At 45.6% G+C, this 72,089-nt stretch overlaps 1 long non-coding RNA gene and 1 pseudogene across 1 annotated transcript; one reads left to right on the top strand and one right to left on the bottom strand.

The window, feature by feature from the left end:
- Positions 1-13,098: 13,098 nt before the first annotated feature.
- LOC119305508 lies at positions 13,099-31,163 on the top strand (annotated as a pseudogene).
- Positions 31,164-33,788: 2,625 nt separating this feature from the next.
- LOC119305507 lies at positions 33,789-35,506 on the bottom strand. Its single transcript, XR_005148688.1, has 4 exons — positions 35,269-35,506; positions 35,057-35,152; positions 34,069-34,164; positions 33,789-33,955 (listed from the first exon to the last, which is right to left on the bottom strand). It is a non-coding gene; the product is annotated as an uncharacterized LOC119305507 (long non-coding RNA).
- Positions 35,507-72,089: the final 36,583 nt, after the last annotated feature.

Raw genomic sequence — 72,089 nt, 5'->3', positions numbered from 1 at the left:
ACATTGATAGGATTACCTGAAATATAATATTTAATTCTTTGACCGTTTACCACCCTCGAATTTGTGCCTTCAAAGTTGTTGATTTTTATAGCACTAGAACGATAGACCTCCTCGATAACGTAGGGACCTTCCCATTTTGAGAGAAGTTTTCCTGCAAAAAAATCTTAAACGAGAGTTGAACAATAACACATAATCTCCTACATTAAACTCATGCTTCTATATCCTCTTATCATGCCATCGTTTGACTTTTTCTTTGAAAAGCTTAGCATTCTCATTTGCTTGGGTTCTCCATTCATCAAGTGAGCTAATATCAAATAATCTTTTCTCACCGTCAAGTTTGAAGTCATAATTAAGCTCTTTAATAGCCCAATATGCTTTATGTTCAAGTTCAAGAGGTAAATGACATGCTTTTCCATAAACCATTTTATATGGAGACATACCCATAGGATTTTTGTATGCAGTTATATAGGCCCATAATGCATCATCAAGTTTTTTGGACCAATTCTTTCTAGATCTATTCATAGTCTTTTGCAAAATTAATTTGAGCTCTCTATTGGTCAACTCTACTTGACCACTAGACTGCGGGTGATAAGGAGATGCAATTCTATGATTGACATCATACTTAGCAAGCATCTTACGGAAAGCACCATGAATAAAGTGTGAACCACCATCAGCCATAAGATATCTTGGGACTCCAAACCTCGGAAAAATAACTTCTTTAAGCATTTTAATAGAAGTGTTATGATCAGCACTACTAGTTGGAATAGCTTCTACCCACTTAGTAACGTAATCAAACAACAACTAAAATATGTGTATAACCATTGGAGGCAGGAAAAGGTCCCATATAATCAAAGCCCCAAACATGAAACGGTTCAATAACAAGAGAATATTTCATAGGCATTTCTTGACGTCTACTGATGTTACCTATTCTTTGACATTCATCACAAGATACGACAAACTTCCGAGCATCTTTGAAAAGAGTAGGCCAATAAAAACCAGACTATAGTACCTTGTGTGCAGTTCTATCCCCAGCGTGGTGTCCTCCATAGGATTCAGAGTGACACTTGCGTAGGATTTGTTCCTGTTCATGCTCAGGCACACAACGTCTAATAATACCATCTACTCCTTCTTTATAAAGATGTGGGTCATCCCAGAAGTAATGTCTTAAATCATAAAAGAACTTTTTCTTTTGCTGGTATGTGAACCTAGGCGGTATATATTTAGCAACAATGTAATTAGCATAGTCAGCATACCAAGGAGCAGTACGAGAAGCATTGACGACCGCTAATTGTTCATCAGGAAAGCTATCATTAATAGGCAGTGGGTCATCAAGAACATTTTCTAGCCTAGACAAGTTGTCTGCAACGGGGTTCTCAGCTCCTTTTCTATGAACAATATGCAAGTCAAATTCTTGGAGCAAGAGAACCCATCTAATGAGTCTAGGCTTAGCATCTTTCTTTTCCATAAGATATTTAATAGTAGCAGGATCAGTGTGAATAGTAACTTTGGGATCAACAATATAAGGTCTAAACTTATCACATGCAAACACAACTGCTAAGAATTCTTTTTCCGTGGTAGCATAATTTCTCTGGGTAGTATCAAGAGTCTTGCTAGCATAATGGATAACATTCAATTTTTTATCGACTCTTTGCCCTAAAACAGCCCCAACAGCATAATCACTAGCATCGCACATAATTTCAAAAGGTAAATTCCAATCAGGTTGCTGAACAATAGGTGTAGTGATCAAAGCTTTCTTAAGTGTTTCAAATGCTTCTACACAATCATCATCAAAGACAAAAGGAATATGTTTTTGCAATAAGTTAGTCAGAGGCCTAGAGATTTTAGAAAAGTCCTTAATGAACCTCCTATAAAAACCGGCATGACCAAGGAAACTTCTCATACCTTTTATGTCTTTGGGACATGGCATCTTTTCAATAGCATCAACTTTGGCTTTATCAACTTCAATACCTCTCTCGGAGATCTTGTGCCCCAAGACAATGCCTTCATTAACCATAAAGTGACACTTTTCCAAATTCAGGACAAGACTAGTGTCTTCGCATCTCTGCAAAACTCGATCAAGGTTGCTCAAACAATCATCAAAAGAGGATCCATGGACGGAGAAGTCATCCATGAATACCTCACAAATCTTTTCACAAAAATCAAGAAATATAGCCATCATGCATCTTTGAAAGGTAGCAGGTGCATTACATAAACCAAAAGGCATACGTCTATAAGCAAAAGTACCAAAAGGGCATGTAAAAGTAGTTTTAGATTGATCCCCCGCTGATACAGGTATCTAAGAGAAGCCAGAATAACCATCTAGAAAGAAAAAATGTGTGTGTTCGGATAGCCTTTCTAGCATTTGATCAATAAAATGTAAAGGGTAATGATCTATCTTAGTAGCTTTATTTAACTTACGGAAATCAATTACCATCCTATAGCCTGTAATAATTATTTGCGGGATCAATTCATCTTTATCATTAGGAACAACGGTAATACCTCCCTTTTTAGGGACACAATGGACAGGGCTTACCCATTCACTATCAGCAACGGGATAAATAATACCTGCCTCAAGGAGTTTTAGTATCTCCTTTCTTACCACATCCTTCATTTTGGGATTTAATCGTCTTTGAGGATCTCTAACTGGTTTGGCCTCTTTCTCCACTAAAATTTTGTGTTGACATAATGTGGGACTAATGCCCTTAAGATCATCCAGGGTATATCCAATAGCAGCTCGGTGCTTCTTCAGAGTTTTCAATAATCTTTCTTCTTCTTCCTCTGAAAGGTTAGCACTAATAATAACAGGATATATTTCTTTTTCATCAAGATAAGCATACTTAAGATTATCAGGTAATGGTTTGAGTTCAAAAACGGGATCACCCTTGGATGGAGGGGGATCCCCAAGAATTTCAACGGGAAGATTATATTTCAGCATAGGTTCTTGTTTAAGGAACACTTCATCTATTTCTTCCCTTTCCTTCATAAACATATCATTTTCATGGTCTAGCAAATATTGTTCTAACGGATCAGTTGGAGGAACAGCAATGGAAGCAAGACCAATAATTTCATCCTTACTAGACGGTTCCTTTTCACGATGTTGTCTACTAAACTTAGCGAAATTAAAGTCATGAGACATACCATCTAAGCCAACAGTGACAATATTCTTTTTACAATCAATCTTAGCACTAGCAGTATTCAAGAAGGGTCTACCAAAAATAATGGGACAAAAATCATCTTGTGGGGAACCAAGAACAAGAAAATCAGCAGGGTATTTAATCTTCCCACAAAAGACTTCAACATCTCTAACAATCCCAATAGGTTTAATGGTGTCCCTATTGGCAAGCTTAATAGTAACATCAATATCTTCTAATTTAACTGCTGCAATATCGTGCATAATTTCTTTATAAAGATCATAAGGTATCACATTAGCACTAGCACCCATATCACATAAGCCATGGTAACAATGATCCCCTATTTTAACAGAAATAACAGGTGTGCCTACAACAGGTCTACGTGTTTTAGTATCGGGTCTAGCAATATTAGCAGTTTCACCCAAGAAAGAGATAACATGCCCATCTAAATCCTCATCCAAGAGATCTTTAATCATAGCAATACCAGGTTCAACATTAATTTGCTCAGGAGGTGTATAAGTCCTAGTATTACTCTTGCGAACAACAGTCGAAGCTTTAACATGATCTTTTATCCTAACAGGAAAATGAGGTTTTTCAACATAAGCAGCAGGAATAATAGGATCACTAAATGTAATAGTCTTCTCTTCGACTGTAATAGGTGCAACTACTTTCACTTCAACAGGAGGATTATATTTAAACCACTTCTCTTTAGGGAGATGAACGTGAGTAGCAAAAGTTTCACAAAAAGTAGCTACTATCTCAGAGTCAAGTCCATACTTAGAGCTATATCCACGGAAAGCATCGGTATCCATAAAAGATTTAACACAATCAAACTTAGGTGTCATACCTGACTCCTTACCATCGTCGGAACCCCAATCTTCAGAGTTGCGTTTAATTCTTTCCAATAAGTCCCATTTGAAATCAATAGTCTTCAGCATATAGGAACCAGCACAGGAAGTATCGAGCAAGTTGCGATTATCAAGAGAAAGCCGAGCATAAAATTCTGAATAATCATTTCCCGAGAGAGCTCATGATTGGGGCATGAATACAACATTGACTTAAGCCTCACCCAAGCTTGAGCGATGATTTCTCCTCCGCGAGGCCAGAAATTATATATGTAATTACGATCACGATGAACAAGATGCATAGGATAGAACTTCTAGTGAAATTCCAACTTCAATCGCTTATAATTCCAAGATCTCGTATCATCACATAGCCTATACCATGTCATTGCATCTCCCTTCAAAGATAAAGGGAAGACCTTCCTTTTGACAACATCATCGGGAATACCTGCAAGCTTAAATAATCCACAAACCTCATCCACAAAGATAAGGTGAAGTCGGGATGCAATGTTCCGTCTCCTGCAAAAGGATTAGCTAGCAGTTTTTCTATCATACCCGAAGGAATCTCAAAGTGAATATTTTCATAAGGTTCAATAGGTTGAGGAGCATCTCTTTGCTCTTCTGATTGGGGTGAAGATACCCCAAACAAGCCACTCGAAGGATTAGTTTCCATAGTGACAAGTAACAGAAAATTTCAGCACACTATATAAATGTTTCCGTACCAAGTTCCACTCACCAAGAGCGCTACGCTCCCCGGCAACGGCGCCAGAAAAGAGTCTTGATGACCCACAAGTGTAGGGGATCTATCATAGTCCTTTTGATAAGTAAGAGTGTCGAACCCAACGAGGAGCAGAAGGAAATGATAAGCGGTTTTCAGTAAGGTTTTCTCTACAAGCACTGAAATAGTAGGTGATAGATAGTTTTGTGATAAGATAAATAGTAACGAGCAAAAAGTAAATAAAGTAAATAAAGTGCAGCAAGGTGGCCCAATCCTTTATGTAGCAAAGGATAAGCCTGGACAAATTCTAATAATGAGGAAGAAGCTCCCGAGGACACATTGGGAATTATCGTCAAGCTAGTTTTCATCACGTTCATATGATTCGCATTCGGTACTTTGATAATTTGATATGTGGGTGGACCGGCACTTGGGTACTGCCCTAACTTGGACAAGCATCCCACTTATGATTAACCCCTATTGCAAGCATCCGCAACTACAAAAAGGAGTATTAAGGTAAACCTAACCACAACATTAAACATATGGGTCCATACCAACCCCTAACGGAGCAACGCATAAACTAGGGTTTAAGCTTCTGTCACTCTAGCAACCCATCATCTACTCATTACTTCCCTATGCCTTTCTCTAGGCCCAAATAATGGTGAAGTGTCATGTAGTCGACGTTCACATAACACCACTAGGAGAGAGACAACATACATCTCATCAAAATATCGAACGAATACCAAATTCACATGACTACTAATAGCAAGACTTCACCCATGTCCTCAGGAACAAACGTAACTACTCACAAAGCATATTCATGTTCATAATCAGAGGTGTAATCATATGCATGAAGGATCTAAACATATGATCTCCCACCAAGTAAACCAATTAGTATCAACTACAAGGAGTAATCAACACTACTAGCAACCCACATGCACCAATTTGTGGTTTTGATACAAGATTGGATACAAGAGATGAACTAGGGTTTTGAGATGAGATGGTGCTGGTGAAGATGTTGATGGAGATTGACCCCCTCCCGATGAGAGGATCGTTGGTGATGATTTCCCCCTCCCGGAGGGAAGTGTCCCCGGCAGAACAGCTCCGCCAGAGCCCTAGATTGATTCCGCCAAGGTTCCGCCTCGTGGCGGCGGAGTTTCGTCCCGTAAGCTTGCCCCCGATTTTTTTTCCAGGGGAAAACCCTTCATATAGCAGAAGATGGCCGCCGGAAGCCCACCAGAGGGCCCAGGAGATAGGGGGCGCGCCCTAAGGGGGGCGCCCCTGTCTCCTGGACAGGGTGTGGGCCCCCTGGCCTATTTCTTTTGCTCAAAAATTCTAATTAAATCTAAAAAGTTGTTTCGTGGAGCCTCAGGTCTTTTGGAGTTGTGCAGAATAGGTTTCCAACGTTTGCTCCTTTTCCAGCCAGAATTCCAGCTGCCGGCATTCCCCCTCTTCATGGTAAACCTTGTCAAATAAGAGAGAATAGCCATAAGTATTGAGATATAATGTATAATAACAACCCATAATGCAATAAATATTGATATAAAAGCATGATGCAAAATGGACGTATCACGGCGCGGGCCTTCTCCCCTTGAAGCGGGAGTGGTCGGAGGAGCCAGAGGAGATCGAGTTCATCCCCGTCAAGTAGGAGCCCAAGGAGCTCGGGAGCCGTGGAGTCGTCGGGTCGGAGGACTTCGTCGCCGATGTCAACGCGGTCGCGGCCGCCATTGCCGAGCGGAGCTTGCCCGAGGAGGCGGATCGTCGGCGCCATGACGAGGAGCTCGAAGACCTTGTGTTCCAGCACGCGGTCGCGGCCAACCTCGCCCCCAAGGAAAAGGATGACGAGTGGCGGCGCATCCGCGAGGAGCAGAGGGAGAAGTACATGGACCTCGGCAGCTCTAGCAAGGAGGATTGAGCTCCTCCACGGCGTCGTCCATGGTCGCGAGCTTGCCGCCGTGAGATCCACACCCCCTCTAGTACTAGTACTTATATAGTATGTAGTATGAACTAGTGTTTGTAATATTTGATCATGTAATATATGCAGTATGTGATGAACTACTATGGTGCAATTTCTCCCACGAAACTGTTTTTTCAAATTATGCAATTTCATCTACAGTTTCTGATCGGCCGCGCTCGTTCTCGACCCGCAAACGAGATCTTCGTCAAACTACAACGCGTTTTGCAGGTCGGGATTTTGCGGGCTCTGCTAGACTTGCTCTTAGTAAGGAGATACTTTAGACCTTGATGATCTATATGAACTGTTACTTTTAAATCAATAATATATGATCCAAACCTATCAAAGGCAAAAACAATAGCGCACTTATGAACGTGCCTTGTTACCTTGCACTGCGGCGAACATTTGTTGGAGGAGTGTGCTTCTTCCCGGCGCGCTTCACTGTCGGCCTTGGCAACAGGGAGGCGATGGGTTTATGAAACCTGTTGCGGAAGTTGGCCACAACGACATCTCCCCACAGTTCGCTGTGCTCGGCCTCGTCTCCGGATAAACTGGCCAGAAAAAACTCCAATCTGCCTCCAAGGAAAACCCTATTTGCCGCACGTTGCAACAAACTGTTGGGGCTGCGCACAGGGGCGTCGCCCGACTGGGCCGAACCCTGTTCCCCGCGCAAGTCGCTTGGTAGCGAGTAATCCAACCACCGTGCAATCATTACACCCGACATTGGGCCAACCATATTTTTCATGTTCGGCATACTCCATGTTCTGAATATGGGAAGGATCTAAAGCCTTCCCACACCAGATTTTCTTTTTGTTTTTTGCATGTTCTTTTTATTTGGGGTTTTCTCTTTCCCTTTTCTATTTTTTTATTTTGCGACCATCTTTCAAATTCCTGAACATTTTTTCAATACGTGAACATTGTTGAAATCGTGAATATTTTCTGAATTTGTGAACATTTTTTTAAAATCGTGAACAAGTTTTTGCAAATTCATGAACATTTTTTTTAATCATGGACATTTTTGAATTCATGCTTTTTTAAATTGTGAATTTTTTGAAATTGTGAACATTTTACAAATCTGCTAACATTTTAATTTGAACATTTGTTCAAATCGTGACCATTTCATAAATCCATGAACACCTTTTGAGATTGTAAACATTTTTAAAATATATGAACATTTTCTGTAATTTCTGAATTACTTTTGAAATTCAAGAATTTTTTAATTTGGGAATATTTTTCCAAACCTGTGAAATACAGAACTATTTTAGAAATCCTGAACATTTAAAAAAAAAATAGGAGTGTCCTGCCCCGCAATATCAAAGTTGAGTTCAGTCTTGTGGTCCCTAACGTGCACACAACTTTTGCTGCAAGATCAGGCACCAGGGGCCCTCTCGTCAGAAAAGGACAATCTTAAGTTTTGATCGTCTGAAAAGCCTCGGCTCGTCTCTGTATATGAAAATATTAAACACAACTTTTGCTGCAAGATTGTGCAGTTTTCTGAACGCAAAGACATATAAAACATATATTGAGAAAATGTAATCATGTATTGTTAAGTATGCTACTGATGTATACGAAAATCTAGGGCGTACAGGGAAAAAATAGAGATCAAAACATATATTCAAATGTAATTATTTATTTGAAAATTTAAAGGTGTACAAAAAATGTTCCTGGTGTATGCAGAAAATGTACAGCATGTATGAAAAAGTAGTCAAGTAAACATATATATTGGGAAGTGTTAATAATTTATTTAAAAAAATGTTAAAAGTGTATAAAAAAATGTTACTGATGTATGCAAACAATATATAGTGTGTATGAAAAAAGTAGTCATTAAAACATATATATTGGAGAAGTGTTAATAACTTATTTCAAAAATGCTAAACATGAATAAAAATATCCCTAATGTAGACAGAAAATCTATATTGTGCGTGAAAAAGTAGACACATGTAGGAAAAGGAAAAATAAAAATAAAAATTAAAAATAAAAATACGATAAACCAAAAAGAGAAAACAGAAACCAGAAAACCAACAAAAGAACAACGAAAACAGAATAAAACCGAAAAATGAAAATACCATAGAAAACCGAAAATAAAAAAGAAGACAAAAAAACCAAAGGGAAAAGAAAAAAAAACACTGAAACCTGCTCCCAGAAACCGCTATTGGGCCGGACCATCTTGCGCTCGCCTACTGCGAGTCGGAGTTATATGTCTCTCACACATAGCTCTCGCAGGTTAACATGGAAAATTCTATTCACCCCTCGCTGCGGCGAAGGCCGGCCCACTTATATATAATGCGTTCAAACCGGTTTTGGAAAGAAGGTTCCCTGAATCGGGTTTTTTCCTGTATCGCTTTTTTTCTGGTTCTTTTTCGGCTTTCTATTGTTTTTTCATTTATCTTTTTTTCGTTTTTGTTTCTTTTTCATTTTTTGTTTCACTTTCTTTTTCAAGTTTATTTTTCTTTTTCAGAATATGTTTGCAGTTTTAAAAAATGTTTATAATTTATTTTTATTTATTTCTCTTTTCTTCTCTTTCTTTAAAAAAATAAAAAATTTAAATTTTGTTCGTGTTTCCAAAAAATGTTCAGTTTTTGAAAAATGTTCTCAAAATTCAAAAATGGTTGTCGTTACACAAAAAAGTACAAAACTTCTGAAATTCAGAAAATGTAATGAATTTCAATTTTTTGTTAACATATTCAAAAAATGTTCGCGCTTTCAGATTTGTTCAGGATTTTGTAAAATTTCTCTTCGTTTCAAAATATGTTCTTAAGATTCAAAAAATGTTCGTGCTTTAAAAAATTGTTTGCGCTTCCAAATTTGTTCAGGATTTTTTAAAATTGTTCACCTTTTCAAAATTTGTTCTCAAGATTCAAAAAATGTTTGGCAATTGAAAAAAAAAGTTCCAGCTTTCCAAATTTGTTCACAAATTCAATAATAGTTCATGTTTTTTCAATTTTGTTCACAAATTCAAAAAATGTTCTGAAAGTTTTAAAAATGTAAACATTTTTACTTTTTGTTCACAGATTCAAGAAATGTTCCCCTTTTTCAAATTTGTTCACATCATCAAAATGTTCCTGTTTTGCAAAACTTGTACGAAAATTTGGAAGATGTTTTTATTTTTGAAGAAAATATTCATAATTTTGAAAAAAAATCTGTTGTAGGAGGACCTCGGTTCGACCCAATAAATGGACTGTGGTCTTTAACTGTCATGCTACTACTTTAACATGAGAACGTCTACATCACAATGGTTTGCACGGCAGGCCAATTAGTGCGAAGTCGTGTGTTCGAGTTAAAGGGGTAGTGATATTTTCATTTTTGCGATTTTTCCTCTCGGGAACGTGCCGCCGCGTGCCACTCTAAATGGGCCGGCCCACGCTAGCCGCTCTTGTGCGAAGCGCCGGCATTTTGCCGCAGCAAGCGGCCTATAGGAGCTCCCGGTTAACATGTCCAGAACCCAGTATTTGCCTTGTATCCTGCCTCAGCAGTTGGTTTTGGAAGTTCAATGTTTTTTGTGGTGTGCATGTGTGTGTTCATAGGAATGAGTGTATGCGTGTATGTATGAGCGCTTGCGTCTGTACTGATGTTAAAAAAAAAAGTTCAATTTGATGGTACAGTTTTAAGAAACGATGGAAGCTATTGAGGCTATTTGATGAGACCAAAGCAACCTCTATATTGACTCATCTTCAGTTGCATTTAGTGACATAATTGATGTGCCGACTTTAGAAGACCTAGCATGTCGGGCAGCCCATGAACCAAGACATTGCCGATGATCTAATAGTCATGCGGATTCTAATAGCTTTGGATTGTGTCAAAGTTGTAAAGGATATCTCGGATAAAGCATGGCGCATCATGGAGCAATACCCAATCAATGCTCGTGTAATTTCGAGGAATGCAACTTCATCTATGACAGTCAAGATAGAGATCATGAAGCTGAAGTTTAGCGAAATACTCTCTAGATTTAAATTTTGGACGTCATGTTCGGCTTGCTGCGCCACATGATCTTGTAACAGTTTCTTTGGACATTGTTTTTTTAACATCAGTACAGACGCAAGCCCTCATACATACGCGCATACACTCATTCTTATGAACACACACTCACACCCTATCCCGATAAGCCCCTCCGAGAGACTGAGCCGGCATGTTATCTTGAGAACCCTGGTGGATTGGGGATACCACTGTCCTTCTAACCATCCAACCACAGGTTGGTTCGCTCCTCTGAACATTGTTGATCCATAAAATGCAGCCAAGTCTCTAAAATGGGCAACTGTTTGTAGCCAACATTTTTATATTTTATGTGTTTTTTCAATTAAAAATGTTTAACAATTTTTTTACTGAAAAATGCTTTCGTCCTGCTATATATATAAAACACCGATCCACAAGCACCACGATACAAACTCACGCCACCACCGCACACGACACACACACCCAAGGCAAGATACAAAGGTGTCGAGCACCGCCGCACCACCCCCAACGACTACCGTGCCACTACAAATGCGCGAGGACGAACCGCTTGAAGCCAATAGAGACCTCGTCCGAGGAGAGTTGAGACGGAAAACAACGGAACAAGGACTCCAAGATGGTGCCTCCTAGAAGGGAACGACCACTTATAGCCGCCATCATTTGATCTCAAAGATCGAGTTTTCACCCGGAGCAACTCGAAAGAGTAAGGACACCGCGACAGAGCCTTCATAAAGGTATACAGTGTCCACGAACATCGGCGCTATTGGCCAATACAAGATTGGGCAAGTCCCGGCACGACCACCCCTCCGACGCATCCTAGCTCCGCCAACCACCAGCGACCACCCACCCATGTGGCCATGGCCACTCGCCCGCACCCCAGGTGCAAGTTCTGCCCACAAACTTCGTGCCTCCCACCCCCAGGGCTACCACTCTGCATCGAGACACCCCCAAGACCGACCAAAGTGATCGGCTTTGGGCCAAAGGGCGCACCCGACCGAAGAGACCGCAACATACGTCCCGCCTCGAACAAAGCAGGAGCCCCGTAGCCCACACACGACCGGGGAACGGGGGAGGAGGGGGAGCGGGCGCATCCAGGTCGGCACATCCTTGTGCCCGTGATAGGTGGCCCGAGTTCGTCGGCGCCTCCCATCCCTCCAGCCTGCCTTCCCACCGGACACCTCCTGTGTCGCCCCACCTCGGTGATGAATGCAACTCCACGCGAGGCCACCAACACACACTCGCCCACCGGAAAGGAGAGATCCCAAGGACCGCCGCCAATTGCGAAGAGGCTCACCGAGGAGCCGATCTGCGCTGCCTGCCGTTGTCCAGCCGTCGAAGCCCCTGGATACCGGCCAGCCCGCCCACCAGCCAGCCACTGCTGCATCGCATCACCACCTGCTGTGGCCATGGCAGGGGCAAAGACCTGAAGCCGCGTCGACAGGCCCCAGATCTGGCCTCGACGTCGCCGACCCTGGCGACCAAGGCACGTCTGCTACCACCGTGCCGCCCAACGCACCATCGATGCGTCGCGCGCGCCCGGCACCTAGCGCGACACCCAGGCCCTGATGAGCTGCCCCCCATCTCGCCACCCGCGCGAGGGGAGGAAGAGCACCCCGCCGCCGGCAGGAATTCGCCAAGTCGCGCCCCTGGCGGCGGCGAGGGAGGGGATGAATGGAAGACGGGAGCCCCGACGGCGGCTAGGGTTAGCCTCTGGTGCGCCCGCGAGGGCGTCGCGGGAGGAGGGAGGAGGGAGGGGGTGTGATTAGATTGTAAGAGGTTGGTTAACAATTTTAATAAAATGACTTACATTTAATAAAAGATATTCGTGAGTTTTTCAAATCCTTATGAGTTTTAAGTAAAATATTTCATGTATTTTCGAAAATGAACCCGAGAAAGAAAAGCAAAAGTGTTCATGAATTTTAAAAATATTTGCGGATTCTAAAATGTACAAGATACTCTTTGTTAGAGATACGACAAGCAAATCAACTCGACGAAGAATGAAGAACAAGCCGGGGAGACGAGATTTTAACGTGAAAAACCCCTCCAACACGAAGGGGAAAAAACCACGGACGCCAGCCAGCCGAACTTCACTATATCGGGGAGGTTACAAACGCCGGGGATTTACAACTGATCAACTTATCCGGTGTGGCAGCTTACAAGAGGTATATATAACACAGGTAACCTAGGTCAATATTGATCGGGCCTCGCTCCGCTCGCTCGTCAGAAGTTAGCCGCCCTCTTTATACTTGAATTTGGAGCATAACATAATAGTCTTCATAATCGATCATCTACTTTCATATATCCAATCATGTTCAGCACACATACATTTTGCAGAAGAGAGCTACAAGCTTTCTGTTAGGCAATAAGTCATCAACAACAACATCACGTTCTTATAGCACCTTGCTAGCAACGACGATCACGACAAATCTCGCCTTCCTCTATGTCCTCTTGGAAGCTTTGTCGGTGCTGCTGCTTTCAACATTGTTTGTTTTTCTCTCCAGGCTGAAGCTTAAGTCTGTATACATGTATGCCACTGGATTTTACATATATTCTATCTTTGATCTTCTGTTCTGGGAAACAAGACGCAAGGACTTCGGAGTCATGATGTCTCTTTTTTCGAGGGTACGCCAATGACGTACCTTAGCTTTATAGAAGGGAGAAATATATGTACAAGAAATTACACATGTGTTAGTTAGGGTCACAAGTCGACCCAAACCAACTCTCCACGCCACTCCCTAGGTCTACTCGACTACTCTATGACCGATTGTCCTCCAAACGCTCCTGCTTCTGCCCAGGTCTTGAGGTCATCGAAGATCATGTCAACTGTATCCCATTCGTTCTTGATCATACCGTTGCCGAATACCCTCGCGTTCCTTTGCTTCCATAACGTCCAGCAGATAAGCATCACGAAAGTGTCAAAACCTTTCCAGGAATGCTTATTTATCCGTTTCCTACCTTGTGTCCACCATTGTACTATGCTAGAGTTGTTGGTAGGGCAAAGATCTGCAGTCAGCCCCATCCTGTCGATGCAACGGAACCATACTTGCCGCGAGAAGACGCATTGCATCAATATATGATCGACCGTGTCCTCCTCTTGGTCACACATGTAGCATTTTGATGTTTGGTCTTGCAAACCGTGCCTGGTTCTCCTGTCTGACGTCCACAGACGGCATTGCACCGCAAGCCACATGAAGATCTTGCATGCGAGAGGTGCCAAACACTTCCATATGGCCCCAAAGGAGTGGAACCTAGTTCCTCCCTCACAAAGCATCTTGTAAGCCGAGGATGCAGTATATACTCCTGACGCATTCCAAGCCCAGATGGGGCGGTCCTCGATTTGATCATCCAGCTGGACCTCCATGAGTATCTCCCAAAGCCCGATGAACTGGGTGAGCCCCTCGGTGCAAAGGCTTCCAACAAGGTCATCCATCCACTTATGCATGTTCATCGCATCCCGCACAAGTCTTCTGTTCGCTACTTGTGTTCGCACCTTTGCCACCACCAGTGTGGCAATCTCTTTGATCGTTGCACCATGTAGCCATCGATCTTTCCAAAACAAGATTTTGTCTCCGGAGCCAACTTCCCATTTAACTAGGCTCCCAAAGGCTTGATCCACTTTTTTATCCGCGGTCAGATTTAGGCCTTGCCAAGGCCGAGACTCATCCGTGCGTCGAAGCCATTCCCATCTCAATCTCAATGCAATGCCATGTTTGGATAGGTCGTTGACCCCAAGCCCTCCCATGTGCTTAGGTCTGCATACTTTAGTCCATGAGACAACACATTTGCCCCCATTCACCGCCTCTATCCCGGCCCAGAAGAAAGCCCTGCAGCCTTTGTCCACTCTTTCTAGAGCCCATTTCGGTGCCTCCGCAATCATGAGGTGGTGTGTAGCACGCGCCCTCATAACTTGGTTAACAAGTATGAGCCTCCCAGGCCTTGTCACTAAGCCTCTTTGCCAGCCTGGCAAAATGTGTAGGGCGGTATCAACAATGGGCTGTCACTCGGATCTTTTTAGTTGTTTAATGCTTAGCTGGAGCCCTAGGTATTTGCACGGAAAAGTGTCGATCTTCCATGGCAGTGCGGACTTGACAAGCTCCTCATCCTCACTCTCAGCTCTGATCATGATCGCCGCTGATTTAGCGTAGTTTACTTTGAGCCCTGATGCTACTCCGAATATGGCGAGTATTTCCTTGACGAACGTGAGATCTTGCCATGTTGGCTTTATGAAAAGCACCACATCATCCGCATACAGGGACAGGCGCTGCATAGGACTGCATCCATTTATGGTACTCAGCACTCTGGCCTCAGGCGCCTTGCTGATGATAGTCGTTAGTACGTCCATGGCAATAACAAAAAGCAGGGGGGAAATCGAGTCCCCTTGCCTAAGCCCTTTGGCATGCATGAATTTACCACCCGCGCAGCCATTCACCAATACTCTCGAGCTAGCAGTAGTAAGTAGAGTCGCAATCCAAGCGGTCCAACACTCCGGGAAACCTTTGGCCCTTAACACCTCAAACAGAAACGGCCACGCCAGAGAGTCGAAGGCTTTGGATATGTCAAGCTTGAGCAACACTCCCTTGGCTTTCCTCCTATGCATCGAGCGCGCCATTTGCCGAACCAAGAGGAAGTTGTCGTGTAAGCATCTACCTTTGATGAAAGCGGACTGGTTCATTTGGACAAGTTCTCCCATGCGTGGCCTTAGCCTTGCCGTCAGCAATTTGGATGATATCTTGGGCATGCTGTGCACAAGGCATATAGGTCTGAAGTCGAACACAGCGCATGCTTCCGGGGATTTCGGTATGAGTGTGATCAAGGCTTGGTTGAGTCTTCCAAACCCCCTCCCGTTACCAAGGAAAAGTTTATGGACCGCCGCTACTATATCTCCCTTTATTATCTCCCAAGCCTTTTGGAAGAATAAGCCAATGAACCCGTCCGACCCAGGCGCCTTATCCGAAGGCAGGTCCTTAACTGCCTCCCAAATCTCATCTTCTGTGAACACGCGATCTTGTTCCGAAAGATCAATACGCGTGACGCCCAGGTCCTCCAGATCAAGGGTGAAGTCACGGGCCCTGTCCCTGCCAAGCAACTCTTTGTACGCCTTGTAGAACGCTTCCTCCTTGCCTTTTTGGTCTGCTATGATGTGTCCGTCCATGATCAAGGAGGGTATGTAATTTTTCATTTGTCTCCCATTTGCAACTAGGTGGAACAGCTATGTGTTCGCGTCTCCTTCTCTCAGCCAAGTGATTCTTGATCTTTGTCTTTCAATGGTCCTCTCTAGGGATGCCAGCCCTAGAACAAGTTGCTTAAGGGTTCTTCGAAGCCATCTCTCCTCCTCCGCTAGCGCACGACTCTCCTGGGCGCAGTCGAACCGCAAGATGACTATGTTGGCAATTGCAATTTGCAGTTTTATGTTACCAATCTCCTTTTGCCCCCATGCTGCAAGTGCTCGGGCTGTGTTGCGAAGCATGATGTCAAGGCACATGAAAGGATCGGTGATATCCGGGTCACAAACCCAAGCCTCCTGGACAACATCCAAAAACCCGTCCATCTTGATCCAAAACTTCTCAAAACGAAATCTCCGCCTGACATGTATGTGCTCATGTAGCGCAAGGTGGAGGGGGCAATGATCGGAGTACTCGGTAGATAGCGCTTGAAGCAAGCACTCTGGATGTTCAAGCTCCCAATCAACGAAGACAAAAGCTCGGTCTATCTTTGTGAGCGTGGGGGTTTCCCTTTCGTTGCTCCACGTGTACTTGCGTCCATGCAAAAATAGCTCCTTGAGCGCATTATCATCTATGAAACGCTTGAACCTCCCCATCATTCTCCTATCCAAGTTGGAGTTGCTTTTGTCCGCCGCGTGTAGTATAAGGTTAAAGTCTCCTACCACTAGCCAAGGACCTGGGCTTAGTGATCTACGCTTCGAAAGATCGTTCAAAAAATTAATCTTTTGCTCATCCTCCTGCGGCCCATAAACTACTGTAAGCCACCATGGCACTCCCTCCGTGGGTGAAACGTATCCAGTGAGACTATGGGGGTCGTTGACAAAGTTTGTCACGCGTACCCGCGTGGTGTCCCAAGCCACAAAAATACCACCTCTAGTGTCTAATGCCGGCAAATATGTGAACCCTTCGTAGTTCGGCCCCATGCATTGCAAGATAACATAAGTATCCACCACCTCTAGTTTAGTTTCTAATATACATACAATCACCGCGCGAACAGAGTCCACGAAACCTCTAAGCGCCTTCCTTTTGGCTGGATTATTTAGGCCTCGAACATTCCAGCACACTAACTCCAGAGCGTTGAACGACATCGGAGAGGATGCCTCCAACTCCGCCAGTGCGATCGTATCTACTGCGCCGGAATCGGCTCAGCCCTCCCTGTCTCCTTTGCAATGTTGAGTGGGATCGCCTTTCCGAAGATAGCTGCGATGGCCCTCAACTGTGGCTCCTGAAGTGGTGAGTCAAACACGGTACGTAGCTGACCTAGCGCGTCCTCCGAGACCGCCAGGTCATCACAGTCAAACCCCAGGGTTATGAGGAGAACCGTTTCCGCAGCCGTGGCTTTGGTCTTCCTTGCGCCTCCGGCACAAACGGACCTGGTTGCTCGGCGTGGCGTGAATGGGTCCTGCCCAGATTTGACCCCGCGTAGCCCTTCAAACTCCTTGAGAAGTGGTGGCGCTAATTTTTTGAGGAGCCCCGCACAAAACGCCTTGATGTTTCCCAGGGCCGCCATCTCCTTGGCAGTTAAGTGCCCTTCATTTTGTAGAGGTACAATTGCACCAACGTTCGAAACGTTCCCGTCATGCAACCGCTCTTGCATGCATGCAGCACTCGTGATCACATCCTCCTCTACAGGAATTGCCTCGGACTCCTGAGTAGTGGGACCCAGTCCTGCCTTATCACCTGGCAATCGATCCATCCCCTCCGTTGTCGCTAGCTGCAGCACATCCATCACCGGGGCCCACCCCTCTGCAGTTTTGTCTGGCAGTAGCACCAGCGAGGTATCTTGCTGTCTGGCCTTCTCTTGTAATCCCGCGTGGGATTGGGTAGCGGCTGCCCCCACGGGCATCAGATCCTGTGTCTCGTCTCCCGCGCTGGTAGAGACCGGGCTTGACTCCATCAATGCCACGACCAGATTGGCCTCGCCCATGGTTTTGTTTGTGCCCTGGGGATCAGCAGGTGTCCCTGTCTCGATTGCTCCTCCCATAATTTTGTCCTCTTCCTTGGGATCAGAGGAAATCTCTTTCTCGACAGCTGGCCTTGAGCTATCTGCGCCAGCAGTTTCCTTATTGGCTCCAATCCTTATCTCTTCCTGGTCAAAAGTATCCTGATCCTGCGCTTGCACAGGGATTGGCTCATGGGTGGTCACCACAGCTGCGATGTCTGTCTCAGCTCCCAACCTCCTCCCCGGATCCTCTGTGGCCAGCTGCGGCCGCTGTACGGGTGGAGCACGTGCAGCAGTGGCCACAACCTCCTGTCTCAGCCCGGCCGCAGTCACCATGGGACTGCCCCCGAGCGCACATGTTGTCGCCGCCGTGCGAGAGGCCATCGGCGGGATCCTCCAATCTGATGGCCCAATGCGCCCAAGAAGTGCATGCCTGTATGAGTGACTGGGCGCACCACCAGCCGGAGCCCCACCATGGTGATCACGGACACCTCTTGTCCATGGCAGAACTTGCCACACTCCCTGACCGGAATAGCCTCCGGAGTCCTCCAGCATACCACTTTGTCCGCTGTCATCTGGACTAGGTGGTCACAACCAGTGCTCTGGGCCCTCATGATCTCGCACTCTCCCAATGTGTATGATGGTTTTGTACTCCAGCAATGCCCGGGACGTAGACGTTCGTGCGCCCGGTCCAACGTTCATCTCCGGCTCCGGTACCCAGAGGCGCTTGTCCACCGGCACCTCCTCTGGATCAACGCACCAAGCTCGCAGCTTGAAGAGAGAGAGATCCTCTCTGTTCTCAGTTTCTGGCACCAAGCTCTCTATCAGACAAGCCGAGCCAAGAAGCTCCGCCGCCGTCTCAGTCGTCCACGCATGCGAAGGAACTCCCTCGATCATCAGGTCGACTTGTGAGCGCATGACTCTGGTAACTGCCTGCGCTTGCTTGAGCCACGGCTTGACGTACAGCTTGAAGAAGTCATGCTCGACGATGTCGGCCGTTTATGCTCTGTTGCGTAGTTCTGGTGCCGCGAACACCACAAGGAAGTCCTCGGGATGGAACTTGTGGACCAAGAACCGGTGACGAGGGATGTTCAGTTCTGCGGAAATTGCCTCGGCCACCTCCTGGCACGACACCGCCGGTCTGGTGCCGCCCACGTACGCCACCACAGCCAGCCTCAGCCGCTGCTCAAGGTCGTCTATCTCCTGCGTTCGGCGGAGCACACAGATGCCGTTAGTAGCTGCGACTGCAGCTGTCGTTGCCTGCACGAACCCCATAGGTGCGGTGTTCACCGGTGAAAGTGCAATCATGCCCTTAATCATATTTTGATGTTGATGACAACACATATGCTTGGGACTAATCATGTTTATCAAGTATATCTCAGGATTATGTTCCAAAGACCGTGTGCATGGATCATGACTAGGGACAAAAGCATATAACTCAGGAATGGAGATACAAGATGTTGACTTCATTTATGGTTTGTTCTTGAGTATAGGGATCCCACACTATTAAGAGGGGATCGATGGATCTGTGAAAAACTTGCTCAAAAGTTGCTATCTATATACCTTGCCTTCGGACGTCCGGTGTTCTACGGACATTCGGTCCTTCCTGATTGCCCGGATGTCCGGACACTTCAGGACGTCCGACTATCCCACAACAGAAACATTTCTACGGATGTCCGGAACCCTCCGGACGTCCGACACTTTCACATCAGAAGCATTCTTACGGATGTCCGGCCCCGCTCGGACGTCTGTATCCTGTACACTGGATTGTGTGTCACGCTTTTCACAGCGGCCGGTCGTCCGATGACTGTCGGACGTCCGGAACCGTTTGGGTCTCCGGTCGTCCGATGTTCTCCGGACGTCCGACCATCCTGTACCCCCAAACGGCCACTTTTTCCCACCACCTATATATACTCCCTTCCCTTCCATGGGAGAGGGTTGACCATTCACTTTGAGCCTCACAAGAACACTCCTCACTCTCTCTCTCATTCATCCATACTAAATCCTAGATTCCAAGTGTTCTAGGAGCATTTTGAGAGAAGTTCTCCAATCAAGTGATAGATCCACTTCTTCCCCTTCTTTGCACCAAAGGAATTCGTGACTTGAGCAAGTTTTGAGCATTTCCCCATCGTTCTTGTTACTCTTGGAGGTTGGAGACTCCTAGGCGGTAGGAGTCTTCCGGAGAGGAATCGAACTTTGTGATTACCCTCGGAAAAGTTTGTGAGGGTTTGGAGACCACCCCAAGGTCTACCACTAGTGGTTGAGAAATGCCTCCGTGGTGTTGTCTCAAAGGGAGAATAGGGTGAGCCTTCGTGGCATTGGTGTGCCTTCGTGGTAACATCCATCCCTCTAACGGTGACTAGCTCCCCTCCAAGGGAGTGAACATCGGCTTACATCCTCATCTCCCGGAGTTGCGGTTATTCCTAACCTTAACTCTCTACTTGTGGTTACTTGTCTCTTTACACTTGCATACATTATATTGTTCTTGCTTACTTACGTGTTTGTGTTATTTGCTTAGTACCTTGTGCTCATGTGCAATTTTTAGGCTCATCTTTATATTCCGCATTATTGCCTAAAAATTGCCAAGTAATAATTAAAATTTGTAATTGTACCTATTCACCCCCCCTCTAGGTCCATCTCGATCCTTTCAATTGGTATCAGAGCCTCGTGCTCTATTCTTGTGGCTTAACCGCTGTAGAGCGAGATGAACCCAGATGGGACTCCCCTGGTTGTAGATCCTAAGGACAAAGGCGAGGCTTCTTCTGAAGTCAAGTCCTTTACGTCTCAGGATCTAGAACGGGCCCTTGATAAGCAAAAAGAGGAGCATGATGCTTCTCTTGAGGCCTTGGTCCAACTGAGATTAGCCACGTTGTCCGCGGTGCTTGCACCACACTCAAGTGGTGTGAGTCCGAGCCCAACTGTGCCTATTTCATCACTTGGTCAACAACCTCCTAGCAATGAACACACCAGTGTTCCTTGGCTTTATGCAAGACCTCAGGTTGAGAAACCAAGATATAACCCTCAAGGCAAACCTCCTTTACTTACTGCTACTGCCGATTTTGCATTGTGGAAAGTTGCTATGCAGGATCATCTTCGACATGGAAACGATGAGATGCTGGAGATTATGGAGTATGGCTATCATGTGGTTGATCCGAAGAACCCCACACCAAGAGAAATATATGACAATAACCTCAATGACACGGCAATCATGTGTATAAGGAGAGGTATGGATGAAAAGCAAAGGAGACCGTTCATACACATCAAAAGTGCCAAGGAACTATGGGAAAGTATTATACGATCCATGACTGGCACTTCTACCCTCCGGAGTGCTCAATATGAAATTGCCAAGGGGCAATTGCAAAATTTTTGTATGGAAAAAGGTGAAACCCCCAATCAACTCCTTGAGCGTCTCATGACTCTCACTGCGGATATTGAGTCATGTGAGTGTGACAAGACTCAAGATGGATTCAATATGACTAAGAGGTTTCTTGTGGATAAGTTGCTTCATGCTCTTGCTCCATATCATCATCAAATGGTGTGGGACATAAGACAACACCATACCTTCAAGGAAATGACTATAGATGACATCATATCCACCTTCCAACTATTTGAAGAGTCAAAGGCCAATGCCACAAAACATCTTGCCATGCATGGTTCCCCATCATCAAAACTCAATCTTGCATTGAAGGCCAAGCAAGTATGTGAAGATGAGCAAAGTGAAGAAGAAGAATAAGATGATGAGGATGAAGATGGTAATGAGATTGACTCCGACGAGGGCCCTTCGTATGAAGACATGGCTCTTTTTGTCAAGAAGTTTAGCGCCGGAAAATTCAAGGGAAGATTTCAAAAGAAGAAAGTGAGAAAATGCTACAACTGTGAAGAAACCAGTCACTTCTCCAACGAGTGCCCTTATGAGAAGAGAGAAGTTAAACCAAGGTTTCCCAAGACCTTTCCCAAGAAGAAGTTACCGAATCCTTTGAACTCCAAGCTCAAGAAGAGAGATGGAATGGCAATGGTTGCTCAAGAAGAATCTGATCTGGATGATGTTAGTGGTGTTGCCGGAGTTGCTCAAGACTCTCAAAACACGTTGAGGTTAGTAAACAAGAGTGGTGAAGTGGTCACCTACAACTACATGAAAGATTACAAGGGCAACGCTCACAAGTGCCTAATGGCAAAGGCCATGGTTGAAGAAGGAGAGGACCAAAGCTCTTCTGACAAGGTCAAGGTAACTCCACGATCAAATCCTCCTCTTTTCACACCTTCTACTCCTAGTGATGAGTACCTTGATGCGGAGGATAGCTATGAGGATGATGATCTAGATGATCCTATGATTGCTAAACTTAATAAGTTCATGTGCTCCCTCAAAGGAAAGAAACTCACTATGTTTCGTATGCTTATGGAGATGGTGAGTAAGCACACTATCACCATTAAGGAACTCGAAACCCTCATCACCGAGGAAAAGGAAAAGTGTGAAATCCTTGAGCGGAAAGTCCAATATGAGGAAGCACGAAATGATGAACTATGCTTAAAAATTGGTGCAAACATTGATGTTCACACAAATGATCTTGCCTCCTTGAAAAAGGCTATTGACTCTTGTGAAGAGTTAATGAATGATAAAAGCAAGCTTGTGAAGTCTCATGCTTCTCTATCTAAGGATTGTGAGCTTCTATCCGTGTCCCTCAAGACTAAGGAAGGAGAGCTCACCATTCTTGGAAAGAGTTTTGAGACGCTCAAACTTACTTATTTTGAAACTTTAGCCAAGGCTTACTCTTCCCCTATTATAAATGTTGATGCTTGTGCTACTAACTCTAGTAGTGATCTAGCATCTATTCTTGAGGAAAATCGTTTTCTCAAGGCTCAAATTGAGAAAGGTCTCATGACATGTGCTCAAGGGCAAAAGAATCTTGATGAGATTTTGAGTCAACACAATGAGGTGTTTGCCAAAGAGGGACTTGGGTTTAACCCTAGCACAAGTAAGAAGAAGACGTCCTCCCAAAAGTGCACAACTCCTCTAAGCGAAACTTTTGTAAGAGAAGGGCACAAGGAGAAAGGTAAGGTTGTGAGTGGGAAGGCCACAAGGGGCATGCCCACTCTCAACAAGCCTAAAGAGTTCATGCCTCCTTCCTATGTACTTCGGAAGACTAAGGATGGAGAAGTCTTTGCAAAATTTGTTGGTCCTCAAAATGCATTCCGTTTCTATGCTATTTGGGTCCCTAAGACCCTTGTAACTAACTTGAGAGGTCCCATTGCAAAATGGGTGCCTCTAACCAAGTCCTAATTGTGTGTAGGTAAGCTTCTCCGGTGGAGTGAAATGGGTGATTGATAGTGGATGTACAAATCATATGACCGGAGATAGCAAATTGCTCTACGATTTCATGGAAGCTATTCAACCATTCATGAGCATTATGTTTGGTGGAGGTTCAAAAGGACAGGTACTCGGGTTGGGCAAGGTGGCTATCACCAATGACATGTCTCTTGCAAATGCTATGCTTGTCCAATCCCTTAAATATCACTTGCTTTCTGTTCGCCAATTGGCTTCTGTTGGTTATGATACACTCTTTGGACTAACGATGTGAAAGTATTTAAGAGAGATACTCTCGAAGTGGCCTTTGTTGGAGAGTTGGATGGCAACCTTTACACGGTTGATTTCTCGAGAGAGAGCACATTCCATGCAACTTGTCTAATGGCCAAGGCTGACAAGGGGTGGCTATGGCATCGCCGGCTAGCCCATGTCGGCATGAGAAATCTTCAAGATCTCTTAAAGGGAAATCACATCCTTGGACTAACCAATGTCTCTTTTGAGAAAGATCGTGTGTGTAGTGCATGCATAGCCGGGAAGCAACATCAATCAAAGCACCCACCCAAGAACATAGTATCTATTTCAAGGCCCCTGGAGCTCCTTCATGTGGATCTTTTTGGGCCTCCTTCATGGGATAGTCTTGGTGGGAAAAAGTATGGGCTTGTCATTGTTGATGATTACTCAAGATATACATGGGTGTTCTTCCTCAAGTCCAAGGACGAAACGAAGATCACCTTCATTGATTTTGCCAAGCAAGCCCAATGCAAGTTTGACAGAGAAATCTGAGCAATAAGGAGTGACAATGGCTCTGAGTTCAAGAACTATACCTTGGAAGAATTTCTTAGTGATGAAGGGATTGAGCATCAATATTCAGCTCCATACACTCCTCAGCAAAATGGTGTAGCCGAACGGAAGAACCATACACTTGTAGAATTGGCAAGGTCCATGTTGGATGAATACAAGTCACCACATAGTTTTTGGGCTGAAGCTGTCAATACCGCATGCCATGCATCAAACCGACTCTTCCTCCGCACTATATTGGAAAAGACTCCATATGAGCTTCTAACTGGAAACAAGCCAAATGTCAAGTACTTTCGTGTATTTGGGTGCAAATGTTTCATTCTCAACAAAAGAGAACGGTTAGGAAAATTTCAATCCAAAACAATTGAGGGTATATTTGTTGGTTATGGATCAAACTCTCACGCCTATAGAGTCTACAACAAATCCAATGGATGTGTTGTAGAAACTTTTGACGTGGTGTTTGATGAATTTAATGGCTCCCATGGGGAGCAAGTTGATCTAAGTGATGTAGGTGAAGAAGATTCATCTCAAGACATTTTGAACATGGGTGTTGGTGCACTTCTTCCTATGGAACAAGAACCTCATGATGAAGAAGAAGAATATGGAGGTCTCACACATCATCAAACTACCTCAACATCCATACCAACACAAGTTCCTATTGTTCAACCTATACCCTTAGCCCATGTTGATGAGGTTGATCAAGTCTCAATTAATGATAACCATCAAGAACAAGATCATCATCAAGAGCAAGAACAAGAAAGTCCAATCATGGATGACGAACCTCAACAACTGCAACATGAACAAGAAGATTTTCCTCCACACATGAATGATCCATATGTTGAAGATGTGGATGATGGACATGAAGTTGAACCTCGTGAAACCCTCACCTCCATCATGCCTCAAGTGCCCGGTCGTGTTGATGTTGACAAAATCCTCACCGGCATCTCGGAAGGTAGAGTCACTCGTAAACATTTGACAAACTTTTGTGCTCACTTCTCGTTTGTGTCTAGTATTGAACCACTCAAGGTACAAGAGGATTTGATGGACAACGATTGGCTTGTTTCTATGCAAGAAGAGTTGAACAGTTTTGAACGCAACCAAGTGTGGTCACTAGTCAAGAGGCCGTCCACCGAGCATAACGTCATTGGAACAAAATGGATTTTCAAGAATAAGCAAGATGAAAATGGTGTCATCATCCGAAACAAGGCAAGGTTAGTGGCACAAGGGTACTCACAAGTTGAAGGTTTGGACTTTGGTGAGACCTTTGCCCCCGTTGCCCGTCTTGAATCCATTCGCATTTTACTTGCTTATGCCGCTTTCAATGGTTTTACATTACATCAAATGGATGTGAAGAGTGCTTTCCTTAACGGTCCTCTACAAGAAGAAGTATATGTGTCACAACCACCCGGGTTCGTTGACCCCTTTCACAAAGACTATGTGTATAAACTTCATAAGGCTTTGTATGGCCTCAAACAAGCACCTCGTGCTTGGTATGATCATTTGAAGAAGTTTTTACTCGATGATGGTTTTGTGAGAGGGGTGATCGATCCCACTCTTTTTACTAAGAGGGACAAGGGTGATTTGATTCTATGCCAAATCTATGTAGATGACATCATTTTTGGTTCTCCTAACATTCATTTGTGCAAGAAGTTTGCGGATTCCATGACCAAGAATTTTGAAATGTCACTCAATATGGATTTGAAGTTCTTTCTCGGATTTCAAATTCAACAATTTCAAGAAGGAATTTTCTTATCTCAAGCAAAGTACCTCAAGGATATTCTAGAAAAGTTTGGTATGTCTGACGCTAGTCCACGCAAGACACCCATGCCAACCAAAATCACTCTCACTGAAGACACAAATGGTACTCCTTTCGACCCATCTACTTACCGCTCTATGATTGGTTCCTTGCTTTATCTTTGTGCATCTAGACCAGACACCATGTTCAGTGTATGCATGTGTGCTAGATTTCAAGCTTTCCCTAAGGAAAGTCATCATAAGGTGGTTAAGCATATTCTTAGATACCTTGTTCACACCCCAAAGTTGGGCCTCTGGTACCCCAAGGATGCTAAGTTTGATCTCATTGGGTACACGGATGCGGATTGGGCTGGAGACAAAGTGGATCGTAAGTCCACATCCGGTGGATGTCAGTTTCTTGGACGATCCTTGGTGAGTTGGTCCTCGAAGAAACAAAATTGTATTGCTCTCTCTACCGCAGAAGCTGAATACATTGCTGCCGCTAGTTGTGCAACTCAGTTGTTATGGATGAGGCAAACTTTGAAGGATTACGGTATCACCTATAGAAATGTGCCTCTTCTGTGTGATAATGAAAGTGCCATTAGTATTGCTGAGAACCCCAAAGATCATCTCCGCACCAAACACATTGATATTAGGTATCATTTCTTGAGAGATCATGTTGAAAAGGGTGATATTTACATTGATCACATTGGTACAAATTTTCAACTAGCAGATATCTTCACCAAACCTCTAGATGAAGCAAGGTTCTGTCAACTTAGGCGTGAACTTGGTATCTTGGAGCTTGACAACATTATGTGAAATCTAGTACCAAGTCATGCATGAATCTAATGTCTTGTCATGATGTAGGCATATACTTAGGGGGAGACATTCAATTCATGAATGTTCTCGCCCTACTCAATGCATAAAACGAACCAACACTCTCAAAGTATCCATGGGTCTAGACCTATGGTGCTTTAACATGATGGAGTAGTGACTATGCACTTAAAGTTCAAGTCTTTCTATGTCATGTCATGTCTACTCAGACATTGTGGCATTAGCCACCACTTGTAGTCTAGGGCTATGATTGAGTAAGGTAGGATCTGAGTTACTACATAAACAAGTTTTACTGTGAGAAAATGCCTTTTCTCCTCATCATGATCAGCGCCTGCATTCTTGCCTCCTGTCCAAACTTCTGGCGTCGGACGTCCGTAGGTTCCGGACGTCCGTGTGGTATTTCACTGCCGCACGTCCGTAAGCTTCCAGACGTCCGTATATTCTGCTCTGATTACATTCGTCCGGTCGTCCGGCCTCTTCGGACGTCCGTAAAATCCACTCTGGTTCCCTTATGTTGGCCTAGACAATGAAGCTCCGGACGTCCGGAAGACTCCGGACGTCCGTAAAAACCTTTCTGTTACAATCTGCCTGGTCGTCCAAAGCTGTCGGACATCCGTCGTATCAACTCTGTTATCCTCTATTTGCTGATGGTCCAGGCTCCGGTCGTCCGGCCTTTCCCGGACGTCCGGACACATATATGCCTCTGGTCGTCCGTAGGCTCCGGGTGTCCGTACGTTTTTACTGGGGTCTATATATACCGCGCCGTAGGTTTTGGTCAACCAACCCCATCCTCTCCACTTGGTTCGCCACCGCCGCCGCTCCTGTCGAGCGTCCACTCCCCGCAGCCGCCGCCGCTAGTTTTCCTTCTCACGCTACCCATCCTCCTTCCAGTGATGCCCCCTTTGGGCGCATTGCTCGTTTTCTTGGGAAGGCTCATTCAGCCATGATGAAGATGTTCACCTACCATTGCTCCCAACACCACGATGTGGTCACTCGCATGGTCACTTCCAAGAACGCTCTGAAGGCTCGTCTGAGAGACTCAGGCGTATATGATGTGAGTGACGATGAGCGTCTTCCTACTGATCCCCCTTCTGATTTTGGTTTTCCCTCCGGTCCTGAGTGGGCTGATTTCTTCGATGAGGCTGGTGGCAGTGGTGTTCATGATGATGATGATGAGGATGATCTTTAATACTGTCATGTCATTCCCCCTAGTTCTTTTCTTTGGATACTTGATTTCAAAGGGGGAGTAGGCTCCATATGCATTACTCTAGCTCATTATGTAATCGAACCTATGTTATGAGTAGTTTGTTGAACTATGTTATGAGTTGTTGAACTATTTTATGAGCTATGTTATAAGTTTGTTGGTTATGAGTTTGTTGAATCTGAGATTTGGTGAATCTATATGAAGTGTAACTCTTGATTATCGTGGCATCAGTTTGAGGGGGAGCCCTCATCATTTTTGTTTTTAGTAGTATCTGTGGTATCACTTTGAGGGGGAGCTCGCTCGCTACTTATTCTTATTATGGTTATTGAGCTCCACAACAAATACTTCCGATTACTATTATGAGTATGCATATGAGTTGTCATCAACTACCAAAAAGGGGGAGATTGAAAGTGCAATCATGACCTTAATCATATTTTGATGTTGATGACAACACATATGCTCGGGACTAATCATGTTTATCAAGTATATCTCAGGATTATGTTCCAAAGATCGTGTGCATGGATCATGACTAGGGACAAAAGCATATAACTCAGGAATGGAGATACAAGATGTTGACTTCATTTATGGTTTGTTCTTGAGTATAGGGATCCCGCACTATTAAGAGGGGATCGATGGATCTGTGAAAAACTTGCTCAAAAGTTGCTATCTATATACCTTGCCTTCGGACGTCCGGTGTTCTACGGACGTCCGGTCCTTCCTGATTGCCCGGACGTCCGGACACTTCTGGACGTCCGACACTCCCACAACAGAAACATTTTTACGGATGTCCGGAACCCTCCGGACGTCCGACACTTTCACATTAGAAGCATTCTTACGGATGTCCGGCCCTGCTCGGACATCCGTATCCTGTACACTGGATTGTGTGTCACGCTTTTCACAGCGGCCGGTCGTTCGATGACTGTCGGACGTCCGGACCCGTTTGGGTCTCCGGTCATCCGACGTTCTCCGGACGTCCGGCCATCCTGTACCCCCAAACGGCCACTTTTTCTCACCACCTATATATACTCCCTTCCCTTCCATGGGAGAGGGTTGACCATTCACTTTGAGCCTCACAAGAACACTCCTCACTCTCTCTCTCTCATTCATCCATACTAAATCCTAGATTCCAAGTGTTCTAGGAGCATTTTGAGAGAAGTTCTCCAATCAAGTGATAGATCCACTTCTTCCCCTTCTTTGCACCAAAGGAATTCGTGACTTGAGCAAGTTTTGAGCATTTCTCCATCGTTCTTGTTACTCTTGGAGGTTGGAGACTCCTAGGCGGTAGGAGTCTTCCGGAGAGGAATCGAACTTTGTGATTACCCTCGGAAAAGTTTGTGAGGGTTTGGAGACCACCCCAAGGTCTACCACTAGTGGTTGAGAACGCCTCCGTGGTGTTGTCTCAAAGGGAGAATAGGGTGAGCCTTCGTAGCGTTGGTGTGCCTTCGTGGTAACATCCATCCCTCTAACGGTGACTAGCTCCCCTCCAAGGGAGTGAACATCGGCTTACATCCTCGTCTCCCGGAGTTGCGGTTATTCCTAACCTTAACTCTCTACTTGTGGTTACTTGTCTCTTTACACTTGCATACATTATATTGTGCTTGCTTACTTACGTGTTTGTGTTATTTGCTTAGTACCTTGTGCTCACGTGCAATTGTTAGGCTCATCTTTATATTCCGCATTATTGCCTAAAAATTGCCAAGTAATAATTAAAATTTGTAATTGTACCTATTCACCCCCCCTCTAGGTCTATCTCGATCCTTTCAACCGGCACTGGCGAGGTCCTCTCCAGCGGAGGGGACTGCCTAGTCGCCGGCGACAGCCTGTGCGCAAGTCCGGCCTGCATCAGCTGCTGCGAAGACCGCGCTACCTTGGCAACCGCGTCTCGCCGGAGTTCTTCCTCCGACCTTGGACTCCTCGGCCGCTTGCACTCCGTGGAGATGTGGCCCTCCAGGCCGCACCGGATGCGGAGCGGGGGAAATTCGCAGTCATCTCTCCTGTGTCCCTCCCGAAAGCACTTGAAGCAAAGGCCGAACAAGTCAGCCGGGATCTCCCTCCTCTCCGGCGACGCGGCTGGTGAGCGCGACCTGGATCCTCCCGCCGCCGCCATCTTCTGGAAAGCCTTCCTCTTGCGCCATAGAGCCTTGCGCGAAGGTCCCGGCTTGCGCCATGGAACGGCAGATCCGACAGCCGGCCCAGGGTTGGCGCCAGCCGGTGCACCTCCAGCACCGTTCGAACCTCCCTCAGATCCAGACGAGCCCGACAGCCCAAGCCCGGAGACGATAGGCTGGGGCCTGGAGGACACCGACGCCGGGCTCGCAGGTCCATCAGCCATGCCGAACGCGAGTGGGAGCGAGGGATTTTGCGGGGAGGCCGGGGGGCGCCGGGGCCCTGGTGGCCGCCGGCAAGGTGTAGGTGGACGCCGGGGCCGGGGTGGCCTCCGGCGGGTGAGGGTGGACGCCGGGGCCGGAGCAGCCGCCGGCGGTGGGTGTGGTTCGCTAGACTCTAGCACTCGCTGAGCAGTTATTCTCTTGGTCTAGAACAGAGGCAAAGACGCACATGCTCGGGGGCTTGCGAGACCGGCGATGGCCGGCTGGCGGCGCGCGAGATCGGAGGACGGCCGCCGTGGAGTCATGATGTCTCACCATGTGGCAATTGTTGTTCTGATTGTTGTGTCCTATATTTGCAGGTATGCAGATGAGTGTAATCGCCCTTGTATACCATAACAATATACAGCATAGTCAAACTTGAAGTTGTTGCTACTTCCAAACAGATTATCTCGTCCTGGCTCGGTCATTTTACCCCTCCATGATGCAAGTGATATATTCCTAGAGATCGGAAAGATGGCCAAGTACAGTAGCTGTGAGTGGCTAGCTGTTGTAGCATTTCTACTTTTTGTGGCTCCGTGGATCCTTCTTTGGCTAATAGTGTTTCCTTTCTGGATTCTAAGAAGCACAAGGTAACATTCTTGGTTGTTCTGGCATGTGGTGCTACTTTACCTGATTAGAAAGCGGCATTACTCTACTTAGTTTTTTTTAGAGCATTTGTTGATCAATTCAATGGTCTTGTGTCTTTTTCAGTTATGAAATAGCTATGATCCTGGACAAGGAGAACAAAAAAATCTACAGAACCTCATACTACTATCTTTTCAACACTCTCTTGTTTTCACTTTAGTCTTTCACATATATTGGTGGGTACTGATTTACCGGATGCTTGTCAAACAAATTCAGTCTAGAGGTCATGTTGGTGAGGATGTTCGATCCGGTCAGTGATTCTTTTCTTGCTCATTTCCTTGGTGTTAGATTTATTTTCTTTCTCGGCAGCATACTCTTATGGATTTGTTATAAGCTACCCCTGCTATTAAACAGATTCTGAAGGCGAAAACAACCATGAAGATTAAGCTGAAGGTTGTTGGATGCTTAACTGAAGAACTGTATAGTTCGCAGTTGGGAATGAGAATGGTGCAAGCGGGTTGTATAAAGAATGAGAATGTCAAGGAGGAGCTAGTTAGCATATCCATTAGTAGGAAATTCAGGCACAAAACGAAAACTGAAAAGGCTCGAATCTCGGTGCCACTGGAACAAGCCTCCTCTTTTTTGAAACAAGGAACAAACCTCCTTGATATGTATCTTTTTTGTATATTGAACGTATAAGGTGATGCTATCATTCAGGGTCTTGAGGCATCAATCATACATCGTGATATTAATCTCCATATGTATGTGAAGATGTCTTTTCAGAAATACTGAGCCTCCGAGTTATAAAAACTCTCTTTTATATATGTGGCTTGATTGAAATTTCGTGGTCCTATTCTCAATTTTTTTCTAAATTTAGTGGTCCTTATATGTCATTATTATATATGCTTGCGGTTCATGTTAAATATTCAGTATGATTGATATTAGAAATGGACATATCTGTTAAACATGTGTACAAAGAAGATATCACTAATTTAATTGATACTCAGTGTAATTGATCATGTACTTTCGTATATCCAATCATGTTCAGCACACATACAATCTACAAAAGAGAGCTACAAGTTTTGTGTGAGGCATCAAGCCATCAGCAACAGCATCACTTGTTATAGGACCTTGCTAGCAACGACGATCACGACCGAATCTCGCCTTCCTCTAAATCCTCGTGGAAGCTTTGACGGCGTTGCTGCTTCCAGTCTTCGTCAACCTTGAGGTAGAGCCCAATCTGCCGCAACAAGTTGCTGGGCTTCGCCGTGTTGTACTCATCAATGCCGAGCCTCTTCAGATCCTCTCGGTGTAGGGTATCGTCGGGCATTGCCGTCTTCTCCATGTGGAGCAGCTCCTGACGGGCCTTCTCCCTCGCCCGGGACGTGGCCTCCTTTCGCTGCCTTTCCAGAGCACGGGCGAGCTGCTCACATGTTGGAGGCGTGATGGCCGGTGCTGGACTGTCGACGATCTCGTCAGAATCAGAATCTGAGTCACTGCCGCCGGAGTGCTCTGAACCCGAGTCGCTGCTGCCGGAATCAGTGTCTGAATCGCTGTCGCTGGAATCAGTATCTGAACTGCTGCTGCTGCTGCTGGAGCTTGGGCTGCCGCTGGCTGTTTCATCTTCGACGAGCAGCAGAGGTGCCGGCACGATCGGTAATGGGGAGACGCCACCGCAGATGTCAACTTCTTCCTCCTCTTCCTCTTCGGCCATCACCTCAGGGCCGTCTTGGTGGCGTTCTTGCAGCAGAGGTTGCGGCACGATCACCAAGGGGGAGACGCCGCCACAGATGTCAACTTCTTCGTCCTCCTCTTCGTTCATCGCCTCAGGGCCGTCTTGGTGGCGTTCTTGGGGCGACGGATTCGCCGACCTCCTCTCTCGAGCGAACTTGTCAACCTGCTCCTGTAACTCGACAGCAGCAGCGTCGTCCAACGCGTGGAGGTCCATCTCGATTTCGCCGGGGCGGGTGGCGCAGCTGTGCTTCTGCAAGAGCTGGACGATGTGATCGGGGATTTCCGCAACGAACAGCTCCAGGTCTTCCGCGAGCATCTCCCTCTCAGAGGCCGTCATCTTCTTCTTCGTTGGCGCCTTCTTGCGATTGATCACAGGAACGGGAGGAGACGCCTTCCTCTTCTTGGCCGGCGGCTCCTCGGCCAAGAACCCTGGACGACTCTCCTTGACGCGGGGAGCCAACGGGGACGAGGCGGGAATTAGCACGGCGGCCGCCTTGTGGAGGAGGCCACGGACGGCGACGAGCTCTGCTTGGAACCGCTGCCGAAGGATCTGCATCTCCCTCGCGCGCTTCTGGCCGGACATGATGTCGATCTTGGCGGCAAACGGCTGGCCTGTCACGGAGCCGTGCTTCCTGGTGAGCTCCCCGCCGTAGGGGTAGGCAATCTCCATGGGAAGGGAACAGGGGACGCCGGTCGCTTCGCTGGGTAAGGGCTGGTGATTGGTGAAGGAGACGATGGGGAAGATCGGAAGTGCGAGAAGAGAAGTCAGAGCGAGGCGAGGGCAAAGGCAGCAGGTTGGCTGCCTTCCCTTTTATTGATGAGCTCAGGCCGATTCCAAACCGTGGATGCGTATGTGATGTGATCCGTGAGAAAATCGGATTTGCTTGCGTGCATTTGAAGCTTCGCGCCAAAGCTTAATTAAGCATGAATTGAGAGTTTGAGACCCTCGCCGGGCAACACTGCAACTCTTTCCTTTCCCGGCTCCTAATCCAACTCGAAGCAACCGTCTGGTTCTTCCACCTCCCTCGCCGCTGCACCGCACGCCCCAGCCACCGTGGTGTTCAGCCGGCGACGAAGGCCCACCTGAGCCGCGGCTGCCAATTTGCGCCGCCCCTGCTTACCTGCGCGCACCTCGACGGGCGGCGGCTCCACGGCTGACGGCGCGCTGTATTCCGCCACTCCGTCCTCTTCTGCTGTTGCCGTCTTCCTCTGACTCTGCTGCTTCTGTTAGTGGTGGTGCAGCTCCCGATCTTCGTACAGGCAGCCCCTGATCTTCTACTTCTTCGCCCAGACGACTCCGGCTCTGCTACTCGTGAAAGGTACCGGCGCCCCTGCCCTGAAATCCTTGTCATATGGCCAAATTGATGTGGAACTGATGTTAATTACAGCATCATGGCAGCATCATTGTATAGTGAATTTACTCTGTAATGAAATTATTCTCTATAGTGACTGTATATTGTCCCAGTGATGCATCCCCAAGTTTCAGAAATTTACCGATGCACTATCTATTGTCCCTGTTGAAATTCTGGCCTATCCGATACCATGGCACCATGCACAATTTTGTATCAAAACCCTTGTGAGCGCTTGCAGAAGACTAGTTCTGAATTTTGGGACATATTGCAGCGGAGGGCGTCGATATGGAACCTGAAAAATTGTAGCAGCACAACAAATTTGTGACAGGTGATGCATGTTAGTGCAAGTTCAGCGCTAGGTGGGTTCAGTACTTGTAAAGTGTTGCCAAATTTGGGCGCACTCACAGAGGCTGGGATAGCAGGGTTGTTTCGACACTGGATCTTCTTCCACTGGTGGGGGCACCTGACCATATATCATTTCGCAGCTCATGTCTTCAAAGTCTGAGATGTTGTTGGGTCAGTGAGCAAGATAATTATTAGCCAGGGCTGACTGAGTTTCAGTTGGAAAAGGCAGGAAACTCAGTTTAGAGAAAGCATGTACTATTTCAGAGAACAAATTCGTAGTTCATTTCATTCTGTTGGCCTGCATTAGCTAAGCATCAAGTGGACTTAACTGTTTTAGACAGTTTCAGTTAACTGTTTTATGTTTGCTGAAGAGGTTCACCTATAGTTTCAAAAATTATATATGCAATAATTTACAAGGAGCAAGTGATGTAGAGCAAAAATTCAGCAAATGATGTATAGTTTCAAAAATTCAGCGAAACTGAACCTACCCTATTGCTTCATGTAGCAAAGGCGGCAATGCAAGCAAGATCATGCTTGGTAACAATGGGAGAACAGGAAGATTCTTGAACACAAATTACTAGTCTGAACCATGCCAACTAAACTGTCTTCTCTTCTCTGGTCAGCCAACCACTAGCAATGATACTTAGCATATTTGAAATTTCCGCAATGTTGAATGGGAAGCTAATACCCAAATTGTGTGCATTTAATCCTTACACTGAGTACTCAATTTCAAATTCATGTTACTGAAATTTTCTCAACATGTTAAAATTGTCATGCTACTGAATGCTACAGAAATGCCAGGGAACACAAAAATGCTAGGGCACACAGCATTTAGAGTACTCTGAAATTCAGTTCTGAAAAAAATTGTTAGATAGTGGCTACACTAATCTAGAGTAGTATCCTAATCTGATGGAGTACTCCATTTAAAACTCCTAATCTAGAGCAATATCCTAAAATCATTCCTGGAATTGCTGGAGTATAAATCATTAATCATTGATCATTGATGTCTGAGTATAAATCATGAAGAGTAATATCCATGTAACTGTACCTGCAAGCTCCAAAACAAATTCAGCATTTCAATAACATTTCGCTACCTTCTGAACCCACATAGGCTGCAGGTAAAACAAGTTCCAGAACTTCTTCCCTGATCCATCACAAACAAAAGCAGATATGATAAGAAACTGGAGTGCCTAGAGGGCAGGGTGCAGAACTAAAATGTGAGTTGAGGAATCTGTCACTAGATGATGCAAAATTAATTACCGCTCTTGGTGTAGTTAATTAGCTGGACGGTGACCTCCTTCTGCTCCCTGATGGTCACCCTGGTCTTGTCAACAGTAGGAAAGGCAACAAAAGGATGCCTCATGACAAGTTTGCCAAGCACGGGGGCAGTATCTACACACAACATGACAAGTTTAGCAAGGTAGTTAACTATGCTGAAGGCATATTTCAAATGCAGTCTTCAGACTATTGCCATGTGGTGGTTGGCCTCCGACCCCTGAAGAAATCTGCAAGCACCAGCAAAATCAAACCCACATTACATCACCTAAGAGACTGACAAGAACACATGGGAAACTAAAGCAGAAGAAACATGGGAAAAACTAGCATAGCAAAAAATCACCCATGGCAAAGGAGAATTCGGCTACGCGCGGGGGAGGCGTCGGGCAGAGGAGCTTCGGCTACGCGCGGGGGAGCCGAGCAGGGGAGCTCCGGTGCGGGAGAGGAGCGGGGGAGACGACAGGGAGTTAGGGGCTTGTCGGGAATTCGCTTGGGTTTTTTTTCTGAAAAAAGACCATGGGACAATCTTTATCGAACAAAGAGAGTATTTAGAAACGGAGAAAGTATATTTGAATTCTTTGCAACAATGTTGGACTTCGGACCGTCTTGCGGCAAGAGGGTTGCCGCACCAGCCGTGTTGCCCGGTATGCTTGCAAGAACCGGTATGTTTGGTTTGATGTGCTAGAGGTTAAAGGTTGGGAAAACTTCACACCAACGACTCAAGCTACAATAGTGGTTTGGTGGACGGTGGCAAGCGAGATGTTGCAGGAGGTAGCAAGGAGGGAGGTGAACGCCCTAATCATCCTAGTCTTGCATTCCATCTGGAAGGAGAGGAATCGTAGAGTGTTCGACAACATGGCTATGACTAGGAACAGTCTGGCATCGCTTATCTGGGATGAGTGGAGTGTGTGGCAGTTCGTGTTGCGGCACAAACTAGCTGGGCGTGGTACGGTTGGATTTAGGGAGTAGTAAACTTGCAATGTAACCGGTGGTATGTGGTGCCTGGGGAGTGGGGTCCTCATAGGTCTCGGGTGCGCCGTTGTAAAGTTTCAAGTTTTTCTCTCATAATAAATCGACGCGCAAGTCTCATGCGCATACCATTTTTTCTTCTTTGCAACAATGAGCTTTCCTTTCTTGTAGATTGATGCGATTCTGTGATTCTATTCGAGATAGAGCTTCATAGCTTGCTCAAAACATTTGGAGGTGGGTAGCCTTGGATCTGGCAGCAAGACGATTGTGGGAAGGCTCTTAGAAGCAAAAGCAAGAAGAGTGGCGCCACAGAAAAGACGTCTGCAATTGCTTGATTGATGGTCATAAGTCTTTTGGGTTGTCCTTATGGCATGGCCTGCCTTTTTGGATTTGGCAGTGTATGTGGTCTCCGGCCGAGGTTCTCTCGTTGGGGGTTTCTTTGCGTTGTGGAAATATGGGGGTGGTGCTCATTGCATGTTGGGTATGGTTGTCAGATTGACCGTGTGCTTACTGGGTTGCATGCTCTATGAGTAGCCCGCGTGTGGTTTGTTTGTATCAGTTTTCGTTCGGTTTTATTTTAATTAAGTAGGCAAATATCTTCAGCTTTAATTAATCGGTGATGCAAATCTTTTGCCTCCGTTTTAAAAAAAAACTTTTCTTTCTTGTCATGGATAACAACTCCATTGGTTCCTTTTAGATGGTCTTGAATCAAAAGAAGCATCAAAGTTAGGCCGTGTTTGATTACTTTCTGAGCAAGGCCTAGTTGGAACGAGGAAAAACGAGTCAGGCTGAGCATGGCCTGGCTAAGAAAAAAGAGGCAAAAAACGATGTTGTCAAGTAGTTTCGTTGCGTGCATACGGGTCTTGCCATCATGAAAGAAATTTTCACACGGTGTTTGGTTGCAAACATTCATGGTGATTAGGAGTTAACAACTACACTTAACAGGGAGATTACAATACATGTGCTTCGGACGCAAACGAAACGACTATGGCAGAGGGAACCGCGGGCACGTCCACTGGTCAGCACCAACACTACTGCCAATGCTGGTGTACCAGCAGCCGCCCGCCATCGCTATTAACGAGGCCAGGCACAAGGACGGCACAACGAAAATGGCGGCCGCCACGAGAAGCAAGACAACTGATACATACATTTTGCATCATGTTTTTCTACTGTTATTTATGATGTTTTTATGCATAATAATGCTTTTTGGAGTAATTCTAATGCCATTTCTCTCATAATATGCAAGGTACACACAAAGAGGGAGAATTCCGGCAGCTGGAAATCTGGACCTGAAAAAGCTACGTCGGGCTACCTATTCTGCACAACTCCAAACAAGCTAAAACTTTATGGAGAATTTTTATGAAATATATGATGAATATTGGAGCAAATAAGTACCATAGGGGGCCCACCAGGTGCGCACAACCCACCAGGGCGCGCCTGGGCACAACCCACCTGGGCGCGCCAGGGAGCCCAGGCGCGCCCTGGTGGGTTGTGCTCACCCAGGCCCACCTCCAGTGCCCATCTTCTGGTATATAGGTCATTTTGACCTAGAAAAAATAAGGAGAGGACTTTCGGGACGGGGCGCCACGGTCTCGAGGTGAAACTTGGGCAGGAGCACTTTTGCCCTCCGGTGGCGCGATTCCGTCGGGGGAACTTCCCACCCAGAGGGGGAAATCATCGTCATCATCATCACCAACAACTCTTCCATCTTGGGGAGGGCAATCTCCAGCAACATCTTCAACATCACCATCTCATCTCAAACCCTAGTTCATCTCTTGTGTTCAATCTTGTTACCGGAACTATAGATTGGTGCTTGTGGGTGACTGTCGGTGTCAAAACCGGCGGATCTCGGGTAGGGGGTCCCGAACTGTGCGTCTAGGCGGATGGTAACAGGAGACAAGGAACACGATGTTTTACCCAGGTTCGGGCCCTCTTGATGGAGGTAAAACCCTACGTCCTACTTGATTAATATTGATGATGTGTGTTACAAGAGTGGATCTACCACGAGATCAAGGAGGCTAAACCCTAGAAGCTAGCCTATGGTATGATTGTTGTTCGTCCTATGGACTAAAGCCATCCGGTTTATATAGACACCGGAGAGGGCTAGGGTTACACAGAGTCGGTTACAATGGTAGGAGATCTACGTATCCGTATCGCCAAGCTTGCCTTCCACGCCAAGGAAAGTCCCATCCGGACACGGGACGAAGTCTTCAATCTTGTATCTTCATAGTCTTGGAGTTCGGCCGATGATGATAGTTCGGCTATCCGGACACCCCATAGTCCGGAACTCCCTCAGTAGCCCCTGAACCAGGCTTCAATGACGACGAGTCCGGCGCGCATGTTGTCTTTGGCATTGCAAGGCGGGTTCTTCCTCCGAATAATTTATAGAAGATTATGAACACCAGGATAGTGTCCGGCTCTGCAAAAACAAATTCCACGTACCACCGTAGAGAGAATAATATTACACCAGTTCAATCTGCTGACGTGTTTTGTGGCGTGACGTCACACCACTACCAAGCTTTTACTCGAATTGTTTTTATTGTACCACCTCAGCCCGTTTAGCGAAGCGGTTTCCTTGGCACGTCTTGTCGAAGCAGAGATCGTGTTCCCCTTATTCCGGGATTCCCATCAATACAGACATGGGTAACCCAACCGTGCCCGTTGCCACGCCCCCTCCATCGAAGGCGGGTTCCAAACGGTCACGGGGACGGCTCTTGGTATTCTTCCTCTTTATAATGAGACCAAGGCCCGTTCTTTTCCTTCAATCCTCTATCGAATCCGCCCCTCGCCCCGAGTTCCAACACCCAGGGCTCCAGATTCGGGTACCTTCGATCTTCGACAATGTCCAGCCCCGACCTACGAGGCCGGTGGATGCCCTCCTCCGTCACGGAAGAGGACGTGCTAAAGCTGAGAGATGCCAGGTAATTAACCTACGAGATTTCACATAGGCTGCCTGCCAGAGGGCAGGTTATTCCGACTCTCGAGCTTGGTGAGAGCGTCGTGTTCGTGTCTCACCTCCGTCGGGGGTTAGGCTTCCCGACGGATCCCTTCATGAGGGGGCTCATGTTTTACTATGGGCTGGAATTCCATGACTTGGCTCCGGAGTCCATCCTCCACATCTCATCATTCATCATCGTCTGCGAAGCCTTCCTCCGCACTACCCCTCACTTCGGCTTATGGCTCAAAACCTTCAACATGGAGCCAAAGATGATTGAGGGGCATCAGGCAGAGTGCGGCGGGGCGGTTATAAATAAGAGGAACGATGCTCCATGGCCCGAGGGCTCTTTTCAGGAGGAGCTCGGCCTGTGGCAGCAGGAGTGGTTCTATATCACCGCTCCCAGGGGCAGCAGGCAAAGGCCGCCGCCCGTCTTCTGCTCGGGCCCTCCACAACAGTTGACGTCATGGGTCAACAAGGGGCGTGACTGGGGGCCATCCAAAGACGTACCCCTGTTGCAGGACCGGATTCGAGGCCTCCAAGAAAGGGGGATCAATCTGGTCGTAGTGGTACAGGTTATGCTGATCCGGGGCCTACTGCCCTGCAAATGTCGCCCCCTCCGCCTGTGGGAATTTAATCGAGAGGGGCCACGAGCTCTTCAACACTTCATGGGTTTGATACCCGCGGAGATGTACAAACTGTTCTTTGGATCGCAAGAGATGCGTCCGGACTTGACCGAGGATGCTGGCCTAAGCTGCAATCGCCCGGATACTCAAGTAAGTAGCCCTGTGTCCAGACACATCGTCCATTTATTTATCGTGGGTTTGCCTTTTAGCCAGCTATCCCTTGGACAGGAGTGGATAGTGCAAGAAAAACTGATACGGTGTCCGACCCCCTCCCTGAGTCCATGCAGGATCCCGTGTTAATCAAAATGTTGGAGGTTGCACCTTCGGAGGAGGGCGAAGGGGGGCATAGGGGAACTACCACCTCTGCCAAAGAGGCTTTCAGTAAGGGAGGAATCGAGAGTCCCTCCTTCCAGGGGGAGAAGAGGACCGCTTCCGAAGACCCGGGGGTCAAGGCCTCAAAGCGGGGAAAGAAATCTGTACCGGAAGGTCCTGTGCCGGGAAGAGCCCCGGCTGTACTGTCTCCTCCGAGGAATCAGCCCTCCAGCGAGCCGTAAGTAAAAAAGGGGGAATTTTGTAATAGGGAACGCCCCTATATTATTTTCAAAGGTAACCGAAGTTTTCACCTTGTAGTTCGTATCTCAGCCCATCTCAGCAAAGCTCAACTTCGGGGGACCTTCGTCCGGAGATGATGGAGAGCGAGACGCCTCCATCTGCCGCCCTGTCTGGCGGGGCGGACAACCCTGAGGTGTCGTCACGGAGGGTCTCCCCGAGTCCGGCGGGGCCGGAGAGTCCGGCACCCGTTGGGGCACGGTCGGTGGAGCTGCAGGATTTGCTCAAGAGGGCGTCTATCTCAAAAGATCACCGCACATTAATGAGTATGGTGATTGAGAGGATCTCGTCCACCGAAAGCAGGTTGTGTGAGGCCGTCGGAAGTTTGCTGACGGGGTTTGAGGTACGCAAAAAATGACATACCTTTTGACAATTTTGCACATGAAGTGCGCCCTGTATAGATAGTAGCCCCTGAGACTTGGTATGCTGTCGAAAGCGACAGCGTGCCGAGGATCATAATCTCAGTTATAGATTGTCGCCTTTCCTATGCAGGTGGCGGAACATTCGGTGGCCAGCCGGACTGATGGAGTTGTCGAGCTTAAGAGGCAACTCAACGTTGCGGATGCGGACATCTCGTTGGTCAATAAACGACTTGATGAGTCACAAGGTATGTGGTTGCTTCGCGGTCGCCTAGTAAGGGAGCTGACGCCCATTTCTTACGATTTGTATGCTTGATGCAGATGGTGTTGCTGCTATGGAAAACCTTTGAGCAGAGCTTGCTCGGGCCAAGGAGCAAGCCAGAAAAAACGAAGCGGCTGCCTCGAAGGCAGCGGAAGAGCTAGAAGCCGAGAAGGCTGCTCACTGCCGAAGCAGGGAGGAGATGGCCGGAATGGCCGCGAAATTAAAAGATGCTACCGACCGCCTGGAGGTTCTTGAAAGAGAACGCCGAGCGGAGCAAGAGGACCTGAAGAAGGCCGACGCCGAAGCCAAGGATGCCCGTAGTGCAATGCGGGCTATGAAGGAGGAACTGCGTCAGGCCAGAGACATTGTGGCTGGAAAGCCCTTTATGCTGCGTAGGAAGTTCACGGATCCAAAGTATGCTCAGCTGGGCCGATTGTGCGGTGCGGAGGATCCTTATCTGGATTTGGCGGCGAGTGCGGCGGACGCAGTCGTGCACTTCCGAAGCCAGGAAGATCACGAAATGGAAGAGCTTTTCTGGTCTCAATTCCATAGTCCGGAGCGTCCACTTCCGTTGAGTGATCGGCTGGTTGAGTGGGCTGAGCTAAATAGATTGTCCAGACTTGCCATGACGGATGTGGTTGCTCATCTGTGGCCGGAAAGGCCCAAGCCGAAGAGTTATTTTGGCTTGTTGCAGCAATTCCTTGGGGCGGTGCCGCATATCGGGGCGATGAAGCGGTCGGCATGCATAGAAGGTGCACGGATGGCTCTCGCCCGTGTTAAGACATACTGGGCGGAGATGGATGCCACCGCTGTTGCGTCCCAGGGTTCGGACGAAAGCCGATTCCCCACCGAGCACTATTTTGAGGAAGTCCTGCAGGGCGCTCATTTAATAGAGTCGTAGTGCTCGAAAGATGTTATGTTTAAATGACATGTATGATTTCTGAGATCATGTTTATAATGCAATAGCTTTTTATACTTGTGCATTCAAGTATTGAACTATCTCCTGTGCGGCCGTATGTGTATGTATAATCTGAAAGATGGCAGTCTTTGGCTTCAGCCCCCACACACATGGCGCGGGGGTGTTTGCAAAAAAGGGGCACTTTTTCACACTTAATCCAACGTCTTGGTCCTTTTAAGGAGGTGATAGCGTAGCAAACTAGGCAACCGGACTATAATGCTTTATCACTTTCACTTAGCCATAGGAGCTCGAATGTGGGGCTACTATATAGCCCCTAGCGGCACCGCTCTTCTCCGAACTCGGGGTGCGTATGTGCCTGACCGGGAAGCTGTCCTTCGTTAAAGCGGAGGAATTCTAAGCATTCCAATGGTCGATCGAGTGGTTGACCAGTCTCTCGCTATATCATGACAGTCAGTTTTCGGCTTTCTCTACTGAGGTGCTCGCCCGGCCGAACCGGGGCACAATCGCAGTAGTTCTCCTGGTGCCGCGTTAGCCGATGATACGGAGCGTAAGGCAGCAAAACACAGGAGCCGGGCAAACCCAACATTTGACCAAAGACATGATTCGGAGCTGATGCATATAAGGCCTAACTCGAGACGCCGAACACTCCCTGAGGTGTTCGGTCTTTATGATACCGGGCAGAACAATGCCCTAAGCCCCTAGTGTCCAGGTACAGGCGGGAACTTCTGACGCGGCCGATGCCAAAACGCCAGCCTCCTCCTCGGCTATGGTAGGAAACCGGGGGATGTGTATCAACAAGAGACAGTAAGAAAGGTTTACGCAGGGTCTTAATCTAAAAAGAATCCTTGCAATGGTTCCCTGCTGCACGTCTGCGCCTGTGTCTCCATTGTGCTGTATCCTGGACGGGTGTAGCACGTGCTTCATCTGTAAAAGAGAAGGACTTAGTTTCTAAGAAATATCATGCAAAAGTTATATTAAAATAAAGTATAATTTGGAAGATGAAGAAAGTTGAGCGTTATTGGCTCTCATCATTTATACGCACGGCCCCTTATAAAGGGGGTATGCGGCTGGGAAGCCCCTTGTTTATTTACGCCGGACTCTCCTAACCGTGTCCGGGGTCTGAATGACCTGTTTTTAGGGGCCTTGACCTGCAAGGTCGGAGTGGCTGTCAAGGCAGCCCCACGCTCTCCGTGGTCGAGGAACACTCGGACTTACTCTTTAATGAGATTATGCCACGTGGACCGGGCATTGTAAGTATAAGAGACGTGTAATGTGGTATTGCGTTAAAGTGGGCGAAAGCTTAGCGTCCCAGTAGTGCTCGATGGCCACTGTAAAATGGGGCGATATGGAGAGTGAGCTTTTCGCGACGGAGGTTGTCGGATGAACCGAACACAACCTCTAGTGGTACAGAGCCTGTATAATTGGCTTAAAGGCCTGGCGTCACTCCTTTGAAGGAAGTGATGTTATGGCGAATTTTGGTAGGGTCTATCCCCATTCTGCGGACGGTGTCCTGGTATGGCAGGTGCCGCGCTGTGTTTTCGTGTTATCACATGAAGTGAGTTCACTGTTTTGACTTCTAGTGGGAAAGTCTTCTGTTTTTCGGAGTGCTGGTTTTGGGGTTCGTCACTTTCGCTTGGTGTGTCGAGCCCCTTGTGTTCGGTGTTAAGTCGGCCGGACTGCTTGAAGACCCAACAATCTCTGTGGGTATGGTTTGCAGGCTTCCCGGAGGTACCATGTATTTGACATAGCCTATCCAGAATTTTGTTTAGGTTGGATAGCTCGTCACTGTTGTCCTTGAGGGGCAGTGTTTTGTTATTCGGCCGAGAGCTTTTGAATCCGGCGTTGACCGCCGTACTATTTGGGCCATTTTCCTTGTTCCGGCGCTGATCTTTTCTGCGTCGTGATTTCCCATTTCCATCCCTGACTTCGGATGTACTCGGGTCGCTGGTGCTGCATCTAGCCAGCCAGCTGTCTTCCCCCGCGCAAAAGCGGGTCATGAGGATTGTTAGTGTGGCCATTGTTCTTGGTTTTTCTTGGCCGAGGTGCCTGGCGAACCATTCGTCTCGGACGTTGTGTTTAAAGGCTGCTAAGGCTTCAGCGTCCGGACAGTCGACTATTTGGTTCTTTTTAGTGAGGAACCTGTTCCAGAATTTGCGTGCTGACTCTTCGGGCTGTTGAGTTATGTGACTTAAATCGTCTGCATCCGGAGGGCGGACATAAGTCCCCTGAAAATTTGCTCGAAACGCATCCTCAAGCTCTTCCCAACTTCCAATGGTATTTTCTGGGAGGCTTTTAAGCCAATGCCGAGCTGGCCCTTTGAGCTTGAGGGGTAGGTATTTTATGGCATGGAGATCGTCTCCTCTGGCCATATGTATGTGTAGGATATAATCCTCGATCCAGACTCCGGGATCTGTTGTTCCATCATATGCTTCTATGTTTACGGGTTTGAATCCCGCTGGAAATCCATGATCCAGTACCTCGTCGGTGAAACATAGTGGGTGTGAGGCGCCCCTGTATTTGGGTGTGCCGTTGTCTTCAAATGCTCGGCGGGTTATGTTGCTTCCTGGAGTCTTCTTTTTTGGCCCATAGATAGACCTGGCTGGGTCATCCTTTTTCCGAGGATCTTTATGGTGATCGTGTGCCGGCTTGTGTGCGGCGCCCCTTGTTGCTCTTGGCTTGTCATCTGGTCGTCTATCCGGCCAGGCGCCTTCTTTCTTTTTTGACTGCGGGGGCTCTAAGGCCTCCTCGTCAAATTCGGGTAACAACTTGCGCTTCGGGTAGCTCTTTGTGTGGTGACTAGCGCCATATTTATCTGCGGTGTTGAGTACTTTGCTCCATCTCATTCTGAGTGTATCCTCCGCTATTTTGAGCTTCCGCTTTTGCTTCTTCAAACTTCTTGCAGTGGCGACGAGCCTTTTATGAAGGTTCATATGCTCTGGTGATGTGAGATCGTCTTCGCCGGGGATGGGTTGCTTGGTGGCATGTTCGTCGTCCACTGCTTCGCCCTGCTCTAGGGCCGGGTCCGTACGGGTGCCGTTTTTATCTAGGCCGGTCTTCAGGCGGCGCTTGCGTCGCCGTTTTGGTTGTTTGTTGGGGGAGTTGTCCTTCACCACATCCCGTTTTTCCTCGTTGTCGCTTCCTTTTGGTGTATCCACCATGTATACGTCGTGCGTTGGGGTGGCTTTCCGGTGCCCGATGGGTGCTGGTTCTTGGTCGTCTCCGGCATCGTCGTCCATACCGTCGATGTCTTCGGAGTCGTAGTCTAGCATGTCAGTTAGATTGTCGACAGTGGCTACCAAGTGGGTGGTGGGTGGGCTTTGAGTTTCTTCGTCGTCCGCATCCCAGCCGTCCTGGCCGCAGTCCGGCCAGGGCTCTCCTGATAACGAGGGATACTTCAGCGAACTCAAGATGTCGCTGAAAGGTGAGTGTTGAAAGATGTCCGCTGCAGTAAACTCCATGATCGGCGCCCAATCGGATTCGATCGGAGGGGGCGCGGGAGGTTCGGAGTCCGGCAAGGAGTCCGACACCTCGGAGTCACGAGCTTCATGAGGGACAAAGTCAGTGTTCGGCTCTATTGCCGTAGAGGTTGCAGCCCCCGAGGCGGTGTCTAGCCATCCGTCCTCGACCTGCTCAGCCGGCTACGAATTGAAGATCGGAGCGGGTTCGAGTGCGGCCTCCAGGGTACTGTCTGGCTGCAGAGCTAAATCATGCTCGCCGTGACAGTGCGACACGCTCGGCTGTGGCTCGAATCCATCGAGGATCAAGTCCCCGCAGATGTCAGCCGTGAAGTTCAAACTTCCAAATTTGACCTGACGGCCAGGGGCGTAGCTTTCGATCTGCTCCAGTTGGCCAAGCGAATTGGCCCGCAGTGCGAAGCCGCCGAATACGAAGATCTGTCCGGGGAGGAAGGTCTCACCCTAGACTGCGTCATTGATGATAATCGAAGAAGCCATCGAGCCTATCGGTGACGAGACAGAGGAACTCTCAATGAAAGCACCAATGTCGGTGTCAAAACCGGCGGATCTCGGGTAGGGGGTCCCGAACTGTGCGTCTAGGCGGATGGTAACAGGAGACACGGGACACGATGTTTTACCCAGGTTCGGGCCCTCTTGATGGAGGTAAAACCCTACGTCCTGCTTGATTAATATTGATGATGTGTGTTACAAGAGTGGATCTACCACGAGATCAAGGAGGCTAAACCCTAGAAGCTAGCCTATGGTATGATTGTTGTTCGTCCTATGGACTAAAGCCATCCAGTTTATATAGACACCGGAGAGGGCTAGGGTTACACAGAGTCGGTTACAATGGTAGGAGATCTACGTATCCGTATCGCCAAGCTTGCCTTCCACGCCAAGGAAAGTCCCATTCGGACACGGGATGAAGTCTTCAATCTTGTATCTTCATAGTCTTGGAGTCCGGCCGATGATGATAGTTCGGCTATTCAGACACCCCCTAGTCCCGAACTCCCTCAGTGACTAGTAGTGTTAGTTACATCTTGTACTTGATTACTATATGGTTTATTTGGTGGAATATTATATGTTCAGATCCAATATGCTATTTAATACCCCTCTGATCTTGAGCATGATTATCATTTGTGAGTAGTTGCTTTTGTTCTTGAGGTCATGGGAGAAATCATGTTGCGAGTAATCATGTGAACTTGATATGTGTTCGATATTTTGATAGTATGTATGTTGTGATTCCCTTAGTGGTGTCATGTGAACGTCGACTACATGACACTTCACCATATTTGGGCCTAAGGGACTGCATTGTGGAGTAGTAAGTAGATGATGGGTTGCGAGAGTGACAGAAGCTTAAACCCCAGTTTATGCGCTATTCCATAAGGGACCGACCGGATCCAAAAGTTTAATGCTATGGTTAGGATTTATTCTTAATACTTTTCTCATAGTTTCGGATGCTTGCGAGAGGGTTAACCATAAGTAGGAGGCTTGTTCAAGTAAGAACAACACCTAAGCACCAGTCCACCCACATATCAAATTATCAAAGTAGCGAACACAAATCGAATCAACATGGTGAAAAGTGACTAGATAAAATTCCCGTGTACCCTCAAGAACGCTTTGCTTATTATAAGAGACCGTTTTGGCCTGTCCTTTGCCTCAAAAGGATTGGGTTACCTTGCTGCACTTTTTTTACTACTATCGTTACTTGCTCGTTACAAATTATCTTGCTATGAAACTACTCTGCTACTTACAATTTCAGCACTTTCAGACATTACCTTGCTGAAAACCACTTGTCATTTCCTTCTTCTCCTTGTTGAGTTCGACACTCTTACTTATCGAAAAGAGCTACAATTGATCCCCTATACTGTGTGTCATCAAGGCTATTTTCTGGCGCCGTTGCCGGGGAGTGAAGCGCCTTTGGTAAGTCGAATTTGGTACGGAAACATTCATATAGTGTGCTGAAATTTATTGTCACTTATTACTATGGAAAACAATCCTTTGAGGGGTTTGCTCGGGGTATCTTCACCTCGACCGGAACCACAATTATCTACCCCTCAACCTACTATACCTACCAAAAATATTGAATATGAAACTCCTTCAGGTATGATAGAACAACTGCTAGCTAATCCTTATGCAGGAGATGGAACCGAACATCCTGATATGCACTTGATATATGTGAAACAAATTTGTGGATTGTTTAAGCTTGCAGGTTTACCCGAAGATGAAGTTATGAAAAAGGTTTTCCCTTTATCTTTGAAGGTAAAAGCATTGGCATGGTATAGGCTATGCGATGATATTTGATCTTGGAATTGGAATCGATTGAAATTGGAGTTTCACCAAAAAAAATTATCCTAAGAATCTAGTTCATCGTGATCGGAATTATATATATAATTTTTGGCCTCGTGAAGGAGAAAGTATCACTTTAGCTTGGTGGAGGCTTAAGTCAATGTTATATTCATGCCCCAACCATGAGCTCTCAAGAGAAATTATTATCCAGAACTTTTATGCCCAGCTTTCTCATGATGATCAATCCATGCTTGATACTTCTTGTACTGGTTGTTTTATGAAGAAGACTATTGAATTCCTGTGGAATCTTTTGGAAAGAATTAGACGCAACTCTGAAGATTGGGAACTCGACGAAGGTAAAGAGTCAGGTATTAAGCTTAAGTATGATTGTGTTAAATCTTTTATGAATACCGAAGCTTTTCAAAAGTTTAGCACTAAATATGGACTTGACTCTGAGATAGTAGCCTCCTTTTGTGAATCATTTGCTACTCATGGTGATGTCCCTAAGGAGAAGTGGTTCAAATATCACCCACCTATTAAAGAAGAAATTAAAGAATCGGTACCAATTAAAGAGGAGACCATAATTTATAATGTTGATCCAGTTGTTCCTACTACTTATATTGAGAAGCCACCTCTCCCTGTTAGGATAAAGGAACATGCTAAAGTTTCAACCGTGGTTAACAAAAGTTATATTAGAACACCTAAACCTGATGAACAAATTAAAGTAGAACCTAGTGTTGCTATGATTAAGGATCTCTTGGAAGAAAACGTACATGGGCATGTTATATACTTCTGTGAAGAAGCTGCTAGAATTGCCAAACCTGATAAAAAGGATAATCATAGACCTGTTGTTGGCATGACTATCGTCTCAGTTAAAATAGGAGATCACTGTTATCATGGTTTATGTGACATAGGTGCTAGTGTGAGTGCTATTCCTTATTCCTTATATCAAGAAATTATGAATGACATAGCACCCGCAGAGATAGAAGACATAGATGTTACTATTAAACTTGCTAATAGAGAAACTATATCACCAATTGTGATTGTTAGAGATGTTGAAGTCTTGTGTGGGAAAATAAAATACCCTACTGATTTCCTTGTTCTTGGTTCCCCACAAGATGACTTTTTCCCATTATCTTTGGTAGACCTTTCTTGAACATCGTTAATGCTGAAATAGGTTGTAAAAAACAAACTGTCGGTGTTAGCTTTGGTGATGAGTCTCATGAGTTTAATTTTTCCAAGTTTAGTAGAAAGCTTATGAAAAAGAATTTCCTAGTAAGGATGAAATAATTGGTCTTGCTTCTATTGCTGTGCCTCCTACTGATCCTTTAGAACAATATTTGCTAGACCATGAAAATGATTTACATATGCATGAGAGAAATGAAATAGATAAGATTTTCTTTGAACAACATCCTCTGCTTAAACACAATTTACCTATTGAAACTCTAGGAGGTCCTCATCCACCTAAAGGTGATCCTGTGTTTGAATTAAAACAATTGCCAGACACTTTGAAATATGCTTATCTTGGTGAAAAGAAGATATATCATGTTATTATTAGTGCTAATTAACCTTTCAGAACATGAAGAAGAAAGATTATTGAAAGTTCTAAGGAAGCACCAAGCTGCTATTGGATATACTCTTGATGATTTAAAGGGCATTAGACCCACTCTATGTCAGCACAAGATTAATATGGAACCTGATGCTAAACCCGTTGTTGATCACCAACGTCAGTTAAATCTAAAAATGAAGAAGTGGTGAGAACGGAAATCTTAAAACTTCTGGAAGCAGGTATAATCTATCCTATAGCTGATAGTAGATGGGTAAGTCCTATTCATTGTGTCTCTAAGAAAGGAGGTATTACTGTTTTTCCTAATGATAAGAATGAACTTATTCCACAAAGAATTGTTACAGACTATAGAATGGTAATTGATTTTAGAAAATTAAACAAAGCAACTAGAAAAGATCATTACCCTCTGCCTTTTATTAATCAAATGTTAGAAATATTATCTAAGCACACACATTTTTGCTTCCTTGATGGATATTCTGGTTTTTCACAAATACCTGTTTCTCAACCTGATCAAGAAAAGACCACTTTTACTTGTCCCTTTGGAACTTATGCTTATAGACATATGCCTTTTGGTTTATGCAATGCACCTACTACCTTTCAAAGATGTCTGATTGCCATATTCTCTGACTTTTGTGAAAAGATTGTTGAGGTTTTCATGGATGACTTCTTTGTTTATGGGAAGTATTTTGATGATTGTATAAGCAATCTTGATCGAGTTTTGCAGAGATGCAAGCAAACAAATCTTGTCTTGAATTGTGAGAAGTGCCACTTTATGGTTAATGAAGGTATTGTTTTGGGGCATAAAATTTCTGAAAGAGGTATTGAAGTGGACAAAGCTAAGGTTGATGCAATTGAGAAAATGCCATGTCTTAAAGATATCAAAGGTATTCGTAGTTTCTTAGGTCATGCTGGTTTCTATAGGAGATTTATCAAAGACTTTTATAAAATTTATAGGCCTCTTACAAATCTTTTGCAAAAGGATGTTCCTTTTGTTTTTGATGATGATTGTTTAGAAGCCTTTGAAACACTCAAGAAAGCCTCAAGAAAGCTACTGTTTCTACAATTCCGAAATCTTTATGTGATGTGCTTGGTCTTACTAATCTTGAAGAATGTTCTTTGAATTTACACTTGGAGGATTCTACTATTAAAAAGCCTATGGGAAGAATTAATGATGTTCTTATTCTTGCAAATGGGAATTATGTGCCCATAGATTTTATTGTTCTTGATAATTGCAATCCGTCTTGTCCAATTATTCTTGGTAGACCGTTTTTACGCACTATCGGTGTCGTGGTTGATATGAAAGAAGGCAATATTAAGTTCCAATTTCCTTTGAGGAAAGGAATGGAACACTTTACTAGAACAAGAACTGAGCCACCTTATGAATCAATCATGAGGGCATCTTATGGATCTCGAACCAAAGATGACAATACTTAGATCCTTGCTTTATGCGTAGCTAAGGGCGTAAAACTATAGCGCTTGTTGGGAGGCAGCCCAATGAATAAAATTTATTTTTGTTTTTGCTTTCTGTTCTTGTGTGTTTGCATAATTATGATACTGGTATGATTGTGTTTTATGTGTTTTAATTAGTGTTTGTTCCAAGTAAAGCCTATAGGATCTTCTTGGGTGATAGTTGTTTGATCTTGCTGAAAAACAGAAACTTGTGCAGTCACGAAAACAATTGTTAAAAATCACCAGAACGTGATAAAATGCCAATTATTTTTGCATAAGATTAATATACAAATTACCCTGGTAGTCCTATTTTTTCAGAATGTTTGGAGTTACAGAAGTATTCAAAATAGTCAGGTTGCTACAGACTATTCTGTTTTGACAGATTCTGTTTTGTTTGTGTTGTGTGCTTATTTTGATGGCTCTATGGTTTTCTTTGATGAGTTTTTGCCATAGAAAAGTTGGAATACTGTATATATAATACAAAAACAAAATATGAATTGGTTTGATACAGTACTTATAGTAGTGGTTTGCTTTCTTATACTAACGGATCTCACGAAGATTTTGTTGAGTTTTGTGTGATTGAAATTTCCAAGTTTTGGGTTATCTCACGATGGATGAAGGAAGGATAGAAGAGCCTAAGCTTGGGGATGCCCCAGCATACCAAGCTATTATCCAAAAATGAGAAACCAACTAAGCTTGGGGATGCCCCCGAGTGGCATCCCCGCTTTCTTCCAATGACCATCGGTATTTTACTCGAAGCTATATTTTTATTTGTCACATGATATGTGTTTTGCTTGGAGCGTCTTGTATGATATGAGTCTTTGCTTGTTTTATTTTGTGTCTTAAGTCATCAATCCTTGATGGACACACCTTTTTGAGAGAGCCAAAATTATGTCATGACTTGTTAGAATTGCTCTCTATGCTTCACTTAAATTTTTATGAGCAATGGACTTGCTCTAGTGCTTCACTTATATCTTTTTGACCATGGTGTGATTTAGTATTTTTGAAGAAAGTCTCTCTTGCTTCACTTAAATTATTTTGAGAGAAATATAAAAAGTATGCTCATGATCTTCACTTATATTTGTTTGAGCTTATGAAAAGCAAGACATGAAAATTAGCCCCAAAGTGATAGATATCCAAGAAGGATATAACAAAAAAATTCATGAAGATCATTGGACAAAATATACTTGGTTCTTAGTAATAGTTTTGAGATATGATGATGTGATATGTGAGTTGTGTTGAAGAGTAATTATGCTTTAGTAAGAATATTGGTGTTAGGGTTTGTGATTCCCTATGCAAGCATGAAAGTCAATAGTCATGCAATGAAATTATATCCTACTTGTGGTGCATCATTCGGTGTTAATTATGCTTAATGCTTGCTTACGAGATTATTCATTTCTTGGTTGGTCGCTTCTCAATCTTTTGCTAGCCTTCATTTTGCACCAAGTATGATCTCTATGTTGGGGAACGTTGCAGAAAATTAAAAATTTTCCTACGGTTTCACCAAGATCCATCTATGAGTTCATCTAAGCAACGAGTCAAGGGAGAGAGTTTGCATCTACATACCACTTGTAGATCGCGTGCGGAAGCTTGCAAGGTGATGATGTAGTCGTACTCGACGTGATTCGAATCACCGATGACCAAGTGCTGAACGGATAGCACCTCCGCGTTCAACACACGTACGGGACGGGAGACGTCTCCTCCTTCTTGATCCAGCAAGGGGGAAGGAGAGGTTGAGGAAGACAGCTCCACCGGCAGCACGACTGCGTGGTGATGGTGGAGAGGCAGTACTCCGACAGGGCTTCGCCAAGCACACAACGGAGGAGGAGAGGTGTTGGGGAGGGGAGGGCTGCGCCTTGGAGGGTGGTCCGGCTGCCCTCCCCTCACCCCTCTATTTATAGGGGGAAGGGAGAAGGGGGCCGGCCCCCTAGAACCCATCTAGGGGGGGGGTGCGGCGGCCTAGGGGAGAGGGGAGAGGGTGGCTTGCCCCCCAAGCCAAGGGGGGCGCCCCCTCTAGGGTTCCCCCCTCAACCCTAGGCGCATGGGCCCAAGGGAGGGGGTGCGGCCAGCCCACCAGGGGCTGGCTCCCTGCCCCACGCAGCACAAGTGGCCCCCCGGGAGGGGTGGCCCCTCCCGGTGGACCCCCGGAACCCTTCCGGTGGCCCCGGTACAATACCGGTATGACCCCGAAACTTCCCGGTGTCTGTTTGACAACTTCCCATATATAAATCTTTACCTCCGGACCCTTCCGGATCTCCTCGTGACGTCCAGGATCCCATCCGGGACTCCGAACAACATTCGGTAGTCACATACTAGTCTTCCTAATAACCCTAGCGTCACCGAACCTTAAGTGTGTAGACCCTACGGGTTCGGGAGACATGCAGACATGACCGAGACGCTCTCAGTCAATAACCAACAGCGGGATCTGGATACCCATGATGGTTCCCACATGCTCCTCGATGTTGTCATCGGATGAACCACGATTTCGAGGATTCGATCAAACCCTGTATGCAATTCCCTTTGTCAATCGGTACGTTACTTGCCCGAGACTCGATCGTCGGTATCCCAATACCTTGTTCAGTCTCGTTACCGGCAAGTCACTTTACTCGTACCGTAATGCATGATCCCGTGTCCAACACCTTGGTCACATTGAGCTCATTATGATGATGCATTAGCGAGTGGGCCCAGAGATACCTCTCCGTCATACGGAGTGACAAATCCCAGTCTTGATCCGTGTCAACCCAACAGCTACTTTCGGAGATACCTGTAATGCACCTTTATAGTCACCCAGTTACGTTGTGACGTTTGATACACCCAAGGCACTCTTACGGTATCCGGGAGTTACACGATCTCATGGTCGAAGGAAGAGATACTTGACACTGGCAAAGCTCTAGCAAAACGAACTACACGATCTTTTATGTTATGTTAGGATTGGGTCTTGTCCATCACATCATTCTCCTAATGATGTGATCCCGTTATCAACGACATCCAATGTCCATAGTCAGGAAACCATGACTATCTGTTGATCACAACGAGCTGGTCAACTAGAGGCTCACCAGGGACATATTTTGGTCTAAGTATTCACACGTGTATTACGATTTCCGGATAATACAGTTATAGCATGAATAAAAGACATTTATCATGAACATTGAAATATAATAATACTTTTATTATTGCCTCTAGGGCATATTTCCAACAGTCTCCCACTTGCACTAGAGTCACCAATCTAGTTACATTGTGATGAATCGAACACCCATAGAGTTCTGGTGTTGATCATGTTTTGCACGCGAGAGAGGTTTAGTCAGCGGATCTGCGACATTCAGATCCGTGTGCACTTTGCAAATCTCTATGTCTCCATCTTGAACATTTTCACCGATGGAGTTGAAACGACGCTTGATGTGCCTGGTCTTCTTGTGAAACCTGGTCTCCTTGGCGAGGGCAATAGCTCCAATGTTGTCACAGAAGAGTTTGATCGGCCCCGACGCATTGGGTATGACTCCTAGGTCGGTGATGAACTCCTTCACCCAAATCGCTTCATGCGCTGCCTCCGAGGCTGCCATGTACTCCGCTTCACACGTAGATCCCGCCACGATGCTCTGCTTGCAGCTGCACCAGCTTACTGCTCCACCATTCAACATATACACGTATCCGGTTTGTGACTTAGAGTCATCCAGATCTGAGCCGAAGCTAGCATCGACGTAACCCTTTACGACGAGCTCTTCGTCTCTTCCATAAACGAGAAACATGTCCTTTGTCCTATTCAGGTACTTCAGGATATTCTTGACCGCTGTCCAGTGTTCCTTGCCGGGATTACTTTGGTATCTTGCTACCAAACTTACGGCAAGGTTTACATCGGGTCTGGTACACAGCATGGCATACATAATAGATCCTATGGCTGAAGCATAGGGGATGACACTCATCTCTTCTTTATCTTTTGCCGTGGTCGGTGACTGAGCCGAGCTCAATCTCACACCTTGTAACATAGGCAAGAACCCCTTCTTGGACTGATCCATTTTGAACCTCTTCAAAATCTTATCAAGGTATGTGCTTTGTGAAAGACCTATGAGGCGTCTCGATCTATCTCTATAGATCTTGGTTCCTAATATATAAGCAGCTTCTCCAAGGTCCTTCATTGAAAAACATTTATTCAAGTAGGCCTTAATGCTGTCCAGAAATTCTATATTATTTCCCATCAAGAGTATGTCATCTACATATAATATGAGAAATGCTACAGAGCTCCCACTCACTTTCTTGTAAACGCAGGCTTCTCCATAAGTCTGCATAAACCCAAACGCTTTGATCATCTCATCAAAGCGAATGTTCCAACTCCGAGATGCTTGCACCAGTCCATAAATGGATCGCTGGAGCTTGCATACTTTGTTAGCGTTCCGAGGATCGACAAAACCTTCCGGCTGCATCATATACAGTTCTTCCTTAAGATGCCCATTAAGGAATGCCGTTTTGACGTCCATTTGCCATATCTCATAATCATAGTATGCGGCAATTGCTAACATGATTCGGACGGACTTCAGCTTCGCTACGGGAGAGAAAGTCTCGTCGTAGTCAATCCCTTGAACTTGTCGATAACCCTTAGCGACAAGTCGAGCCTTATAGATTGTAACATTACCATCCGCGTCCGTCTTCCTTTTAAAGATCCATTTGTTTTCTACCGCTCGCCGATCATCGGGCAAGTCTGTCAAAGTCCATACTTTGTTTTCATACATGGATTCTATCTCGGATTTCATGGCTTCAAGCCATTTGTTGGAATCCGGGCCCGCCATCGCTTCTCCATAGTTCGAAGGTTCATTGTTGTCTAACAACATGATTTCCAGGACAGGGTTGCCGTACCACTCTGGTGCGAAACGTGTCCTTGTGGACCTACGAAGTTCAGCAGTAACTTGATCCGAAGTACCTTGATCATCATCATTGTTTTCCTCTTCAGTTGGTGTGGGCATCACAGGAACGGTTTCCTGCGCCACTTTCCCGCTCAAGAGGTAGTACTTCATCGAGTTCTACTTTCCTCCCACTTACTTCTTTCGAGAGAAACTCTTTTTCCAGAAAGCATCCGTTCTTGGCAACAAAGATCTTGCCTTCGGATCTTAAGTAGAAGGTATACCCGACAGTTTCCTTAGGGTATCCTATGAATAGCATTTTTCCGACTTGGGTTCGAGCTTTTCAGGTTGAAGTTTCTTGACATAAGCATCGCATCCCCAAACTTTTAGAAACGACAGCTTAGGTTTCTTTCCAAACCATAATTCATACGGTGTCGTCTCAGCGGATTTAGACGGCGCCCTATTTAAAGTGAATGTAGCTGTCTCTAGAGCGTATCCCCAAAATGATAGCGGTAAATCGGTAAGAGACATCATAGACCGCACCATATCCAATAGGGTGCGATTACGACGTTCGGACACACCGTTTCGTTGAGGTGTTCCAGGCGGCGTGAGCTGTGAAACGATTCCACATTTCCTTAAGTGTGTACCAAATTTGTGACTTAAGTATTCTCCTCCACGATCTGATCGTAAGAATTTTATCTTTCGGTCACGTTGATTCTCTACCTCATTCTGAAATTCCTTGAACTTTTCAAAGGTCTCAGACTTGTGTTTCATTAAGTAGACATGCCCATATCTACTCAAGTCATCTGTGAGAGTGAGAACATAACGATATCCTCCGCGAGCCTCAACGCTCATAGGACCGCACACATCGGTATGTATGATTTCCAACAAGTTGGTTGCTCGCTCCATTGTTCCGGAGAACGGAGTCTTGGTCATTTTGCCCAAAAGGCATGGTTCGCACGTGTCAAACGATTCATAATCAAGAGACTCTAAAAGTCCATCGGCATGGAGCTTCTTCATGCGCTTGACACCAATGTGACCAAGGCGGCAGTGCCACAAGTATGTGGGACTATCGTTATCAACTTTAAATCTTTTGGCATCTACACTATGAACATGTGTAATATTACGCTCGAGATTCATTAAGAATAAACCATTGACCATCGGAGCATGACCATAAAACATATCTCTCATATAAATCGAACAACCATTATTCTCAGACTTAAATGAGTAGCCATCTCGTATTAAACGAGATCCAGATACAATGTTCATGCTCAAACTTGGCACTAAATAACAATTATTAAGGTTCAAAACTAATCCCGTAGGTAAATGTAGAGGCAGCGTGCCGACGGCGATCATATCGACTCTGGAACCATTCCCGACGCGCATCGTCACCTCGTCCTTCGCCAGTCTCCGTTTATTCCGCAGCTCCTGTTGTGAGTTACAAATATGAGCAACGACACCGGTATCAAATACCCAGGAGTTACTACGAGTACTGGTAAGGTACACATCAATCACATGTATATCAAATATACCTTTGGTGTTGCCGGCCTTCTTATCCGCTAAGTATTTGGGGCAGTTCCGCTTCCAGTGACCCTTCCCCTTGCAATAAAAGCACTCAGTCTCAGGCTTGGGTCCATTCTTTGACTTCTTCCCGGTAACTGGCTTACCAGGCGCGGCAACATCTTTGCCGTCCTTCTTGAAGTTCTTCTTACCCTTGCCCTTCTTGAACTTAGTGGTCTTATTGACCATCAACACTTGATGTTCTTTCTTGATTTCAGCCTCTGCTAACTTCAGCATCGAGAACACTTCAGGAATGGTCTTTTCCATCCCCTGCATGTTGTAGTTCATCACAAAGCTCTTGTAGCTTGGTGGGAGCGACTGGAGGATTCTGTCAATGACCGCCTCATCTGGGAGGTTAATGTTCAGCTGGGTCATACGGTTGTGCAACCCAGACATCTTCAGGATGTGCTCACTGACAGAACTGTTTTCCTCCATCTTACAACTGTAGAACTTGTCGGATACATCATATCTCTCGACCCGGGCATGAGCTTGAAAAACTAGTTTCAGCTCTTCGAACATCTCATATGCTCCGTGGTGCTCAAAACGCTTTTGGAGCCCCGGTTCTAAGCTGTAAAGCATGCCGCACTGAACGAGGGAGTAATCATCAGCACGAGACTGCCAAGCATTCATAATGTCTTGGTTCTCTGGGACGGGAGCGTCACCTAGCGGTCCTTCTAGGACATATTGTTTCCTGGCAGCTATGAGGATGATCCTCAGGTTCCGGACCCAGTCCGTATAGTTGCTGCCATCATCTTTCAGCTTGGTTTTCTCTAGGAACGCGTTGAAGTTCATGTTGACATTAGCGTTGGCCATTGATCTACAAGACATATTTGCAAAGGTTTTAGACTAAGTTCATGATAATAAAGTTCTAATCAAATTATGAACTCCCACTTAGATTAGACATCCCTCTAGTCATCTAAGTGTTACACGATCCGAGTCGACTAGCCCGTGTCCGATCATCACGTGAGACGGAATAGTCATCGTCGGTGAACATTCTCATGTTGATCGTATCTTCCATACGATTCGTGTTCGACCTTTCGGTCTCCGTGTTCCGAGGCCATGTCTGCACATGCTAGGCTCGTCAAGTTAACCCTAAGTGTTTTCGCTGTGTAAAACTGTCTTACACCCGTTGTATGTGAACGTAAGAATCCATCACACCCGATCATCACGTGGTGCTTAGAAGCGACGAACTGTAGCAATGGTGCACAGTTAGGGGAGAACACTTCTTGAAATTTTATAAGGGATCATCTTATTTACTACCGTCGTTCTAAGTAAACAAGATGCATAATACATAATAAACATCACATGCAATTATATAGTTGTGACATGATATGGCCAATATCATATAGCTCCATTGATCTTCATCTTCGGGGCTCCATGATCATCTTGTCACCGGCTTGACACCATGATCTCCATCATCATGATCTCCATCATCGTGTCTTCATGAAGTTGTCACGCCAACGACTACTTCTACTTCTATGACTAACGTTTAGCAATAAAGTAAAGTAGTTTACATGGCGTTGTTCAATGACACGCAGGTCATACAAAAAATAAAGACAACTCCTATGGCTCCTGCCGGTTGTCATACTCATCGACATGCAAGTCGTGAATCCTATTACAAAGAACATGATCTCATACATCACAATTCATCATTCATCACAACTTCTGGCCATATCACATCACATGATCAATCGCTGCAAAAACAAGTTAGACGTCCTCTAATTGTTGTTGCATCTTTTACGTGGCTGCAATTGGGTTCTAGCAAGAACGTTTTCTTACCTACGAATCACCACAACGTGATTTTGTCAACTTCTATTTACCCTTCATAAGGGCCCTGTTCATCGATTCCGCTCCAAATAAAGTGGGAGAGACAGACACCTGCCAGCCACCTTATGCAACTAGTGCATGTCAGTCGGTGGAACCGGTCTCACGTAAGCGTACGTGTAAGGTTGGTCCGGGCCGCTTCATCCCACAATACCGTTGAGCAAGAAAAGACTAGTAGAGGCAAGTAAGATGACAAAATCCACGCCCACAACAAAAGTTGTGTTCTACTCGTGCAAAGAGAACTACGCATAGACCTAGCTCATGATGCCACTGTTGGGGAACGTTGCAGAAAATTAAAATTTTTCCTACGGTTTCACCAAGATCCATCTATGAGTTCATCTAAGCAACAAGTCAAGGGAGAGAGTTTGCATCTACATACCACTTGTAGATCGCGTGCGGAAGCTTGCAAGGTGATGATGTAGTCGTACTCGACGTGATTCGAATCACCGATGACCAAGTGCTGAACGGACAGCACCTCCGCGTTCAACACACGTACGGGACGGGAGACGTCTCCTCCTTCTTGATCCTGCAAGGGGGAAGGAGAGGTTGAGGAAGACAGCTCCACCGGCAGCACGACTGCGTGGTGATGGTGGAGAGGCAGTACTCCGACAGGGCTTCGCCAAGCACACAACGGAGGAGGAGAGGTGTTGGGGAGGGGAGGGCTGCGCCTTGGAGGGTGGTCCGGCTGCCCTCCCCTCACCCCTCTATTTATATGGGGAAGGGAGAAGGGGGCCGGCCCCCTAGAACCCATCTAGGGGGGGGTGCGGCGGCCTAGGGGAGAGGGGAGAGGGTTGCTTGCCCCCCAAGCCAAGGGGGGCGCCCCCTCTAGGGTTCCCCCCTCAACCCTAGGCGCATGGGCCCAAGGGAGGGGGTGCGGCCAGCCCACCAGGGGCTGGCTCCCTGCCCCACGCAGCACAAGTGGCCCCCCGGGAGGGGTGGCCCCTCCCGGTGGACCCCCGGAACCCTTCCGGTGGCCCCGGTACAATACCGGTATGACCCCGAAACTTCCCGGTGTCTGTTTGACAACTTCCCATATATAAATCTTTACCTCCGGACCCTTCCGGATCTCCTCGTGACGTCCAGGATCCCATCCGGGACTCCAAACAACATTCAGTAGTCACATACTAGTCTTCCTAATAACCCTAGCGTCACCGAACCTTAAGTGTGTAGACTCTACGGGTTCGGGAGACATGCAGACATGACCGAGACGCTCTCAGTCAATAACCAACAGTGGGATCTGGATACCCATGATGGTTCCCACATGCTCCTCGATGTTGTCATCGGATGAACCACGATGTCGAGGATTCGATCAAACCCTGTATGCAATTCCCTTTGTCAATCGGTACGTTACTTGCCCGAGACTCGATCGTCGGTATCCCAATACCTTGTTCAGTCTCGTTACCGGCAAGTCACTTTACTCGTACCGTAATGCATGATCCCGTGTCCAACACCTTGGTCACATTGAGCTCATTATGATGATGCATTACCGAGTGGGCCCAGAGATACCTCTCCGTCATACGGAGTGACAAATCCCAGTCTTGATCCGTGTCAACCCAACAACTACTTTCGGAGATACCTGTAATGCACCTTTATAGTCACCCAGTTACGTTGTGACGTTTGATACACCCATGGCACTCTTACGGTATCCGGGAGTTACACGATCTCATGGTCGAAGGAAGAGATACTTGACACTGGCAAAGCTCTAGCAAAACGAACTACACGATCTTTTATGCTATGCTTAGGATTGGGTCTTGTCCATCACATCATTCTCCTAATGATGTGATCCCGTTATCAACGACATCCAATGTCCATAGTCAGGAAACCATGACTATCTGTTGATCACAACGAGCTGGTCAACTAGAGGCTCACCAGGGACATATTGTGGTCTAAGTATTCACACGTGTATTACGATTTCCGGATAATACAGTTATAGCATGAATAAAAGACATTTATCATGAACGTTGAAATATAATAATACTTTTATTATTGCCTCTAGGGCATATTTCCAACACTCTACTTGTGCATCCAAAATCCTTTAAACCAGTTTTGCCACATGAGTCCACTATATCTACCTATATGCGGTATTCTTTTGACGTTCTAAGCAAATTTGCATGTGCCATCTCTAATTTCAAAATAAACTTCTCTTTTGTGTGTTTGTTTCGCTCGCGGAGCGGTCAGGGTTGGCTAATATTTTCCATGCTGGATGTGTTACTCTCACGATGAGTGTTTATTCACTTGTCATTGCATGAGGGTAAGGCAAAGGTTTTAGGGATGCCTAGTCCTGAAATTTAGTTTATGTTGTCAAATATTAAATTCCTTGGAAAGTGTTGGTATGGAGGGAAACCGTGGATACGGCTAGCCATGGAAAGTGAAAGTATGGTGGAAAAAGGAATAAACTTTATTTTCTGTTTGGGAACCGCCTATGATATATCTAGCATGGAAAGTGTTGGGAACTCTAAGTTGTTTTTGTTGGTGGGATGGATAAACCTCCCAAAATGTTTTTATCTCTAATTTTTCGGTTTGAGCTCTGACACCTCTACATTCCTTACTTCCCTCTGCGAAGGGCCTTTCTTTTTTACTTTATGGAAATTTTATTTTTCTTGAGTCTCCATCTTCTCTTATAAAAGCACCAACTAGGAGGCAATATGATCGTACTTAAGTATTGGCTGTAGCTAATATTTGAGTGTGTTTCATGAATGGATCAATGATTGAGCATGATGGGCTGGGGATAACTTATTTTAGCGTTGATATTTTGAAAGACATGGTTGCTTGTTGATATGCTTGAGTATCTAAATTATTATGTCAAAACTAGACTATTGCTTTGAATTACATAAAAGTCCAATTATCCATGCTATAAAGAAAAAATATGATATGACATGTTAGGCAGCATTCCACATCAAAAATTCTGTTTTTATCACTTACCTACTTGAGGATGAGTAGGAGTTAAGCTTGGGGATGCTGATATGTCTCCAACGTATCTATAATTTTTGATTGTTTCATGTTGTTATATTATCAATCTTGGATGTTTTATAATCATTTTATAGTCATTTTATATCATTTTTTGGTACTAACCTATTGACATAGTGCCAAGTGCCAGTTGTTGTGCCTGGGGAGAATCGTGAGGAGGGGACAACCCACCAGGGCGTGCCAGGAGGCCCAGACACGCCCTGGTGGGTTGTGCCCACCTCGCGTGCCCCCCGGACCGCCTCTTTACTCTATAAATACCCAATATTCCCAAAACAACCATAAATACCCCTGGACCACCTGAGTCGATGAAATATTCATCCAACCGCCGCAGAATCCAGAACCACCAGATCCAATCTAGACACCATCTCGGATGGGGTTCACCACCTCCATTGGTGCCTCTCCGATGATGCGTGAGTAGTTCTTTGTAGACCTTCGTGTACGTAGTTAGTAGATAGATGGCTTCCTCTCTCTCTTTTCATTCTCAATACAATGATCTCTTGGAGATCCATATGATGTAACTCTCTTTTGCAGTGTGTTTGTTGGGATCTGATGAACTTTGAGTTTATGATCAGTTATATCTTTTTATATCCATGAAAGTTATTTGAGTTTCTTTGATCTCTTATATGCATGATTACTTATAGCCTTGTATTTCTTCTCCAATATTTGGGTTTTGTTTGGCCAACTTGATCTATCTATCTTGCAGTGGGAAGAGGTGCTTTGTAGTGGGTTCGATCTTACTATGCTTGATCCCAGTGACAGAAGGGGAAATGACATGTATGTATCGTTGCCACTAAGGATAAAACGAAGGGGTCTATCTCTACATAGGTAGATCTTCTCTACATCATGTCATCATTCTTATTGCATTACTCTGTTTTTCCATGATCTGAATACACTAGACGCATGCTGGATAGCGGCCAATGTGTGGAGTAATAGTAGTAGATGCAGGCAGGAGTCGGTCTACTAATCTTGGATGTGATGCCTATATAATGATCATTGCCTGGATATCATCATGATTATTCAAAGTTCTATCAATTTCCCAACAGTAATTTGTTTACCCACCGTTTGCTATTTTTCTCGAGAGAAGCCACAAGTGAAACCTACGGCCCCCGAGTCTTCTTTCTCATATATTTGCCTTTGCGATCTACTTTCCTCTTGCAATTTATTTTCAGATCTATTAAACCAAAAATACAAAAATACATTGTTGTGTTTTATTTCTATTTATTTTATTTGGCACCGTACCCGAAAGGGATTGACAACCCCTTTAACATGTCGGGTTGCGAGGTGTTGTTATTTGTGTGTAGGGGCTACTTACGTTGTGTTTCTTGGTTCTCCTACTGGTTCGATAACCTTGGTTTCATATCTGAGGGAAATACCTACCGCCATTATGCTGCATCATCCCTTCCTCTTTGGGGAAATACCGACGTAGCTTCAAGTGACATCATGGACTTGCCTAAAGGCTCCGATACGTGAACCTTCCTGAAAATATGATGACTTGTAGTTGCAAAGCTGACTGAGAACATAGTTTGTTGGTTTCTAATAGAGTTTATGCTTTATACCTCAATTGTGTGATGAACTGTTACTTATTCATGAAAAGTTTATGATAAAAGCTCTATGATAAAAGTCTTATGGTTAAATTTGTTGTTGTTATAATAACCAAAATGATGCTTCTATGTCCGTATTTTGTTTTACTGACACCTCTCTCTCTCTAAGCATGTGGACATGTTTTTCGATTTTGTTTTTTCGCTTGAGAAGAAGAGAGGTCTAAGCTTGGGGGAGTTGATACGTCCATTTTGCATCATGTTTTCCTACTATTATTTATGATGTTTTTATGCATAATAACGCTTTTTGGAGTAACTCTAATGCCTTTTCTCTCATAATATGCAAGGTACACACAAAGAGGGAGAATTCCGGCAGCTGGAAATCTGGACCTGGAAAGCTACGCCAGGCTACCTATTCTGCACAACTCCAAACAAGCTGAAACTTCATGGAGAATTTTTACGGAATATATGATGAATGTTGGAGCAAATAAGTACTAGAGGGGGGCCAACAGGTGGGCACAACCCACCTGGGCGCGCGAGGGAGCCCAAGCACACCCTGGTGGGTTGTGCTCACCCAGGCCCACCTCCGGTGCCCATCTTCTAGTATATAGGTCATTTTGACCTAGAAAAAAAAATAAGGAGAGGAATTTCGGGACGGAGCGCCGCCGTCTCGAGGCGGAACTTGGGTAGGAGCACTTTTGCCCTATGGTGAAGCGATTCCGCCGGGGGAACTTCCCTCCCAGAGGGGGAAATCATCATCATCATCATCACCAACAACTCTCTCATCTTGGGGAGGAAATCTCTAGTAACATCTTCAACATCACCATCTCATCTCAAACCCTAGTTCATCTCTTGTGTTCAATCTTGTTACCAGAACTATAGATTGGTGCTTGTGGGTGACTAGTAGTGTTGATTACATCTTGTAGTTGATTACTATATGGCTTATTTGGTGGAAGATTACATGTTCAGATCCAATATGATATTTAATACCCCTCCGATCTTGAGCATGATTATCATCTATGAGTAGTTACTTTTGTTCTTGAGGTCACAAGAGAAATCATGTTGCGAGTAATCATGTGAACTCTTGATATGTGTTCAATATTTTGATAGTATGTATATTGTGATTCCCTTAGTGGTGTCATGTGAATCTTGACTACATGACACTTCACCATATTTGGGCCTAAGGAACTGCATTGTGGAGTAGTAAGAAATGATGGGTTGCGAGAGTGACAGAAGCTTAAACCCCAGTTTATGCGCTATCCCGTAAGGGACCGATTGGATCCAAAAGTTTAATGCTATGGTTAGAATTTATTCTTAATACTTTTATCGTAGTTGCGGATGCTTGCGAGAGCGTTAACCATAAGTAGGAGGCTTGTTCAAGTAAGAAACAACACCTAAGCACCGGTCCACCCACATATCAAATTATCGAAGTAGCGAACACAAATTGAATCAACATGGTGAAAAGTGACTAGATGAAATTCTCGTGTACCCTCAAGAATGCTATGCTTATTATAAGAGACTGTTTTGGCATGTCTTTTGGCTCAAAAGGATTGGGCTACCTAGCTGCACTTTTTTTACTACTATCGTTACTTGCTTATTACAAATTATCTTGCTATCAAACTACTCTGCTACTTACAATTTCAACACTTGCAGACATTACCTTGATGAAAACCACTTGTCATTTCCTTCTGATCCTCGTTGGGTTCGACACTCTTACTTATCGAAAAGAGCTGCAATTGATCCCCTATACTTGTGGGTTATCAATGACCACCCACGACGACAAGATGAAGTGCAGTATGAAGCTGCCACCTCCAACAGCACGCTCTTCGTCACATACTCATGCGTGGCTGCCCCCACTGCATTGTTGCACTCCTCCCATGTCACGTCCGGGCGCACGCCCAGTGCCGCCTTGATCTCCGCCTTGTTTATGAACTTGTCGATGCCCACCGATGCATAAGACCACTGCTTGGCAAAGTCGTAGAGCGTGTCGAGGCCCATGACGTTCTGCAGCTAGTCGAGCAAGCGGCACACTGCCGTGCATCGACGAGCCCCATGAAGTAGGTCGAGTCGACGTGCGTGGCCACATACACGACAGGGTGTGCGTGAGATCATTCCTGATGGCCATGCCGCAGAGGATGTGCCTTCAGCCCCGTCGGCGAGGATGTGCGCATCGACGACGGGCTGGTCCCTGGGGATGAGGGCGGCCGGGCGACGATGCAACGCTGAATCCGGTGCCAACGATTGTTGAGGAAGAGTAGCCGAAGCGGCGGTTCCAGGCAAAGCTGTTGCGAGAGAGCACGGGGGCCGCCAGGGCCAGCGTCCGACGGAGCCACGGTGACTGACGACATGGTGTGGAGCAAGGACAAGGTGGATGCACTGTGTAGAAGGTCGGGATGGTCGGATCTGATGATTTTTGGTGGTCGTGGGACTTGGTGGCGATGTGGAGGAGGGCTGGCGGCGGGTTGACTCTTGTTTGTTCCATGTGAAGGAACAGAGGGAAAGAGGTAAGAGAGAGAGAGGGGAAGATAAGTGGTTAAGGATAAGTGATCACGTGCAAACACGTTCTCAGCGAGCCATCAATGTTTGCTCCAAATAACCGCTCGGGCCTGGCTTGCTGGAAACTGCCGAGAGATGCCTTAAGAACCATGCTATGTAGGATCAACATTATTTTTTTTGGAAAAGGAGGTTAAACCCCCAGCCTCTGCATCAATCAATGCATATGGCCATCTTTATTAATTATTCCACGAAGGACTGACAAAAACATACATCAAGCCACCCGAAGTCATCACTCACACCTACAAACTTGATAATGTGGAGTGCTCTCAGTCCCTATATCTATAACCGATGTCATCGTCGATCCATCCATATAACGTATCGGAACCAACAACCGGTGCGGCAGACCTAAAGCGTACACCACATGCACACGTTTTAGAAGCCGCCATCATCATCAAACCACTGTCCCATCTTCAGGAGAGAGATCTGCATCATCCTTGCTAGTCCAACCAACCGTCGACGCCACCATGGCGCCCAACGATGCCACCGCCCTGCGATCGTCCATCCTGACGCTGAGACTCTGGAAGATCTGTCGTGCGTACCACCTGCCGACTATGCATGACAAAGCGTAGCACCTGTCGGCCAAGCATGACTTGACATGTCCACCGAAGCTCCGTTCAAGACGAAGACGCTTCGCCTCCTGCCTCTGCCTTCCAGCGCTGCTCCACAAACAATACTCCCAAGAGAGACACAACACCGTAGTGCTTCCATCGTATGATCTGGAACACAAGATAATAGGGTTTCCCCCAAAGCAGCACAAATGGGTTGACAATAGTTACTCGATGATGCCTTCTTCAAGGTAACAGTGCAAAACACCACTATCGCCTGCGGTTGGCTCAGTTTTCACCGACAACCATGTCTCCCTAACTCGCAGCCGGGACTAGATGACGGATCTCGGGATTCGATCACCTAGCCTTAGGCTGACCACCTTCGATGGAGGAGATGACCACCACCGCCGGGTGCACCGGCCAGAATAGATCTGACCAAAGATGCCGCAGAGCAGCCCACAGGCCCTCCATGCCGCTACTGATCTGAAGCCAGATGACGCGCCGCCACAGCAAAAGTCGCTGTCGCCCGTGACCGGGCTGCCCGACGCACCAGTCTCAACAATATTTGCATCTAACCAAACAACCCAACACCGAAAAGATGTTGCATACAACGAGCCTGATTGCGATTTTGTGGGCTACCGAACGCGCCCTTAACCTTTGCAAAATCTATGGGTGGTGGACCGGTGGTGACCAATAATATTTCCTTACCCTGGGGTGGGGGCTAGATGCTGCTATAATTCGCTAAAAAAAGATGCTACTAAATTTGCTGCCAGGCTTCTAATCGCCATGGCCGATCTTTTAGGTAGGCGCACCTACCCGTCTCTGGAATGTTGCCTACATTCCCACCAAAGGTACAACTGCTATCAATTCCATCGATGACGCCCACCTCAAAACTGGCGACTAAACTCGATGTGCTGACAGTGCTGACGAGTGGAATCTCCACTCATGTTTAAACCAGATTTTTTCAAATATTTTTGTATAGTCACATCGATTTGCCTACTAATGACTAATAAATTCGAAGGGTTAAAAATCACCTTGTTTATATTGTTCCTTACAGAATTGGGTGATTTACGTGAATATTCAAGTCATATACTGAATATACTGATGAGAAGATTGTGCATGGTACAACCACCGCCTCGATGATACCATCCCCAACGACTTTTGCAAAAGGACCCGATGCTGATTCATAGTACAGGCGCCCCAAAATACTTCTCCGTCCATTTGCACTATATAAAGGAGAGGAAAACCCTTGAGGAGTCCTGAGAGTTTTGAGTTCTCCGGTTTACATTCCCAGTAGTCACCATTCCTATCTACATCGCCTTTGTGATGCCACCATCGCCATCTCCACCACCATAGCCTCCATCTACATTAGTCTAATAACTTGCAATTGATATTACATCATGATCATGAGCATTGTAAGACTTTCAATCATTTATCTTCAAGTAACTTTGCTTATAATGTCTATTCTTTGTGATTTATTCATGATGTGTGAGTAGTCACCTCAGGCTAAGGGTTGAGGCATAGCTTCGCAGCCCCATGTATGCGCATTAGGAGACTGTTAGTTTACTTTGAGATTATATTATTTATATGTGTTGTGCAACTATATTGTCTCTTCTCTCTACCTCAATCCTAGGGTTTGCTGGTACCCAAGATACTGAAGATCGAAACACACAGAGTTAAAGTGTTGAGAGGAGTCGAAAGATACGTCAAACGTCAGTGATAGTAAGATTAGTATGATAGCTAGAATAAAATCTTCGGTGGTAATTATGGTGTAGTCAGTAACCCCCTAATGCGTTTGTCTCGGTTGGATAACACAACCTCGATTCGGTGGTAGTCGGTCCTGGGGTTATTTGTATGCATATCACACATAGTTCATGCACTACATAATTAAGAATGTTTACTAGTGCCATGTTGATTTATCTAGTTTGTATCCCGAGCCCATGTGCACGAGGGCAAGTGAAATCTTAAGCCCGGGCCTATTTCTTTATTAGTGTTTTCACCGCCTCTACGATTGGCCAAGCAAACTCGAACATCTTGAAATAACAAGTACTTGCAGATATTTTTGTACCAAGCATCATCACTTTATGGATTTTTTAAATTATAGGATCTCTAGAGAAGAAGGCCATATCTACACCCGAGACAGGATCGATGATAATCAACCCTTTTTCTGGCGCTACTGACAAGGTTCTTTCCTAGTAAGGTTACTCTATTTTCGCGTCAGTTTTAATTTGTTTTTGTTGTCAACCTATTTTTTGCAAGTTAAGAAAATTCAATAATTTACCATTATGGCTAGCAAGAAACTTGGGACTTCACTGCTTCCAAGAATGATTATATGTGTGCACCTACTGCAAAATATTATGTGGCGGTTAAGCAATATAAGATTAAACCGAACTTGGTTATCTTTGCCCATGTTATTGATAATTTGCAAATCAAATTCTTGAAGTAATAAAATCTAATGAATGATGCCGAGTTTTGCATGTTTCTTAGAGCAATTCTAGCAGACCCCGCAAAAGCGGCAAACCTGCAAAATTCCGGCAAGTATACGGGCTCGGCCCAATTTTTTGGCCAGAACAAAGCCCGTATACTTGCCCGGCCTGTAAAAATATTTACCGCGGACCGCAAACCGCCTGCCCTGACCAGTATATCTACGGGTTCGCGATGCGTTTGCGGGTCTAAACCCTATCCCCCCGCCGCCGCCGCGCTCCATAATTCCCCACTCCCCTCCTCACATTTCTTGCCGCCGGTGATCCCCTTCTGCCTCCAGCCGCCACGTGGGGCCACATGTGGAGCTCCGGACGCGGCTTCGGGAGCAGATCCGGCAGCGACATCGACCCCGAGCATGAACGGCGCGTCCGGTCGGACGGCGCGAGGAAGCACGGGGCGAGGAAGTGGACCAACCATGGCCTCTTGATAACCCACAAGTATAGGGGATCGTTTGTAGCATTCTTTGATAAATAAGAGTGTTGAACCTATGAGGAGCTAAAGGTAGAACAAATATTCCCTCAAGTTCTATCGACCACCGATACAACTCTACGCACGCTTGACGTTCACTTTACCTAGAACGAGTATGAAATTGGAAGTACTTTGTAGGTGTGATAGGATAGGTTTGCAAGATAATAAAGAGCACGTAAATAAAATCTAGGTGATGTTTAGATAAAGACACAACTAAGTTAGTTTTAGTAGAGAGCTTTTTTCAACAAGAAAGTTATTTGTCCCTAGGCAATCGATAACAAGTACCGGTAATCATTCTTATAATTTTATATGAGGGAGATGCATGAGCTAACATAGTTTCTCTACTTGGATCATATGCACTTATGATTGGACCCCTAGCAAGCATCCGCAACTACTAAAGATCATTAAGGTCATGAAAGCCAACCATAACATTAAGTATCAAGTCCTCTTTACTCCCATTCACCATAAGCCACCTATCCGCGTTTGGACTACTGTCATCCCCCGCAACACTGACAATAAGCAAACCATGAACATATTGCAACACCCTACAGCGGGGGCCCCTCACGTTTGCTCGAGACGGAGGGCACGATAGGACAGCACCATAAATAAAATATACAATCATACCAACCAAGATCACGATTAACCCATAGGACAAAACGGATCTACTCAAACATCATAAGATAACCATAGATCATTGGGAAATAATATATGGAGTTGAGCACCATGTTTAAGTAGAGATTACAGTGGGGGGAAGACGTGTTACATCGCTGCATAGAGGGGGAGAGAGTTGGTGTTGACGGTAGCAAGATTGTTGGTGTAGATCGCCGTCACAATCCTAGCCCCGGCGGCACTCCGGCGCCACCGGGAGAGAGGGGGAGAGAGCCCCCCTCCTTCTTCTTCTTCCCTGGCCTCCCTCCTAGATGGGAGGAGAGTTCCCCCTTTGGTCCATGGCCTCCATGGCCGTGGAGGGGCGGGAGCCCCTCCGAGATTGGATCTCCCTCTCTGTTCTCTTCTGTTTCGCGTTCCCTAGATCTGGCCAAAAACCGTTTCTTATATTCCCGGAGATCCGTAACTCTGATTGCGCTGAGATTTTAACAAGATTTTTTTCCAGATATAAGCTTCCTTGCACCCGAAGTAGAGCTCCAACCGACATACGAGGTGGGCACAACCCACCACCACGTGCCTGGCTCAGGGGTCGGATCCTGGTGGGTTGTGCCCACCAGGGACTCCGTTTGCGGTGATTCCAACCCCCAAAAATCACATATATTCCAAAATAATTCTCCGTGAAATTTTATTGCATTTGGACTTCGTTTGATATGGATTTTTTACGATACAAAAAACCTGCAAAAAACCGGAACTGGCACTAAGCACTGGATCAATAGGTTAGTCCAATAAATCATATAAAAGTTGCCAAAAGTATGTAAAAGTTGTATAATATTGGCATGAAACAATCAAAAATTATAGATACGACGGAGATGTATCAGCATCCCCAAGCTTAATTCTTGCTTGTCCTTGAGTAGGTAAATGATAAAAAAGATAATTTTTGATGTGGAATGCTACCTAGCATAAACTTGATCATATATCTAATCATGGCATGAATATTAAGAAATAAGTGATTCAAAGCAATAGTCTATAATTTGACATAAAGACATCGATACTCAGGCATCCCAACAAGTAATCATGTCTTTCAAAATATCAATGCTAAAGAAAGCTATCTCTACAAAATTATATAGTCTTCTCATGCTCTATCTTCTTAACGCAAAGTATTTATCATGCACAACCCCCATGACAAGCCGAGCAATTGGTTCATACGTTTTAATGCGCTTCAGCTTTTTCAACCCTCACATAATATATGAGCACAAGCCATGGATATAGCACTACGGGTGGAATAGAGTATGATGATAGGGGTAAATATAAAGAAGACAAAAAAGTAAGAAAGTCTCACACCGACGCGGCTAACCAACGGGCTATGGAGATGCCCATCAATTGATATCAACGTGAGGAGTAGGGATTGCCATGCAACAGATGCACTAAGAGCTATAAGTGTATGAAAGCTCAATATGAAAACTAAGTGGGTGTGCATCTAATCCTATAATGAAAAATTCCCACTAGTATATGAAAGTGACAACATACGAGACTCTCCATATGAAAAACATGGTGCTACTTTGAAGCACAAGTGTGGTAAAGGATACTAACAATGCCCCTTCTCTCTTTGTTTTTTTAATTTTCTTTTTTTCTTTTTTCTCCCTCATTGTCCGGAGTCTCATCCCGACTTGTGGGGGAATCATAGTCTCCATCATCCTTTCCTCACTAGGGCACTGCTCTAAAAATGAATAATGATGATCATCACACTTCTATTTACTTATAACTCAAAAGAAATAAAAATTACAACTCGATACCTATGAAAAAATATGACTCTATATGAATGCCTCTGGCATGTACCGGGATGTGAAATGATCTAGCATAACATGTATGAAAAATGATGAACGGTGGCTGAGCCACAACTACTATGTCAGCTATATGATCATGCAAAGCAATATAACAATGAATGCTCAAGTCATCAAACGAAAGCGGTGGAAGTTGCATGGCGAAA

The sequence above is a fragment of the Triticum dicoccoides genome, chromosome 5B (assembly GCF_002162155.2).
Source record: "Triticum dicoccoides isolate Atlit2015 ecotype Zavitan chromosome 5B, WEW_v2.0, whole genome shotgun sequence".
Taxonomy (NCBI): Eukaryota; Viridiplantae; Streptophyta; class Magnoliopsida; order Poales; family Poaceae; genus Triticum; species Triticum dicoccoides.
This window is presented reverse-complemented; position numbering and strand designations above follow the sequence as displayed.